We start from the raw sequence: 72,089 nt of genomic DNA, 5'->3' as shown, positions 1-72,089 counted from the left end.
CATGCATATATGCATCTCTGTAATTTCAAAGAATAAACACACTAGACAATACTTTGGCGTCGTCGAGCTGTCGCCGCATATATTACGAGAAAATCAGATCAGATAACTTTTCCAAAGTGAATGAATGTGGATGGTTTGATTGAAAATGATTAATTGGTGCGTGGTAGAGGGTATTTTCTGTGGGGACATTACAATGCCCCTCGCAGCGAGCGAAGTTTGTGAGCCTAATTTTGATTTACCGAACACACTTCGCGAGCTATCTATTAGTGTGGGTAACCCGGAAGTGATGAGTGTCAGTCCTCCGACTGAAAAAAAAAATTATGTTCAAGACAGACGAAGAAAAGAAACATTGAAAACAGATGAAATGAAGAGACAGGTACCGCGGCTGTGTTGCTTTTACGTGCATCAAGGTGTTATGTCGGCTGTGCACAACCAAGGAAGATGATCTTACATGAAACTGTTATCAGGGTCTACTCATTCGGGAACTTTCTTAAGCAGGGAAACCTTGGAAAACCTCTTAAGCCTAGACCCCCAGCCTACGGTACATAGAAGATAGGAAAGCCTACAGAACAGAAAAAATAATTTTGAAATTGATCTCTAAAGGAAAGATAGGGATCGATTTATATAACGATTTGGAGAAGAGTGATTTGTGCCTTTAGCTAAAAAACAATTTACAATCAACAACTACATTTTTTTTTTTTTTACAATCTTGTTCCCAGGACAACATCTTGCGGTGCTGAAACTCCCCCGGATCATGCATGTCCCCGACGTCCACATTTGTAGTCGGTCTTCTATGCGGCCCACAATGGGAAGAGTAGAAGGGACAGGGATACCAGATTTCACATGCAACATTCATTCCAAAAGAATTAGCAATGACCGAAAGGGAAATTCTTCCTGTAAAAGAACTGGTTAGGTTGCACCGTCCAAGATTCTCCTTTTTGAAAGCAAAATCCCTATGGCTTCATGCATCCTTTTTCTTACGATGTACTGCAAGGAATTTAGCCATTGACTTAAGGTTCCCATTTATCCATTGACTAATGCTGTTGCCGAAAACATCATAATATTTACTCTAGTTTGAATTTCCTTTTGGACTTCGCATATCACTTAATCACCACTTGTGCTTATAAGTCCAAAAATTCTGACACATTTTTGGCAATGATTTACTCTTCGTAATTTAAAGGATTCATGCAACTTGCAGTAGATTTTGGATTCAAATCATCGAATAATGGAAAGTGTGGTTCATTTTATACAAAGACATAATCCATCATTTCCTTCAAAAGTCATATCATTTATCTATACTCATAAAAATTTTATCCTAAATACATATATTTCTCCGCATGATTGCTGTAATGTAAAAGTTATTAGTAGAGAGGAATGTGGATTCACTTCTTTCACTTATTCTCCGATTCATCAGGCATTCAAACATGCACATATATGGAAATGGAATTTCAAACAAAATTCCAAAGTGAACAAGATCCATTAAATGACTACTAATTCTATGAATATTACTTTCTTTTGACATTCAACAATAAATCAAGAACTCTTAACGTCTAATTATGATACTTTTTTTGAAGTTGAAGATCAATCGGTTTCCCCTCGCGTTTGATGCTAGTCTCTTACAAAGCATATCTGTGTCGTCTATATCGATTCTAACTTTCGCGCCGACGTCAATTGTTTTGCACGGAAAATTATCTTTGCGGCGTTATCCGTCACTCATGATTCACTACTTAACCACAAAACTTCACTTCACACGTTTACACATCTAAGCGTGCACTTGAAATTATATATGAACATTCACTGGGAACCTGTTTTGATTATGCAGCGTCATTTTAGGGAAATATTTCTTTCTTCTTGAAGGTCATTCAGATCCTTTATAATTCTTGATGACATTAGCAATGCTAAAGTTCTATGTTTACCCAAACACAGGTGAAGCGTATCTCCACTATCTTCTTTGCAGCACTCCATAGTAATAGTTAGTCACTATTTCTACAATCTGTGACACTGATTAATTATTTCAGTTTAACGTTCTCTAACACTAAACCCACACAGTTTATTGTTATGTTTTTACGAGCGTTCATCTCTGTCACTCGCAACACCATTCCTCTCTATCTTCTAATCTTCATTAAATTTTTTCAAGTCGTTATGGCAAAACAACCCTTTAATTTTGTTAGATCCCGGGTATGCTAACAGACAAGCCCCAGGATTCCGAATTTGTAGAATGATGTATGGGTCAGTATATAACTCCCATTTCTTTATACTCTTCTTTATTAAGGATGATTTGGTATGTCTTTTGACTAGTACCTTCTCTCCGATGTGGTACGCCTGTACCCTCTTGATTAATTTGTCATATTGTTGTTTTCTCTGATCAGCCTTTTGCGTCATATTTATGATGGCTTGTCTTATTTTTTCTTCCCAAGGCATCTCCGTTTCCTGAGTTTTGGGCATATGTTCAGTCCAGAAGTTTTCATCTTTGGCTCGAACATCAATTCATGAGTTGTACATCCAGTGGAGGATTGGGGCATGTTGTTGTATACCTGCTCAAATTCTTCCACGTAATTTGCCCACGCAGTCTGCTTATTATGGCAATAGGTCCTCATAACTCGACTGAACTCTCTAAAAATTCTCTCAACCAAATTGCCTTGTGGGTGGTAAAATGATGTTAGTATGCGTTTCACACCGACTGGGGGCAAATCCTGTTTCCATCGGAGTCCCGTGAATATCTTAGCATTGTCTGTTATTACCGCCTTAGGTATACCAACATGTGGAAGACAATCCCTCGTCAATCTTAATACAATTACTTTGGCTGTAGCCGCCTTTATCGGGTATAGATTTATGTATTTCGTACACACATCGAGAAATGACAAGACATATCTAACACCTCCTCTTGAAGTAGGTAACGGTCCACACAGATCGCACGAAATTAATTCTTTTGGTTCTCGGACTAATATAGTGCATAATGGGTGCTTATTCCCTTTTGAATCCGGCTTTGCTTTTTGACAGATTATGCATTTCTTCAAGACCTCATGCACTCTGCGCTTTATGTTGGGAAAATAACACTACACACTTATCTTGTCTGCACATTTTGTCGCACCGAAATGTCCCCAGGTTAAATGGGTGAACAATACGAGTTTCTCTATTTCCGCCTCAGGTATACAAACATACCAACGGACTTTGTTGGGCCTTCCACAACGGAAAAATAATACGCCATTTACCAACTTGTAATAATTTGCCATCTGATCCGAAGATTGCAGCTTCGAGTCCTATCACGGTCGCCATTTTAACATTTTCAAATGTTCGGATAATAAGTTGCCGTCTCTTTATCTAAGAATAGATGATGAATGCAGCTGGCCGATCTCTGTGTAATGTCTTGTCTGTATAGACGTGTATCTGTTGCCTTTAAGATCCCTTCACCTTCACACATAAGTCTATACAGTAAAGTAAGGCCCTCCCAGTTCTTGGCTGATCCGTGATAAGACAGGCGAAAAATTAGACTAATGGAGGATTATTAGTATTATCTATATTTTCATTCGCTCTCTCTCTTTTATCTATATACAGTTTTAATACAATATTTCATTACGTGAAATCAGGCAAATAGGATCTTTGGTGAAGTCCTTTGTCTTGGTAAGCAGCGGCTGGCTTGCTGAAAGAGATCTTTACATTTATTATTACTGTTAAACACTGCAGTTAGTAGGGAGAATGAATCCTTTGGACAATTTGTTCCTTTTACGAAAGATTGCGAATTCCAGATGTGTACGAAGCCTTTTTGGATGAATTAACACAGACTCAGTGATTGCAGGCTCACTTCGACACAGCTGAAACTTCCCCACTAATTACAGGGCCAACGTGATCATCAAATGATTCAGAAAAAACTCATTCGTTCATTCACTCCAGAACAAAAAAGTCACAAACCTTATTTATGGAGGAAATTGTGTATTAAATCCGTCTCCATTACATGTCCAGATCTCCGGTGATTCCACGCCTTAATTATTTTCCGTTTACAGTCTCTTTCTCTTCAAACAAACCGCTAGCGGCACAAATGCTAATTGGCTCGCTTTAGCGAGAAGAAAAGCAGAATATGTATCTCTCAGAAACACGTGACACAGGTTCAGACAGGATCGTTCTTGTTGATTCGAAGATTCAGGAAGAGATAAAAGTGCTTTTTCAACGCAAGAAAATTCAGGCAGATATTAACCGACGGAATCACGAATCGTTGGTCGAATAATTTAAGCAGAGTCAGCGAAACAATGGTTCTACCAACAGTACGCGAATCTGAGAAATATTAATGAACAAAGGAAACAGGCGCAAAGAAAAATAGGAATTACACGGATTAACTGACAGGCTCTGGCGCATTCGCGGTGATCCGAAACCACCTCCGGTGAACATGGAATCATCGGTAACCATATGCATAGATTATCGGGACGTGGACGAGGATGAAATACGAAAACATTTCCTTTCAGCATATCCTGCTGCACAGGTTACGAGATTAGCTTTGTTTTCGTATACGCGAAGAAGCAGCCTCGACTATGTGCGCGAACGCGCGAAAGTGCAAAGCGTTTGAGGAATTTAAAGACGCATTTCAGTACGAATTTTGGGCGAAGGAGAAGCAGGAACGTACAAAATTAGGCATATTAATAATAGAACCTTTCGTGGACTCACAATTTATAACTTTTCCGCAATACTTAAATGAAATGTTTAAAAGAAATCATTATTTGGACACTCCGTTTGAGACGAAGAAACTCATACGAATCTGCCAACCGAAACTGCTCATGTGAGTCCTTAGGGACATAACATTAGCAGATCGTGGTATGAATGACGCAGTCGCATCCTTGTTTTTGCTTGGTGAACTTGGGTACGACCATGAAAACGAGGTCTGTGAACCATCGCACTTTGTGCAAACGCACTACGATTCACCACAACGTGGTGTACTTAAAGTGAACTGGAGAGAAACGCACCCACCCCGCAGAAACGGCAACAAGTGGAATAGCAATCATCAGCACAATCCTAGGCCACAACCATATCGAACCGGCGATAGAACAGATCACAGCGGAAACAAAAATATAGATGAAAGGTCTCTACAACAATTTATAGGTCTCCAGTTCAACTGCCAACAGAGTTCTAGACCATTTTCTTTTGTGCGTGTGGCATACACTCAGAGGAAAGAATACATTCAGGGGAAAATTAGCACCCTCCACTTAAATTATTGTTAATTAATTTATGACCTCATATGGGTTGCTTTATGACCTCCTGGGGATAATTAGTTTTCCTAAGAAACCTCCAACACATCACAGTCTCCCTCTCATCTTGGAAATCCCCTGAGCCCCCTCAATTCACCAATGTGAACTAACTTTTGATATCAAATTAATTGCCTAATTAATCAAATTGATCAATTAATTACGCCCTCCCTCTCCTGGGAAATCACCCAGCAATCTACCCCCACACTGCACCCTCCCCTCCTAAACTCGTGAAATTGCGAGAAAAAGACTCAGTCTCAGTGGAGGGATCTCACGATATGAAATTCAAACCAATGTCAAACAGTCTGTGGGAGACAGGGCTCCCTCCAGTTGGGTAGAGCTCATGTCTGCAGCCCCCATTCCCAAAAAAAGTTCAGATGTGTGTGAAATCTTATGGGACTTAACTGCTAAGGTCATCAGTCCCTAAGCTTACACACTACTTCACCTAAATTATCCTAAGGACAAACACACACACACACACACACATGCCCGAGGGAGGACTCCAACCTCCGCCGGGACCAGCCGCACAGTCCATGACTGCAGCGCCCTAGACCGCTCGGCTAATCCCGCGCGGCCCCCACTGCCACATCCCATGACATAGTAACTATAAGCAAAGGGGAATGGAATGAAGTGCAGTATATTAGCCGCCCTTTTGGATCGCCCACACAGGTGTCTGTCTTCCAGGCGCCGCCATCAACAAGCACCCAGTGTGCTAATTAGAGATCACAGTACTAAATACCAGTGACCGTGGACCGGACGTCAGCCACCTTTGATTTCACCACCCCAAACAAAGCATCACATGGTGGCATTCGTTTGATTGGGAAATTCCAGACTAGCTTTCTGTCTCTGTCTGTCTCTCGAGTGGTTAATTTCTGTTTGCAGTAATATATGCATCAACCAACATGTCCAAACATGCAGACACAGGTTTTCATTCCTCCTCTGAATGCTATGTTCCTTTTGGCTAGTGTTGGGGACGAAGGGCGGGCTGGCGCAAATGTGATACAAAAATAGCGGTAAACAATCCATCTGCACAACCCTATGAAATTAATTGTTTAAGAATTTACAACAGTCAAATAGATCGCTTAAAATCCTCACCGTCACCTTACGTGACCATTCTTCTCCGTAATAAACCATAGTACCAGCTTTTAAAAACCACCCACAATCATTTCGCAGATCAAGCATTTACATTTTCTTCACAAATAGCTTATATCGCTAAACGTATCGGAGGTCTTGTATGCATCATACATTTGAGAACGCAAGCACCCTCCTCCATCACTACGTTCCACTTTACACAAAACATAGCTGGCGAAAAATGCTTTCCAGTCTCACAACCTTGCTATCATGAAGCATGCACATTCCACAGATAGTTGTGCGGTAAGTACACACCAACCGCGAGAGGACTAGAAACTTGCACCCACAGCGGCCATATTGGCAATTATGCGCACATCTCCATCAGTATCAGACACTCAGAAGTTGCACAAACTGTAACCCTGGCTGCCAAGCAGTCAACCGATCAATTTATACGTCCAACAGATATACTCGCCATATTTAATCTTCACACGCAACACACGCGTCCGCTTCTGTCGCTACTCCACCAGCACATAGGCTAGTTCACTATTCAGCCACGCAGAGAGCTCTGAGAAGGCTGCCTCTGGGACTTCTACATCTACATGAATACTCTGAAAATTACATGTAAGTGCCTGGAAGAGGGTTCATCGAACCACCTTCACAGTTCTCTATTATTCCAATCTCGTATAAAGCGCGGAGAGAATGAACACCTATATCCTTCCGTACGAGCTCTGATTTCCCTTATTTTATCGTGATGATCGTTCCTCCCTATGTAGGTCGGTGTTAACAAAATCTTTTCGCCTTCGGAGGAGAAAGTTGGTGATTGGAATTTCGTCAGTCGCAACGCCCTCCAGGCTGTGAGCGAGAACCGACGGTCGCCCAATTCTAAGCCGCATCTACTGGACAACGAATGACCGTATACAGTGTGATAGAAGCTGGTTGGATTTGGACGTATAGTTCTAACTGCAATTCCGACATAGACTGCACACAGTGCTGTATCTGCTAGTGGAATAGGAAAGGGAATGACTAGTAGTTTTACAGAATACCATCCGCCATACACCATACGATGGTTGCGACGTATGCATGTAGATGTTAATTAGTCTTCCTATTAAGATGTCAGTACGTCCATTTATAGGCACGCAAAACTCACGGAAGAATAATCTCTCTTATTTATCGAGAAAACAAAAGACGAAACTTCTGCTCCTACATCTACATCTACATGGATACTCTGGAAGTCAGGCTGGTGGAAGTCTCACTTAGATATCCAGTATACTCACCACGAAATAACCCTGCTGAGGCCTGTTGTTCTATGAGATCAGTAGGATGCTTCACTCTCTTCTCTACCACCTCGATGCATCAGCCACCGTCCCTGTCATCGCCACAGGCCTGCATGTGAACACCAGCCACCACTACGGTCACTACCTCGAAACGGTTATGAGTCTGCAGATATGTGTTTCCTTCAAAATACAACCGTATAGAAACATTCTTATTGGCTCCCGCCAAATCAGTGGGCAGATGATTCGGGAACTGAAATGGGAATGCCTGGAGGGGGTCCAATGTCCTTTTCGAGGAACACTATTGAGAACCGGTATTTGAAGGTGACTGCAGAAGGGTTCTACTGCCGCCAACATACATCTCGCGTAAGGACCACGAAGATAAGAATTGAGCTCTCATACGGTGGCATACAGACAGTCCTTCTCTCCCTCTCTCTATTTACGAGTGGAGTTGGATAGGAAATGGCTATTAATGGTAAAGCCGCGCGGGATTAGCCGAGCGCTCTCAGGCGCTGCAGTCATGGACTGTGCGGCTGATCCCGGCGGAGGTTCGAGTCCTCCCTCAGGCATGTGAGTGTGTGTGTTTGTCCTTAGGATAATTTAGGTTAAGTAGTGTGTAAGCTTAGGGACCGATGACCTTAGCAGTTAAGTCCTATTAGATTTCACAAATATTTTTTGAATGGTAAGGAGTACCCTCCACACACACCCCCGTACAATGGCTTACGAGGTATACAGATGGATACAGATATAAATTTAGTCTACCTACTAAGATGTCAGTGCAGCCAATTATAGGCATGCAAAACTCAAAGAAGGACGTTGCCTTTCATATCTATCGAGCAAACAAAAGCAGGAACCTTAGCTGCTGACTGTGTCTAGGTAAAAAGCTTGGTGTTGTCCACTAATTTTATGATTACAGTCACTTCGCGAAAGGTACGTGAGAGGCTGTAAGATGTTTCTCCAGAATACTTCGAAGAAACGGTATAGAGCTCACCTCTCCACTGCCCTTTCGTCAGAGTATCGCTTACCTGCTGTATTCTCATTAATCCCCCCAGTTTTCCATATATAGCATTTGAATCAATGTAATATTAACAAGTAAGAGATGTATCCTCAAAACCATAGTCTTCCGCTAATTCTTTCGAAATCACACCACGATTAGACAGCAATGTTCCCTTAGTTAAGACACTGTCTAGTTTTCCAGCCGTCAATAGCTAGGTAAAGAGCTATCACAACGAGAAAAATAGCACTCTAACTTACAGGAGGAAATTCAAAGCCATGAGAGTGTACGTGGGCTGCACAAAGAATTTCAGAAGTATAGCACCTACAGTTCATTGATATCGAATGACTGTACGTAAATATCACCTTTACATATCCTTATCTCCTTTATCGTACTTCCATGATTTCAACGCTAGAAATACGCCACTGAAATGGTGCCAGAGCCTTTGTTGACAGCACTATGTATCTCTTTCCCCTCTCGTTGTTTTATAACATCGAACGGAGTAAAACTACGAACTATGAAAACTTCGCTAACGTAATCTGGTAGAAAACTCCCGGAGATTTTACCGCGTCGCTTTCTTCCGATAAATCGAAAACAAATGCCGTCTGTGTACTGACATTGACCACTTGTGGTATGTATTGGTCCACCGCAGCAGGCGGCCAATGATTGAAGTCTCTTCCACGGACCTGTGTAGTGTTTAGTCGCCTACACTGGAGGAAGACCATGCTCCACAGACTATTAGCACAATAGATGGTTCTTATGTTGCTGTATCGTCAGGAGTTTGATACATTGTTTTTTGCTGTAACACAATGAAGCACTATGACTACAGCTTTGTAAACCGCCATAATTTTGTTTTTCTTCCATGACTTTAAGGTCTATGTCAGGTGCTAAACCGACACTCTCGCATTTCGATCCACTGGCTCTCACAGAAAGCTGGACCTTGTAATGAAAGCTGTTCCCACAACACACACGATGGTTGAAATAAAAGACAGAAGCAGCCTTTCTTACTAAAAAAGATCTTGGAAGACATCGCAACATATGGAAACTGGAAGAGTTTGAAGCATTGTAGATCGTTCCCTAACAGCTACCCAAAGGTGATATCCTCTACATTTAATCTCATCTTCGACAATGAGGGGGACAGATGTCTTGGTGTTTCGAAGTGCCCAATTCCTCATATTTGGGGTACATATTGCACTCAGGTATATGATAACTTTATCGCTGACCTAGATGGTGGCTGTAGTGACCTCCAAATCTTTGGACGCTGCGTCCTTCATTTTTAAAGCTTACAGTGCATAATCGCTAGTGGAAAAGGGATATTCTGCAGGACTTAAACTCGTGGCACACGAATAGTATGCATGAGCAGTTGTCAATACCACCGGTGGACGAATGAAATGATTTTCACACACGTAGGCGAGTATATACATAAGTACACTCATTCCTCGGCAGTTTTGTTGTATTTTAATCAATTTTATGTATTCTCCAACTATTTCGTTATTTTGTCAGGTTGTCTGTAATTTTGTGGTATAATGTCTGCTATTGAAAGATCTCACCAACAGCTTTGATGATAACCACCCCAACAAGCGAATCATATCCATAGCAGTACTCTGCCTTCTGTTTCGAAACGAGCTGCACTTTCGTGTACCTAACGACTAAGTATCCTGAGGAGGACTCTAGATGATCTCTCTACGCATCTTGTAACGGTTCCTCTGTCTTCAACCAGCCGTCCCAGCAACATTGAGTCCGATTTAATTTGGAACTGATCAGAACTGGGACGGCCTAGTCCTACTACACTCCTGGAAATGGAAAAAAGAACACATTGACACCGGTGTGTCAGACCCACCATACTTGCTCCGGACACTGCGAGAGGGCTGTACAAGCAATGATCACACGCACGGCACAGCGGACACACCAGGAACCGCGGTGTTGGCCGTCGAATGGCGCTAGCTGCGCAGCATTTGTGCACCGCCGCCGTCAGTGTCAGCCAGTTTGCCGTGGCATACGGAGCTCCATTGCAGTCTTTAACACTGGTAGCATGCCGCGACAGCGTGGACGTGAACCGTATGTGCAGTTGACGGACTTTGAGCGAGGGCGTATAGTGGGCATGCGGGAGGCCGGGTGGACGTACCGCCGAATTGCTCAACACGTGAGGCGTGAGGTCTCCACAGTACATCGATGTTGTCGCCAGTGGTCGGCGGAAGGTGCACGTGCCCGTCGACCTGGGACCGGACCGCAGCGACGCACGGATGCACGCCAAGACCGTAGGATCCTACGCAGTGCCGTAGGGGACCGCACCGCCACTTCCCAGCAAATTAGGGACACTGTTGCTCTTGGGGTATCGGCGAGGACCATTCGCAACCGTCTCCATGAAGCTGGGCTACGGTCCCGCACACCGTTAGGCCGTCTTCCGCTCACGCCCCAACATCGTGCAGCCCGCCTCCAGTGGTGTCGCGACAGGCGTGAATGGAGGGACGAATGGAGACGTGTCGTCTTCAGCGATGAGAGTCGCTTCTGCCTTGGTGCCAATGATGGTCGTATGCGTGTTTGGCGCCGTGCAGGTGAGCGCCACAATCAGGACTGCATACGACCGAGGCACACAGGGCCGTCACCCGGCATCATGGTGTGGGGAGCGATCTCCTACACTGGCCGTACACCACTGGTGATCGTCGAGGGGACACTGAATAGTGCACGGTACATCCAAACCGTCATCGAACCCATCGTTCTACCATTACTAGACCGGCAAGGGAACTTGCTGTTCCAACAGGACAATGCACGTCCGCATGTATCCCGTGCCACCCAACGTGCTCTAGAAGGTGTAAGTCAACTACCCTGGCCAGCAAGATCTCCGGATCTGTCCCCCATTGAGCATGTTTGGGACTGGATGAAGCGTCGTCTCACGCGGTCTGCACGTCCAGCACGAACGCTGGTCCAACTGAGGCGCCAGGTGGAAATGGCATGGCAAGCCGTTCCACAGGACTACATCCAGCATCTCTACGATCGTCTCCAAGGGAGAATAGCAGCCTGCATTGCTGCGAAAGGTGGATATACACTGTACTTGTCCCGACATTGTGCATGTGTCTATGTGCCTGTGGTTCTGTCAGTGTGATCATGTGATGTATCTGACCCCAGGAATGTGTAAATAAAGTTTCCCCTTCCTGGGACAATGAATTCACGGTGTTCTTATTTCAATTTCCAGGAGTGTACATTACACGTCTCGTGAAGGAACACAATGAGCTGAGTTCCACGTAATCAACACATCGATACATTGTTTACAGAAAAAACATAACACGCGTTCCAAACTTACACAACCGACAATCGCTGGTGATGTAGACCTGCATTCTCATTCCAATACTCGAACTTCTGTTCGGCAAAAATTGTTCCGTACCAACATTATTCACGTCTCCCATCCACTTACACATGATTTCTCTAGATGCACTCATAATTTCTGTCTGGTACATATGTGCCTGATAAATTTTAGAGTGTTATTATAAAAGATGGTTACGAAGAAGAAGAAGAGGAAGAAGAAACGTATGGTTTATGCATCATGGTGCTCCAGACGGAAGGATTTTGAGTCATTTTACGTAAATCACTTGTGGTGTCAATTCTGTAGTATTCTAGTAGTGTTTGGATTCCATAGCAAGAAGGTACTGGGCAGGGAGAAATTATCGTAGAACATAAACGCGCACTTCTAAAGCTACACAGATATGCACTTAAACATGCTATAATGTTAAAGCGCTGTGGTTTCCGATATATGAGCCGCGTGGAATGCAATACTTTTAATACTCCAATGCAGGAAATATATTTCTAACATCTGATATACATTCACTCTGGACGTTTTCTATCCCATTTACTATGGTGAGAATCTTTAAGATGATAAAACAAGCAACTTCTACACCAAAGGAAAAACGATAGATTATTTGTCATAAATGCACTGTATAGCTTTCTGGATGTGCATATCGCCCACCGTCCACGTCTGATTACGGTTCGGAAAAGATGCTACGCTCGCATCAGTCCTATAAAATGACCATCAGCAACGGAAAATGCATGAAACAACGCCATCTTATGAGGAAATAGACAGATGTATAGCAGCGGTGTTTGACATGTGAAATTACATGCCATGCAGCACTAACTCTGTGAACGAACATAGTCCCTTCCATACACAATTGTCAAGTGAATGTGGACACAGGGATTGCGGTACCTCACAAACCCGTGCCACTGACTTATAATCACTGTCGTTATGAAACTGAAATCTCGATTTATGTCCAGCGAAACCAAAATTATAATATGTTGCTAGAAGTGACGTGATGATCAAGTGAGAAGAAGTGACATAAAATCGGTAAAATTACAACAAAATTGTGGAAAACGCATACAAATTGAGAGAAAATACACCAAAATACGGGAAAATTGAGGGAGGATGAGAGAGTACTTACATGTCTGCTTGGTGCAAGAAAATTCTTGTACGCTGGAACGAGTGTATGACGACAAGAGAAATACGAGAAAAAGTCGACATCAAAGCACTGGAAACCAGGGAATAAGTAACTGATCGTTAACAGCGGTAGTAAATTGCTTAACATGAGTGACCAACAAACGTAGAGTAATAAATGTATGTATCCCTGTTCACGAGCCCTGTTATGATTCCAAAGTTATCGGCAACCGCCTTATGGATAAGCTTTATGTCCTCATTAGCTTAGGAGCATTGTACTACTAGCTTGGTGACTGCAATATAGAACTACCGAACGGATCGTGTGTTTGACCCTGTGCAAGACTGTTGAATTGTTTTAAACTCTACTAAACAGTATTTACACGGCTTCTCTGCACTGTCTACTAGTCACAACCATGTGGTGTGAGCTAACAAATACCTTACAGAACAGTTTCTGCCTGGTTTTTAACAATATTCTGCAGTATGTCTGCCGAGGTAATAACAGGAAGAAATTCATGTTCACGGACTAATCAGTTGAGAGGGTTCGTGTAGAGGCGGAAGTTAACGGTATACGGAAGGTGCGATCTAGAGAGAGGGAGATGTTTTGGCATGTCATATATCGCAAATTTAACCATTTGTCCTTTGTTCTCTCAGGTTGCATCACTCGTGTGGTATAACATGCGTTAGACTCGTACACAGTTCGTATTCTGCGTGTGACTTAGAGCGCTATCTGACGGAGGTATATGTGAAGAACTCCAGTTCCATGCCACATCTTGGACATTAATCGAATCTTCAGATTCATAACCACAGTGATTCTAAGTTAGTGACAGGGGTTTTTGAGTTACAGCAATTCCTATGTGCACATTTGCTTGACACTGTGTGTGGAAGAGACTGTGTTCTGTTCACAGAGTTAGTGCTGCATGGCATATTATTTCACATGTCAAACACCGCTGCTGGCAGTTGTCTACTTCCTCATAAGATATCGTTGTTTCATGTATTTTCCGTTGCTGGTGATCATTTTATTGGCCTGATGCTAGCGTAGTGTACACCCTGAACCGTGACCACACGTGAACGGTGGGCCATATACACCCCCCATAAAGCTACATATTTCATGTATCACAAATAATCTATATTTTTCCTTTGGATCAGAAGGTAGTAGTTTTTATCATCATAAAGTTTCCCACCGTAGTGAGAGGGATAGAAAACTTGCTGGGTGAATGTATATCAGGTGTTTGAAATATATTTCCTGCATTTGGGAATTAACACTATTGCATTCCACGCGACAAATATATCAGAAACGACGATGCTTTAACCCTTTGTTTCCTGACATGAGAAAAAATTCACTTTTTAACATTTTCTTTGCAGAATTTATGCTACTGTGGTCTCAAATGACGGTAGGATTTTTTGTAAAATTTTATTTTATTTTTCACAACTTTTTTCTCTTCTGGTACTCAGGAGTACCGTCAGACTCCATGGACAGAATCACAACATGAACTGAAAGATGCTCCAACTTTTATAACTTGTACTTTATTCCACATAAATATTAAATATTTTTACATTAGAAAATCAATTAACAGAAATATGACCTTTCTGATTTTTTTTAAATTTCGGATGAATTTATTCTAGAGCAACTTCACAATACATAGTAACTTAGCTATACATTTTTTACAGTATATACATATCACATATATAGTGATACCTCATGATATTCTCATTGCAGCACGAATACACTTTACATGTACTACATTGTGAATGTGGTCTCGACTGAATTTTACTTTCCGCACACATTTCGCATCGTCCTCTTTTACAACTGAACACTACAAAATGATTTCCTCGGTTGCCAAGACGTACATCCTTCGGAACAGAAGAGTTTTCCTTCCTTCTCTTTCAGGGAGTTATTTCATCTTTACCAGAGTTTCTCTTTTTGAGATTTGGCACTTGCTGTTCATTCATTAGCCCTAGTGCCACAGCATGCCTGAATTCCAGTAGTGGCAGTGCCCCATGTAGATAACTGAAAATGACGTAGGCATTGACAAAAGCAATTTCTATTGCTCCCCAGAAGAGACGGTGCCACCATTTCTTTGATCGCTTGTCAAGACCATAAGTTGAACGTAATGTGTCTGCATGATCCACACCACCCATGTTTTTATTGTAATCACATACAGTAACAGGACATGGTATAGTCATAATAGTTCCATCTTTCTGTTTTCTTGTCACTACGCTCTGTTCAGTGCCATGGAAGTTTGACACAATATACACTACTTTATTTTCCCTCCAGTGAAATACTGTTAGGTCTAAAGATGACTCTGTGATTTTATTCCCCACGCTTTAGACATTTTTCTTTAGGTAAATACCCTGACAAACCTTTCCTGTTTGTTCTAATAGTTCCACAGGCAAATGTATTTACGGATTTCTGTGTGAGAAAAAGTGGACAGAACAACTAGTGAGAGGTAACACATTGTTGCTACAATAAAGTGTTCGTACAACCTGACGGTACTAATAAGTCCGCCTTATATTTTTAACTTTATCTCATTCACTTGTAACGTAATGCTTCAAACTATTATAAAAAAACAAAGGAGGTAAGTATGTACAATGGAAAACTCAACGGAAGTTTCAATAAATTGCGCACAAATTCAGGCAACACCATGGAAACAAGCACATACAATCTTCTGTTTTCACAGCAGCGGGCGGAAAACAATTTCAATCTCTGACCGCCAGAGAGGTCTATGTATTGCACAATAACATCTATGAAACAGTAGAGCAGAGTTACTGTTACGTACCGACAGACTCTCAGATCACGAAACTGCACCACGAGAAAATAATGAGAGTCAAAACTTACTGGTACTTTTAAGTACCGTCAGGCAACAAAGGGTTAAGATTATAGCATGTATAAGTGCAGATCCGTGTAGCCTTAGGTGAGTGTGTTAAGGTTCAAAGATCATTTCTCTCTTCCCAGTACCTTCTTGCTATGGAATCCAAACACTACTAGAATACTACAGAATTGATACCACAAGTGATTTACGTAAAATGTCTGAACTTCCTTCCGTCTGGAGCTCCGTCATTCATAAGGCATACGCTTCTTCTTCTTCTTCTTTTTCTCCTTCTTCTCCTTCTTCTTAACTGTCTATTACACCACCACAACATTCTAAAATGTATCAGGCTCGTACCTACTATACACCAATGAGGAGTGATAATCTCTTCCCCCTGCGCTAGGTCTTGGGGTCGGGAAACTTGTGAATGGATTCTAACTTCTCCTCTCTAGCACGTGTATCCTCACTGCTGCTGATATGAACAAGAATTCTACTCCCTGGTATGCAAATCTACATTTTCCTAACCTCAGGGTCATAACAGCAGGAGCCGCATGTAGTATGACTTGCCTCGAAGGGTCCGAATTCAAGGCTGTATCCAGAGCACGGATAAAGGTTGCGAAACTCAGATTTAAGCCAAAGGGTAGGACTGTATACTCGTAGCTCCTCCATTTTATTAGGAACGCCGAGTACTGCATTGATTGTTCCAGAGGCAGTATTCGCCAGTATGACGTGCTGAAAAATTTAGCACTCTCAAACCTCGGTAAGAGATCCTCTATAGCTTCATGCTGGTCTCGTTCTGTAATTAGGCTCTTGTTGTGATTCCTGGCGTCTAGCACAAAGTGAATACCACTTCCCACTTCGTCCAATGCTAACACAGCACTGTTATAAGAAATGTTGGGGTGCCTAGTCCTTTCCCATCTGAACGTTTGCTTTATCTCCCTTTCCTCAGATTTCCGTTACGACAGGGGTCGGGGAGGGACGTGAATAAAATTGTTTTCCTTCCTTTACCCTCAGATGACAGATGTAGCTGGTTAATCTTCCGGGTCGGTCTTGAAACGCACAAGCTTACTCTTTCAACTACGCAAACAAGGTGGACTGCTGCTCCACGTTGAGAGGGTTCCATTCTCTAATCCTTTTCTGCAGGTCGTCCTAGGGCACAAAAGGGTGGGCGGGGCGGGGGGAGGGGGCAGTCTCGCTAGTGGTTCACAAAATGGCAGGGTATGTTTGCTCCCGTTTACTGAGATGACGACTTTTTGTGCTCACAATCAGTTATGGCACTGGTGCGACTCAACCAAGCCTCACCCAAGATTATAAATACTGACAGTTGCCCGACAACTGAAGCCGGCTGAAAGCACGGAAATCCTTAAAGTGACAATTCTTATGACACCTGCTTGCTTGCCGTCTTGGAATGCGTATCAGTGGCGTCCCGTATCATTACTACTGTCAATGGGGAAGTTTACAGTCTAGTACTCTCCTTGAGGAAGTCCAAATACACCTACGAAATTGTAGAGATAGTGGCACCTGTGTCAACGAGTATCTTCTGTGTGGAACCAAAACGGTATAAAGTTATGTGTGGACTCTGATACGCCTATTCTGACATGAGAAATTCTTCCGCCAACAGATCTTCCAAGGGATTCTGCGGGCAGTTCACCTCCCTTTCCAAGTCACACACAGCCAGCGGGAGTAACTTGATTGTGCTCTTTATAGTTTTCCGATGCAACTTCCAAAACTTAAATGGCCACAGTTGTTATTATTCTGAAACGGCACGTGGAGCCTGCTGTTCTTGCATTTCCTTTCTTCCGAATTAAAACACTGTACTGACATTCCTGTCGTACTGATTATTCGGGTGGGAGTTGCTGCGTTGTCCTCGACTGTCTGACCATTGGCTTCTCCAGATCTCTTAATACTAGACTTTTGATTCTCTTTCGTACTGTAGATATAGAGTGACAGTTTCTCTCCTCTTGGAAGACGTCGAGCGCCGACAGTATTTCCAAAGAGTGTCTTATACTGACGATCGGGACAGTTAATAATTGTAGCCTCACCCATTGCTTGTATGGTACCGATGCAGGATACGAAACCACTAATATAACCTTACCTTGCACGATCTTTCGCAGATAGAAAGAAACCGCTACTGCCCTTGCTACCCAACCTGACACTGTCGCAGAATTAACTCTTTGTTGAGATGCGCGGTAACAGTAATGAGCCAAGAACGCACATCTCAGATGCACAGGGTACGCACAGTATAATCCGGCTATTTTCTACAACAGACTCGCTTCGGATACGTAGTAGTGTCCAAAGGAGTTTAGTAATTGCCCTTGTCTGTTTTACCAGATTCGTACCAATCTCCGAAAGTCTGTAGGAAGTCCACGGGGTGGATTTTTGAATTCATTCCACTAAAATGCTCCTAGTTAGGGGGAGTGTAAAGAATGGTCTAATGAACAAACGGATGGCTGTAGCTACCAAGGGACTGGGGTAATTCTTCTCCGTGTGCGCCTGTTCTTCTCTAAGTTCGCCCGCCCGCACGGCAGTCGCCAAAGGTGCGATAACAGATCAAATCCTTCGGAGAGGCCGCCATTCTCTGTGACATGTTTCCTCGGAGCGACCGCTTGCAACATTCCCCAGCGCTTCCTAGGGCAACAGCTGTTCCGTTCCAGACTCAGAAATTCTCTGGACAAGCACTGCACTGGCAAACTTATCAGCAATTTTATATACCAAGTTTAACTCAAATTCTGGGTACTGCGAGGCAGTCGGCAGGAGTGGCCGAGCGGTTCTAGGCGCTTCAGTCTGGAACCGCGCGACTCCTACGGTCGCAGGTTCGAATCCTGCCTCGGGCATGGATGTGTGTGATGTCCTTAGGTTAGTTAGGTTTAAGTAATGCTAAGTTCTAGGGGACCGATGGTTCAAATGGTTCTGAGCACTATGGAACTTAACTTCTAAGGTCATCAGTCCCCTAGAACTTAGAACTACTTAAACCTAACTAACCTAGGGACATCACACACATCCATGCCCGAGGCAGGATTCGAACCTGCGACCGTAGCGGTCGTGCGGTTCCAGACTGTAGCGCCTAGAACCGCTCGGCCACCCCGGGGGACTGATGACCTCAGATGTTGACTCCCATAGTGGTCAGAGCCATTTGAACCATACTGCGCGGCAGCGTTATGTACAGTTCTCCCAATTTTTCCTCTGATGACTCAAACCAAGATTTCAGAATCCTGAACATTTCGGTATGACCAGAAATGACCGTACGCTACTCTCCCACCCTTTCACGCAGTGCTTCAAGCTTATTTTTTTGCTCTTCAATTTTACAAGCGACATTTACTTCTTGCTCGTTAGCCCGTTCGAACTTAACATCTGTCTAATAGAGTTTTACCTCTATGTTATCCCACACTACCTTATTCTCGACCAAGACCTAGTCTAGCACTCGCCCTGCTTCTGCAACTCAAAAGCCTGCACATTACGTTGGCTCGGAAATTCCACCATTACGAGTGATTGCAGCTCAGACGTATCGTTCATCTCCGATCTTAGTTTCTCGTGTTGTGCGCACAGTTGTGCACTCGAGGAGGGGCGCAGTTCAGCGTTTTGAGAGTCTAGCTTTGTACTGAACAAAATGCGTAGTTCTGTACTAACTTACTTAATTGCGCCCGCATTTCCTTTCTTTAAGCTGAAATCACTGCCAGTAAATGGCTCGACATTCCTTGCGTCGAATCTGCAGCAACAACTGTTCGCAACGGTCACTTACCTGGTTGTGTTTTGCATCTGCAACTTACGGTACGGCGCGGCTGTCTCCTCGACTTCAGTGTGCTGAAGGGCGGCGGTGCCGGCGTCGACGTCGTCAGTGGCACTGTGTGCCGCGTTGGCGTCGGTCAGCGCTGCGGTGGCGGCGGTGGTGGCGACGTCGTCGTTGGTGGCGTCGGAGGTGGCAGCGTTGGTCGTAGCTGCGGCCGGAGATTCTCGTTCGAGGGACAGCGCCCCTCGGTGATCGGTCATCCCACCCGCCTGGGTCTCAAATGTTCAAATATGTGTGAAATCTTATGGGACTTAATTGCTAAGGTCATCAGTCCCTGAGCCTACACATTACTTAACCTAAATTATCCTAAGGACAAACACACACAGCCATGTCCGACGCAGGAATCGAACCTCCGCCGGGACCAGCCACACAGTCCATGACTGTAGCGCCTCAGACCGCTCGGCTAATCCCGCACGACGCCTGGGTCTCAGGCTGTCGTCTGTTAGTAGGGCCAGAGCCCATACAAAGGCCGGGTTCCACTATTTCTGGGGGAAGGGGCTGTGCACGGAGGGAGGTGCTTCCAAAGCACCTATTCTGTTCTGAAAGCGTTCACTGAGCTTAAATTACTTAATAAAGGCAAGGCTACCGGTCCAGATTATGTGCTAGTCAGGTTCCTCAGCTTCATATTTAGCAATTATCTACAACCGCTCGCTCACAGAAAGATCCGTAACTAAAGACTGGAAAATTGCTCAAGTCACACCAATACCCAAAAAAGGAAGTAGGAGTAATCCGTTGAATTACAGGCCCATATCACTAACGTCAATTTGCAGTAACACACTGTATTCGAACATTATGAAGTATCTCGAAGAAAACGATACATTGACACACAGTCAGCAGGGATCCAGAAAATACTGTTCTTGCGAAACACAACTAAATCTTTATACTCATAAAGTAATGAGTGCTATCGACAGGGAATGTCAAATTGATTCCATATTTTTGGATTTCCAGAAGGCTTTCGACACCGTTCCTCAGAAGCGACTTCTAACCAAAGTGCGTGCCTATGGAATATCGCCTCAGTTGTGCGACTGGATTCGTGATTTCCTATCAGTAATGTCACAGTTCGTAGTAATAGACGGAAAGTCATCGAGTAAAACAGAAGTAAAATCCGGCGTTCCTCAGGGGAGTGCTAAAGGCCCCCTGTTGTTCCTGATCTATATTAACGACATAGGAGAAAATCTCAGTAGTGGTCTTAGATTTTTTTGTAGTTAATGCTGTCATTTGCCGTCTTGTGAAGCCATCAGATGACCAAAACGAATTGCAAAATGATTTAGACAAGATACCGGTATTTTGCGAAAAGTGGCAATTGACCATAAGTAAAGAAAAGTGTGAAGTTATTCACATGAGTACTAAAGGAAATCCACTAAATTTCGATTACACGATAAGTCACACAAATATGAAGGCTGTAAATTAACGTAAATACTTAGGGATTACAATTACAATTACCCTAAATTGGAACGATCACATAGATAATGTTATGGGTAGAGCCAACCGAAGACTGCGATTCATTGGCAGAACACTTAGAAGGTGCAATAGGTCTGCTAATGAGACTACTTACATCACGCTTGTCCGGCCTATTCTGGAGTATTGCTGTGCGGTGTGGGATCCGCATCAGGTGGGACTGAGGAATGACATAGAAAAAGTACAAAGAAGGGCATCTCGTTTTGTATTATTGCGATATAGGGGAGATTGTGCCAAAGATATGATACACGAATGGGAGTGGCAATCATTAAAACACAGGCGTTTTTCGTTGCAACGGGATCTTCTCACGAAATTTCAATCACCGGTTTTCTCCACCCGATTGCGGAAACATTCTGTTGGCACCCAACTACATATGGAGAAAAGATCATCACGATAAAATAAGAGAAATCAGGGCTCGCACAGAGAAATTTAAGTGCTCTTTTTTCTAGCGCCCCGTTTGAGAGTGGAACGGTAGAGAGACAGCTTGAAGACGGTTCATTGAACTCTCTGGCAGGCATTTTGTTGTGAATAGCAGAGTAGTCTCGTAGATGTAGATGTAGATGTAGATGGTACAAGTGCTGCTGCTTGCAACGAGGGAAGATTAATGAAACTCGCACTCCCTGTGAATTTAAAAATGAATGTCAGTCGCCATCTACAGAGTAAGGGGTAGCTGGAAACAAGTCGTATTCCTGTCACCGTTATGACTCAGCCAAAAGTGGCTAACAGTAGCTGGGGTGAGCGCCTGAAACTCAGTACCACAGCAGACAAAAAATTGTAGTGGCTGTGAAACTGCTATGTAGCAGGCCGTCTGGCCTCTTCATACACTTATTCAGGGCCATCAAACCAGCTTATGTTGTCTTTCTAAAATCTGAATTTGAATACTCGCAAAATAATGTTATTTCGCAACTGTAGTGCACAGTCATGTAAAACAAGTAATCGGATGCTATGTACAGGCATGTACATGATTAAGAATAGGATACAAGCCTTCTGCTCATTACACAGGAGACTAGCGGGAATTTTTGGGCTGTGAATAGGCTAGACACTCATGAGAGCAGGAGGTGGGGAACATTTGCTCATTGGGAGTTGTGAGCAGAGTCCCGACTCCTGGCTGGCGGCTTCCTCTTTTGAAGTCGGATTTCAGTGACCAGTGCGACGGACGCTCGCTGTTTTTACAGTAGTTGGGGACAGTTCTCTCACAAAAGCCTCATGTTTTGCGGAAGAATGGGCCTACTCTGAGCTAGAGCTGTGCTATTGTCTGGAACTTTTCGGAGAAATGGTCGCTGAACTCAACGGGATAGCTGAGAGAACGGCACCACCCGAAGCACCCCAATTATCGTATTCCATTTGCGCCTGCAGCCAAAAAGCTTCCCACGCAAAGTCCTGGTTGAGGATATGATGGGTTTCTCAACTGTTACGTCAGCACACGGGAACTGGTGAGAAGAAATAGTGTTGGCACCTTGGTTGACGAAGTACGGTAGTAGCGGTCTAGACGAATCTGCTGTAGGGGCGTAATTGGCGAAACCTCTGTTTATCGGCGATGACTAACCGCGTTCTTAGACAGTGGAACGACCGCTTCCTGGGGCGGAAGAGAATTGGGAGAGTTGGTTCCTGGCCGCCACATGAATCGGTCGCGTACTTTTCCGCCCTTGCGGCAGAGTAATTTTATTTGCAGTTTCACTTGTCCGACTACCCAGACAAACACTTAGCTTTTTTCGCTCTCGCACTTCGATCGGTCTCCAAGCCCCACCTGCATGGAGCACAGACGACCACAAGTCGCAGCCGTCATCAGCGGTCCACTGTCGGTAATATACGCATCTCCAGCCTGTTGGCTTTCAGCTGATTTTTCAGCCACCCAAAATTCAAATTCAGCTATCTCAACAATGGCGTCCACAGAACCACTTTGCCTCCTTATCGTGGTACTGCATTCGATTACCCTCTTGGTTATCGATATAATACATTTCATGTGTTCACTTTGCTGCCCCTTCTCGTAGTAGAGAAGCACACTAGACTCTATGCAGTTTCGTTTGTACTAGGTTCTCACCAAACCCTTTATGAAGCGAGGACTATTTGCACGTTCACTTTAAGTTGATACACGCATCTCGATCTCACTTCGAAGTCGACAGATTACAGAACCTGAGCTACCCTCAGGGTGCAATCTACAGTTTCGAAGCGCCTCTTGCTGTTACTGTCTGTCCGCCTGTCCGTCTGCGTGCCTGCCTGCATGCCGGCTGGCTATTGTCGTCCGTCCACCGTTGCCGCCTTCCGGTGTTCGCCGCCGTCCAGTTGCCACCCGTCGCCCGTTGCTCGCTGCCGCACGTTGCTCGCCTCCACCGCCCAGTGCTCGCCGCCGCCGCCCGATACTCGCTGCCAGCCCACGTTTCAATTCCTTTCTCACAACCACCCTCCTGTCGCCAGTGGACGCCCCACTACCACCATCTTGTACACCTCTCCTTCCTCTGCCCCACTGTAACCTCGTGGAGTGCTTCCTCTGGATTTAACCCGTCTCATCCACCTCCCCGACTCACAGTCACCTTCCCTTCTATCTCCTCCTCATTCCTGTATCTCCACCTCTATGTTGCTCCTTCCCCTACTCCTTCCCCTGCTCCTTCCCCTGCTCGTACCCCTGCTCCTGCACCCTCTCCCGCTCCTGTCGCCCGCCGCGACGAGTTTCCCCCCTCCCAACCTGCCCCACTACAACAACTACTCCAACTTCCATCCCCCACGCCCGAGTAATTTCCCTCCGCACCACAGTCGCCACCACAGAGTGCCCCACCCCCTTACCCAGTGCTGCCTTCTCACAAGAGGGGCCTGCCTCTCACCATCTCCCTGTCCATCCAGTCCCTCCTCCTTTCTCCCAGGCCACATCCGCCAAAAAAATCTCAAGCGCCCAAGTGGCTACCTCACCTCCACCCCCTCCTCCAAAAACTCACCACCTGCTCTACTTCCCTCTGATCCCGCCATGGATACCACCTCTAGTCCTGCCTCCCCAGCCCCCACCCTATATACCATTATGCTTCCCAACCCTGATCCAAAATTCCTAGATGCCCTTACCCTCACCCTTGAAATATGGAAATACATCCCCAGTGCACCCATTATCCAACTTATCCCTCCCAGAGACGCTGTTCTCATCAAGTACTCCCCTCCCTCTCTCTATATTGATCTCCTCCAGCACCTTTCCTGCGTCCCCATGTGTCCCTCACCCCTTTCCTTCCTTCCTGGAATCCATTCCCTCACAGGTCGACAGCCACCCCATCACCATTCATCATCCTGCTGACATCACCCATGCCACATCCTTCCTTCAGAAGACCATCACTGACGCTGTGGAGGCCCATGTCCCTACCAAACTCATCCACCCTCACCGCCCTATGCTTCCATTGCAGGCTGTCATTCCTCTTCGTGAATCCCCTAGGCTCTACCACTCCTTCTTCCGCACCTGTGACCAGGACGCATTCATACATCAATGGCAATTACAGTCTTACATCCGGAACCTGCTTACAGCAAAGAAACGCTGGGACTAGCACAAAAGATGGACATGCCTCAACTCCACAATCCCTGCCAACTCCTCCAAGTACTGGTCAGCCTTCCACCGCCTTACTGGTAGCCATCCCACAACGCATTATCCTGTCCTCCAGGACGAATGCCCCTTCCCTTACAACCTCAGTAAGGCTAACCATTTTACTTCCCACCTCTCCAAGGTCTTCTCCATTCCTAATCCACATTTTGATTCCTCCCACTTCCCCACCATCCTTGACTGCACTGATACCGCTGCCCCACTGCTCACCCATAGCTTCCAGTGGGATCAGTTACCATCTCAGACATCAACACTCCCATCACTGGACATGACATCACACTTGTCCTCCAATCCAAATGCAACACCCCCCTGGTCATGATGGCGTCACATACTGCCACCTAAAAGAATATTCTATGTCATTCTGGCTGTCCTTGCTACCCTGTACAATGTCCTCCTCTCCACTGGCTTTTACCCCAACCTGTGGAAGACATCCCATGTTCTGCTGTTCCCTAAGCTCAACAAACCCAATCTGATACCTCTTCCTATCAACCCATCTGCCTCACCTCTGCGTTCACTAAGTTCTTCAAGACTATCCTCTCCCACCATATTCACAGCCACCTTAACCAGCACCACCTCCTTCCCCTTACCCAGTGTGGCCTCCAGCCTTCCTTCTCAGCTGACAATGAGTTCCTTAACCTTACCAGTCTTCTTTCCCTTCAACTTGACTCCTTTGTTTCCCTTGACCTCCTGAACGCCTATGGACATGTCTGGCATCCAGGGCTCCTCTTAAAACTCCAGAACTATGATTTCCCTATCAATTTCGTACATCTCTTTGCTTCCTTCCTCTCCCATCGTCCCTCCTATGTCACTATCCACAATTTCAATTCTTGTAGCTTCTATCCCTCACTACTGTGCCCCAATGCTCCACCCTTTCCCCTCTCCTCTTTCTCGTGTACACTGCTGATATGCCCAAACCTCCAACACCTGTTCATCTCCTCCAATTTGCTGATGACACCGCCTTCCTAACCCTTTATCCTACAAATCAGTGGTCCCAACATACCCTCCAAACCCACCTTGACCAGTCTACCACTTGGTGTAACCAGTGGTTCCTTCATATCAACCCCTCCAAGACCCAAGCAATCATCATAGGCCACACTAACTGCTCCTTCCATCTCCATGATTTCCACTTAACCATTTATGGATATCTTATACACCTCACTCCTACCCTCAGATACCTTGGCCTCACCCACAACCACCACCTCACCTGAACTCCTCTCCTTACAATCCAACACAAAGCCCACAACAGACTCCACCTCCTGAAACTCCTGTCCAGCCAGATATGGGGACAGCATCTTTCCACCATCCTTCACACCCATAAATCCTTGATCTGCTCCATCCTTTGTTATGCTAGTGTTGCTTGGATTTCCCACATCCCAGGTTCTATAATCCCTCCAAATTCTCAAGTCCCATGCACACCGCCACACCTTCCGTGTCCACCTTCTGTCCCCCATGTGCATCCTATACGACCTCATTCCCTTCCCGTGAGGGGAAGAAGAAGGTGGCTTCTTCTTTTCCTTGAACACATCCGCACCCTGTATATTGCACACCGACCCGATCTCCCTCATCCCTGGTGTCCCCTTTCCACTCCACCCTCAGCCCATTGCCGCGTCTTTACCGTTCTGTCCTGACCTCTCTCCATCTCCACACCCTCTACCTCCTTTCCCAATGCAACTTCCAGCACCTACCCCTCCTGGACTTCTCACTGATGTCTACCCCCCCTACTAACTCTAACCCCAACTTCCTCCTGCCTTCTCCTCAGGGCTCCCTCTCCTTCCCCACCCTTCTCCTTAGCGGCTTTCCCCCTCCTACGCCCCCTCCCTCTCCTGTGCTCCCCTTCAGTGTCTCTGCATTCCCTACAGCCTTGTGTTCATTCTTCATCTCCCGCCCTGCCCATCTCCTGCCCCTTGGTGTGCCTCCTGCCCCCTTTCTTCCTGTTCCTCCCACCCTCCCCTCCCAGGCTCCCCACTGCATCTTTGTTCCCTCTTTTCCCCTCCTCTCCAGCCTCCAGTCCCTTGGAAGGTCCCTACCACCGGTTTTTTTTTATTTTCATGAGTGCTCTGATCGTTTCCAGTGGTTTTTTAAGTGTCGTGATCTGTGTGATTTTTATCTTGTAGCCGACTTTTAACTTGTGTGTGCCTCCAGTGTTTCTTTAAGTGCACTTTGATTTGCCAGCTGTATTCTTTTAACGTTATGTCTACTTTTTATCTGTCCCCCAGTGCATGTCCCCATCTTAGTGCGTACTTTAACTCTCATCATCTCCGTTTACTGTGTTTTTTATGTCCCCCTTTTTATCCCCCCATTTATGTAATCACCCTTCTGTATTTTTGTAAAGCCAATTGGCTGAAGAGAAGTGGCCTATGCTGCTGCCAGCCCTCCCCTGCCAATATGGGGCAGGGGAATGAAATTACAATAAAGAAAAATTTTTTTTATATACATGATCGTTCCTTGTACAAATTCATGATCAGTTTTGTGTTCCATTTAAAGAAAAGGAGTGTGACAGTAATTTTTTTGGATGGCATTTATCTGTATCTTGTACAAATTCATGATCAGTTCTGTATTCGATTTGAAGAAAAGAAGTGTGACAGTAAATTTTTAGGATGGCATTTATATGTTAAACAGTCATCATTACCAGAATCCTTTTCCATTACCATTTTTGAAGCGGAACTTTGATTACTAGCTTAACGAATAAATTATATGAGAGGCTAGTAACCCCACATAGGATTTATATCAGGACCATTATAAGCTCACATTACACTTGCTGTACAGATTCAATATAAATCCCCTTCGGTGTGATTTGAATAACATCGTGACTCTGCCTCCTAACTTCCTTATCTGTTAAGGGTTCCATGACAGCAAACACAAGGCTAGTTTTCAAAACCTAGGCGATCCTGTCACAATCACCACGTCTATATCGTTTGTCTGTTGGTGGGTGTAACCGTAGCAGATTAGCAAAGAAGCATCGACTAACACTGCTCCATTGCAGTGCACTCAACAGCAGATACTCCGTCCCAGGCATCGAAATTCAAATGGCTCTAAGCACTATGGGACTTAACATCTGAGGTCATCAGTCCCCTAGACTTAGAACTACTTAAACCTAACTAACCTAAGGACATCATACACATCCGTGCCCGAGGCAGGATTCGAACCTGCGACCGTAGCAGGCATGTGGTTCCGGAATGAAGCACCTAGAGCCGCTCGGTCACAGCGGCGAGCCAGGCATCGGACTTTATTCCTTACAGCAGATGTTTCATCGCCTAGTAAGGAATTGATTAACAAAAGGCGCAGTAGGAAAGCTGTAACCAGTGAAAGTCGGGATAATCTGGAGAAACATATACTCAAACAAGAACACATACATGAGAGGAAGCCCTGTCACATGTTCCCATAAATTGTCACTCACGGAATGTAGGCGCTGCTGAACAACAGACTTGCTGTAGGACAAGATGAAAGTACTAAGTTCACACGATGGTCAGTCGGGCCCGTTTAGCTCGTCTGTGGCCAGAACGGCTGTTTTTTCTTTTCTTTCCACTATTAGCGTCGGTCAACCGACCATCATCAGCTATCATTAAATTATTTACTTGAATATCTACGGTGCTGTTCTTACTGTGGCGTCAAAAAGTAACTCATGGTGGTTTTAACTAGTTTTTTCTTGCCACAATAAGAACGATACGGTACAGGCTGAAGTAAATACACTCCTGGAAATTGAAATAAGAACACCGTGAATTCATTGTCCCAGGAAGGGGAAACTTTATTGACACATTCCTGGGGTCAGATACATCACATGATCACACTGACAGAACCACAGGCACATAGACACAGGCAACAGAGCATGCACAATGTCGGCACTAGTACAGTGTATATCCACCTTTCGCAGCAATGCAGGCTGCTATTCTCCCATGGAGACGATCGTAGAGATGCTGGATGTAGTCCTGTGGAACGGCTTGCCATGCCATTTCCACCTGGCGCCTCAGTTGGACCAGCGTTCGTGCTGGACGTGCAGACGCTTCATCCAGTCCCAAACATGCTCAATGGGGGACAGATCCGGAGATCTTGCTGGCCAGGGTAGTTGACTTACACCTTCTAGAGCACGTTGGGTGGCACGGGATACATGCGGACGTGCATTGTCCTGTTGGAACAGCAAGTTCCCTTGCCGGTCTAGGAATGGTAGAACGATGGGTTCGATGACGGTTTGGATGTACCGTGCACTATTCAGTGTCCCCTCGACGATCACCAGTGGTGTACGGCCAGTGTAGGAGATCGCTCCCCACACCATGATGCCGGGTGTTGGCCCTGTGTGCCTCGTTCGTATGCAGTCCTGATTGTGGCGCTCACCTGCACGGCGCCAAACACGCATACGACCATCATTGGCACCAAGGCAGAAGCGACTCTCATCGCTGAAGACGACACGTCTCCATTCGTCCCTCCATTCACGCCTGTCGCGACACCACTGGAGGCGGGCTGCACGATGTTGGGGCGTGAGCGGAAGACGGCCTAACGGTGTGCGGGACCGTAGCCCAGCTTCATGGAGACGGTTGCGAATGGTCCTCGCCGATACCCCAGGAGCAACAGTGTCCCTAATTTGCTGGGAAGTGGCGGTGCGGTCCCCTACGGCACTGCGTAGGATCCTACGATCTTGGCGTGCATCCGTGCGTCGCTGCGGTCCGGTCCCAGGTCGACGGGCACGTGCACCTTCCGCCGACCACTGGCGACAACATCGATGTACTGTGGAGACCTCACGCCCCACGTGTTGAGCAATTCGGCGGTACGTCCACCCGGCCTCCCGCATGCCCACTATACGCCCTCGCTCAAAGTCCGTCAACTGCACATACGGTTCACGTCCACGCTGTCGCGGCATGGTACCAGTGTTAAAGACTGCGATGGAGCTCCGTATGCCACGGCAAACTGGCTGATACTGACGGCGGCGGTGCACAAATGCTGCGCAGCTAGCGCCATTCGACGGCCAACACCGCGGTTCCTGGTGTGTCCGCTGTGCCGTGCGTGTGAGCATTGCTTGTACAGCCCCCTCGCAGTGTCCGGAGCAAGTATGGTGGGTCTGACACACCGGTGTCAATGTGTTCTTTTTTCCATTTCCAGGAGTGTAATTTTACGATAGCTGATGATGACTGATTGATCGAAAACGGCTACAGGTAAAAGATTATTTCATCAACAGCTGTTAGTGCTTTTTAAATATGAGTTTTTCGGAAATTTTTAATAATATTATTTATGTACACAACTTTTAATAAGTAACACAGTGGCAACCGAAGTCACATCTTCCACTTTCGACTCGGACATTACAGCGGTGCACAAGCTGTTATTCAATACCTGCACAGAAAATGCCTACTTGGATTTTTTTCATCGTTTGCAGATTAATTTTAATTCTCACTTTTGTTTATAACTTTTGTTCAAAAAAATGGCTCAAATGGCTCTGAGCACTATGGGACTCAACTGCTGAGGTCATTAGTCCCCTAGAACTTAGAACTAGTTACACCTAACTAATCTAAGGACATCACAAACATTCATGCCCGAGGCAGGATTCTAACCTGCGACCGTAGCGGTCTCGCGGTTCCAGACTGAAGCGCCAGAACCGCGCGGCCACTTCGGCCGGCAATATAACTTTTGTCTCACTCCGTTTGTCTGCAAGGATTACTTCTCCTCAAAGTATTAATTAACACGGGCTCTTCTTCTTCATTTGCTCGTAATAATTATAACTATAGGAGATTAGCAAAGAAGCATTGACTGACGTTAGTCCCTAGCAGATCACTTAATAGCAGATGTTCTGCCCCAGGCATCGGAATTCATTCCTTACAGCAGGTGTTTCATCGCCTAGTAAGGAATTAATTTACAAAAGCGGCAGTAGGAAAGCTGTAGACAATGAAAGTCGAGATAATCTGGAGAAACATATTCTCGAAGGAGAACAAATAAATGAGAGGAAGCCCTCTCACAAGTTCCCATAAATTATCATTTATGGAATGTAGCCGCTGCTGAGCAACAGACTTGCTGTAGGACAAGTTGAAAGAACACAAGTTTACACAATCCAACTCACACAATACAACCGCCTTCAGAACAAATGCCAGTCCTCACAGAACGAACAGGAGTGAAATAACAGAAGAAACTGACATTGGATCACGCTTACGATAACAGAAACAGAGGTCGTCCAAAACAGCTTTCCACACTACATAACTATCTGCAGCGCTAGTATCTTGCGGCGCAGCTGTAGCGGTAGTGCAGTCGCAACACTGTAATTGCGGGTGCTTAGTAACTCCAACATGAGTGGTTTGCGGATGACTGACCAAGGCTGTTCCAAGAGAATGGGAGGCACCAGCTACCAAATAGCAGTAACTGTCGTTCACTGAACCGCGCGATGTTGACATCCTTAGAGACTGCAACGGAAAGGGCTGGAGAGCTGCTCCCAGGTTTATTTAAGGACTCGGTCGATGAGCTACGGTGCACCTTCGGGGTACACGAAAAGACCCTTGTAGCCACTCTAACAGGGATGAGAGGTGGATCCGTTCCCGCTCTCCTGGCCGCCTGGAGTGGCCGAGTTCCGGCTCTCAAGTTGGGTGACGTCAACTGCCTCTAATTCTCAGAAAGCGAGAAAAATGTGTATGCTTCCGCAACCATGAGGTTTCAACGACGATTCACAATAACGGCCATAAATCAAGCTAGATTTCGCCAACTTGGGAGTATCCTATAATAATTTAACGGGGAATGTTTAAGTTTGCTTGCCCCCTGAGACGGATGTTCCTATATACAGAGTGTTACAGAAAGGTACGGCCAAACTTTCAGGAAACATTCCTCACACACAAATAAAGAAAAGATGTTATGTGGACATGTGTCCGGAAACGCTTAATTTCCATGTTAGGGCTCATTTTAGTTTCGTCATTATGTACTGTACTTCCTCGATTCACCGCCATGATTTCATACCGGATACTCTACCTGTGCTGCTAGGACATGTGCCTTTACAAATACGACACAACATGTGGTTCATGCACGATGGAGCTCCTGCACATATCAGTCGAAGTGATCGTACGCTTCTCAACAACAGATTCCGTGACCGATGGATTGGTAGAGGCGGACCAATTCCATGGCCTCCACGCTCTCCTGACCTCAACCCTCTTGACTTTCATTTATGGGGGCATTTGAAAGCTCTTGTCTACGCAACCCCGGTACCAAATGTAGAGACTCTTCGTGCTCGTATTGTGGACAGCTGTGATACAATACGCCATTCTCCAGGGCTGCATCTGCGCAACAGGGATTCCATGCGACGGAGGGTTGATGCATGTATCCTCGCTAACGGAGGACATTTTGAACATTTCCTGTAACAAAGTGTTTGAAGTCACGCTGGTACGTTCTGTTGCTGTGTGTTTCCATTCCATGACTAATGTGATTTGAAGAGAAGTAATAAAATGAGCTGTAACATGGAAAGTAAGCACACATGTCCACATAACATATTTTCTTTCCTTGTGTGTGAGGAATGTTTCCTGAAAGTTTGGCCGTACCTTTTTGTAACACCCTGTATAGACAACACCTCGGTAGCGCCTGTGAACTTGGGAAAATTAATTTAGTAGTATCAGCTAAGTAATTAAATTTGATGAATTGTTAATTAATCAATCGACAGGCATGAGTTAGATATCAGTTTACTCGGAATTTCATTTTGAGTTCGAATCTGTGATCAGAATTAAAGGATTAACTTTATTATTCATTCTTCATTTCTGTCGAGGACTGGTCTGCCACGTGACACGTACGTTTGGTATGTACGCATTGATCACACAGCTGGCCTACTATAAGACGATGCGGTTATCTTAGTCAATGATCACGGACTGGGTTGAGTGGTACTAAGTTCGGCCCCAAGAAGAGCAGTTGTGACCGTGTAGCTAAATTTTTGTGGGCGATGCTACGCCTATGTCACTCATTCGTCGATGCGTCTTGCAGCGACTATATTCAATTGTGGTGACATTGCGAGGCACCCTTGCATTGCCACCTTCCTCTTTGGACGACACCACAATACGCGTGACTTCCAAATGCCGGCATTACATCCTTCGAAAGAAGTAATCTATGTCTTGTTAACATGAACTGATGAGGTACTCACACTCAGATGTAGCAACCAAAATGTTGCATATCTGAAAATATAAAAAGCTGCAGAGGAACGTTTCATAAGTGATTTAGCTTATATGCATATGAAATAGATACCATATAATTAATAATACTTATTATTGACCAACTACTGCCCTCTATAACAGACATTTTCAACGATTCATTAATCACAAGTGTTTTCCCTGAGGCCTGGAAACTGGGACAAATTAAGCCACTGCCTAATAAGGACATCGCCAAAGCTCCCTCTGACTACCGCCCCATCTGCCTTCTTCCTGCACTATCAAAGGCCCTAGAATATATAATTCATGACCAGCTCACCAACTACCTAACTACTAACAACCTACTAGACGAATACCAATCAGGTTTCCGTAAACATCGAAGCACAACATCCGCTCTGATAAAGGTGACAGATGACCTGAAACTTGCCATGGACAGACAAGAAGCGACTATCAGTTGCTTCTTAGATTTCAGCAAAGCATTTGATACTGTCGACTTCGACATCTTACTAGCCAAACTTAGCGGTCTAAATTTCTCACCAAACACAGTGCAATGGTTTCGCTGATACATGACGTCTCGTCAGCAACGCGTCCTGTCTGGGAATATAAAATCACAATGGCGGCAGGTAGTGTCAGGCGTTCCCCAAGGCTCAGTATTAGGTCCTATACTCTTCTCTCTTTATGTCAATGATGTGTCATCGGTCCTGACCTATTGCAAATACCATATGTATGCTGATGACCTTCAGTTGTATCTAAGTGCGAAACCAAGCAATCTCAAGAAAGCTATTGAAAATTTCAATACTGACCTCGATGCACTGTCAAAATGGGCACAGGACATAGGTCTAAAACTAAACCCATCTAAAACCCAAGCGGTACTTGTTGGTCACTCTAAGCTCATTAGCCCAAAACATCGGGAATCCGTACCACCTCTTATCCTAAATGGAACAAATATTAACTTCTCTCCCTCAGCAAAGAGTTTGGGAGTAATAATAGATGAAAATCTAAATTGGCCAGAGCACTTAACTGCAGTGTGCAAAAAAGCATTAGCATCTCTTCATGTCCTACAAAAATATAAAAAAAATCTTCCCTTTCGATCTGAAAAAGAAATTAGTACAAACGCTTATACTCCCAATCATTGACTACAGCGATATTATCCTACAAGGCCTCTCTCAGGAAAATTCCCGACGTCTAGAACTGGTCACGAATGCCTGCGTCCGATATATCTGTGACGTTCGACTTTTTGATCACATTTCACCAGCATATGCAAAATTGTCCTGGCTGCGTGCAGACAAACGCAGAGATTTCCATACACTCTGTCTCATCTACTGCCTTATAAATGTACACTGTCCCTCATATCTCTCCTCGTTCCTAACGCTCATGTCGGAACAACATGACAGAAACACACGTTCCCATTATAATAAAATCCTCTCCGTTCCACTCCATCGCTCAGTCACCTTCTCCAAGTCCTTTACAGTAGCGGAAATCCGACTCTGGAATAACCTCCCTCGTTATGTTAGAGAACTTGAAAACATGACCGGCTTCAAAAAACAGTTAATGATGTATATACTTAAGCAACAGTAATGCCTTCCTCTGTACATGAGTGCACTTCACCTAATTACTTCCCTCTTTCCCCCTCCTTAAATCTCCCTTACTCAAAACTCAGTATACTAGAAAAACATCTACTTTACACACCAAGATATTAATGTACATCTGCACAAACCTTCGTTACTATTGCCAATCTTTCTCATGTTTGTCATTATTATTTGATTTTTTTACTGTTATTATTGCTTTCACCATAATCTGTATGTATAGCACCTGACGTAAAAATACTGCCAGCATTTACTTTATTAGGTCTTAGTCATGTTTGTCATTATTATTTGATTACTTGTTTTACTGTTATTATTATTGCTTTTATCATAAACTGTATGTATAGCACCTGTTGTAAAAATACTTCCGCATTTCCTTTATTAGGTCTTAGTCACTACTCTTTATTCATATTGTCACTAGAGTAAGCTAATTTTCTCATTTAAACTATGTTCATGATGTAACTATGATGTGTGAAATGCTGCATGTGTGGGACACTGGTCCGATGTAAGAGAGGGCCTGATGGCCCTAATCTGATCAGGTTAAATAAATAAATAAATAAATATAAGAAACGCTGCATTTTTTATGGAATTATATTGGGTGGTGCATCAGTCTGAAGCGTTTTCCGGTGGTTTAATAAACACAACAGAGACAGATACACATAACAGAGGCTTTAGTCATCATTAATATACACTCCTGGAAATTCAAATAAGAACACCGTGAATTCATTGTCCCAGGAAGGGGAAACTTTATTGACACATTCCTGGGGTCAGATACATCACATGATCACACTGACAGAACCACAGGCACATAGACACAGGCAACAGAGCATGCACAATGTCGGCACTAGTACAGTGTATATCCACCTTTCGCAGCAATGCAGGCTGCTATTCTCCCATGGAGACGATCGTAGAGATGCTGGATGTAGTCCTGTGGAACGGCTTGCCATGCCATTTCCACCTGGCGCCTCAGTTGGACCAGCGTTCGTGCTGGACGTGCAGACCGCGTGAGACGACGCTTCATCCAGTCCCAAACATGCTCAATGGGGGACAGATCCGGAGATCTTGCTGGCCAGGGTAGTTGACTTACACCTTCTAGAGCACGTTGGGTGGCACGGGATACATGCGGACGTGCATTGTCCTGTTGGAACAGCAAGTTCCCTTGCCGGTCTAGGAATGGTAGAACGATGGATTCGATGACGGTTTGGATGTACCGTGCACTATTCAGTGTCCCCTCGACGATCACCAGTGGTGTACGGCCAGTGTAGGAGATCGCTCCCCACACCATGATGCCGGGTGTTGGCCCTGTGTGCCTCGGTCGTATGCAGCCCTGATTGTGGCGCTCACCTGCACGGCGCCAAACACGCATACGACCATCATTGGCACCAAGGCAGAAGCGACTCTCATCGCTGAAGACGACACGTCTCCATTCGTCCCTCCATTCACGCCTGTCGCGACACAACTGGAGGCGAGCTGCACGATGTTGGGGCGTGAGCGGAAGACGGCCTAACGGTGTGCGGGACCGTAGCCCAGCATCATGGAGACGGTTGCGAATGGTCCTCGCCGATACCCCAGGAGCAACAGTGTCCCTAATTTGCTGGGAAGTGGCGGTGCGGTCCCCTACAGCACTGCGTAGGATCCTACGGTCTTGGCGTGCATCCGTGCGTCGCTGCGGTCCGGTCCCAGGTCGACGGGCACGTGCACCTTCCGCCGACCACTGGCGACAACATCGATATACTGTGGAGACCACACGCCCCACGTGTTGAGCAATTCGGCGGTACGTCCAACCGGCCTCCCGCATGCCCACTATACGCCCTCGCTCAAAGTCCGTCAACTGCACATACGGTTCACGTCCACGCTGTCGCGGCATGGTACCAGTGTTAAAGACTGCGATGGAGCTCCGTATGCCACGGCAAACTGGCTGACACTGACGGCGGCGGTGCACAAATGCTGCGCAGCTAGCGCCATTCGACGGCCAACACCGCGGTTCCTGGTGTGTCCGCTGTGCCGTGCATGTGATCATTGCTTGTACAGCCCTCTCGCAGTGTCCGGAGCAAGTATGGTGGGTCTGACACACCGGTGTCAATGTGTTCTTTTTTCCATTTCCAGGAGTGTATTATCCTTCGCTATTCTGTATTCGCGAAGATGCAAAGCTGCTACTTTTTGCCTATGATACAGGTATAGCTATCACACCCAACAAACAAGAATTAACCGATGAAATTGTAACAGATGGTTTTCAGAAAATCATTAAGTGGTTTTCTGCAAATGGGCTCCCATTATACTTTGACAAAACACAGTATATACAGTTCCACACAGTAAATGAAATGACACCATGAATAAATATAGACTTTCACCAGAAATCGGTAGCTAGGGAGAATATTCAAAATTTCTAGGTGTGTGCATTCATGAGGGGTTGAACTGGAAAAAACACACTGAAGATCTGCTGAATCGTTTGAGTTCAGCTACTTATGCTATTAGGGTCATTGCAAATTTTGGTGATATACATCTCAGTAAATTAGCCTACCACGCCTATTTACATTCTCTGTTTTCGTATGGCATCATATTCTGAGGTAACTCATCATTGAGTAAACGAGTGTTCGTTGCAAAAAAGCGTGTAATCAGAATAATTGCTGGAGCTCATCCAAGATCAGCCTGCAGCACTTATTTAAAGAGCTAGGAATCTTCACTGTAGCCTCCACATATATATATTCACTTATGAAATTTGTTATTGACAATCCGAACGAATTCAAAAGTAATAGCAGTGTATATGGCTACAACACTAGGAGAAAGGATGATCTTCGCTACTCAATGTTAAATCTAATTCTGGCTCAGAAGGGGGTAAATTATGCTGCCACAAAAGTCTTTGGTCACTTACCTAATAGCATCAAATGTCTGACAGATAGTCATATAGCATTTAAAATGAAATTAAAAGAATTTCTGAACGGCAATTCCTTCTACTCATTAGATGAATTTTTGGATGTAGTAAGTGGGTAATTTCTCCACCCCCCACAAAAAAATATTAAGTGTCATGTAAAATTTTGTCTAATGTAATATCTTGTATATACAACTTTTATTAACCTGACACGTTCCACATCATTACGAAGTGTCGTATTCATGATCTATGGAACAAGTACTAATCTAATCTAATTTGCAACAGTCTGCCAATGCTGGGGTAAATTTTCGATACCGCGACTGTACAAATCACGTGGTTTTGAGGCGAAAAACGCATAGAGCCACGTTCGGAGCGCATTTTCATTTCGGAAGAAAGTTCCTTGAAGATTGTTCTATAGACAGCGGAAAAGGTGAAAAGCTGAGGGTGCGAGGTTAGGTCAATAAGATGGGTGCGGGGTGATTGTGCAACTCAATTCTTGTATAGTGTTTTCTGTCAGTCTAGCAGAATGCGGGACGGTGTTCTCGTGGAGCAGCATCACTTCACACAGTCCTCTTGGTCATTGTTCTTAAACTGCGTCTGCAAGACGTCTCAGTTGTTGACAACAAATGTCAGTAGTGATGGTTACATCTCAGGGCAGAAATTCGTAGTACACCAGACGGTCGCTGTTCCACCAGATGCATCACACTGTCTTTTGTGTATGAGAACAGGTCTTTGAACGCGGAGTTGTTGCCTTGTTTGGATTCAATCTTTTCCACATGTTAGTATAAAGACACTATTTCTCATCACCAGTAATGACACAGGATAGAAATGGTCAGTGTTGTTCAAGAGCCAAATCATGACGAGCATGCAGAACTGCACATATGGCCACCCGCAGATTTTTTATGATTTTGGCTTAAAGCATGCGGTACCCATACACTCGAATTTTGTACTTCCTCAGTGCATGAAAATGTCACACGATGGTGGAAAGATCACAGTTCATCACATATTACAGTGTCTAGTAAACTAACGTGGGTCATTGTGGATTCATACGTTTAAACTATCTTCATCAGACCCCCAAAGTCTTCCTGAACGTAGAGAGTCACTAATATCAAAACGATCCTCCTTAAAACGAGAAAACCATTTTCTTGCCTTGCTCTGTCCAGCGACATTATCCTCGTACACGGCGCAAGTGTTTATGGCTGCCTTCGGTGCTGTCACTTTTTCTGTCAAACTGAAACACGAGAATACGTTCCGATTTCTCCACTTGGCACTCCATTTTAAAGCGTCTTCAGCTCTACTCTATCTCCAAATGACAAAATATAAACTCAGACAGCAATGGTGAACTACAAAAAAATTAACAATTCGTAAATAACCCATAACAAAAACGTTGCGAACTTATTTACCAGCCTTAGAATCTGACCCATCTCAGAATACGTAACAATTTATTCCTGTTTACACCAATGGCTGAAGGCCAAGTGAGAATTGGTTGGGATTACAAGCTGAATTAAAGTAAGAATATAGAATGAGACTATGAAATAAGCTAGAGTCGTTTCAGTGTTAGATGGACAAAGAAATGATGGATAAAGAAATGACAAGATTTACTAAATATCAAAAGAAACGGCAATTAGTTCGATTTAATTTAAAGAAAACAGTAGCTGCCATCACGGAGTAGATGTAACAGATGAAATTTCACGATGTTTCTTGTTCACTGTTGGCAAGTGGAAAGGCATAAAACGGAGATATAAAGTTGCTACAGAGGTTGCGGCTAAAAACACTACTGGTAGTGAGTTTCAGCTAAACATTCCTGTGTTGGTTTATTCAGGGGAAAAGTGATGTAAACTCTAGAGCACTTAACGTAAGTGCTTTTAGACAAGAATGTAATGTTTGGTAAGGAAATCTAGTTTTTCACTGACATAAGAAATCTACAATTAATATCAAAAACTTATTCTTATGGTGTGGCGGTGTATATAACCTGCGCACTACTTCCTCTAAAAAGTGGAAGCTACAAAAAATTCCATTACATGTAGCTTTGGAAATATCGTATTAAATCTTAACTGAATGTGTACATCTACTAGCGAACTGATACACTGATTAATAATTTATACGGACGTAAACTGTTACCACAATCGTAACACAGGGGTGAGACTAATTTTGATTTCAATTACTATTCGTTTTTCCATATTAAGCTTATGCAGTTAATGGAAGAGTACCTTACAATAGACGAATTTCGCTTTTATTTACAAAGTATCTTCTCCTGTTATTCTGGAAATATCGATACGTAGTATGTTTGTAAATTTTGTTTTTATAGATCAAAACCATTTTTCATTATAACGTTCGCATGCAACTGACTATGGTATTCCTGCCTTTTTGTTTACATATGCTACATACTACTTCTTTTTCTTTCGTTGTTAATGGAAACTGAGATCGAAAGCAACTTGGTTGTTGTTGACTCTTGGCAATTACTCGTCTTTTTTGAACCACTTTTTCTTACTCTGCATCACTAATTTTCCTTTGTATCCAGCTATCTGTACTATGGTGTTAATTTCATTTTGTTAGTTGTCTGTGTCTAATTATAATGTGTTTAGTCTGTGGAGCATGGATGTAAGAGTTGCTTTGTTGTGAGAGTTTGGGCGGCTTGATGTCGGGTGTATTACTGTATTTGTCGTTGTCTGTTTCTGGCATATGCTAAACGTGTGCTGGTACTTATGAATTTTTCTAGTAATGTCCAAGAAAATTAACTGTATGTCTGCCTGTTTCTGAATTGTAAAATTTATCTATAATGAAAATAATTTGACTTTATCACGCACAAGATGTTACCCACATATCTAATCCAGAACAATGTTCTATATGGCAATATTTTAATAAATAAGACATGTTCCACGCGATTCATAAGTATGTTTGACATTGTTGCTGCCACTTGGGTTTCATTTGGTAATCATTCACTATGTAAACAGAACTGGTTATTGAACTGCAAATAGTTTCGTTCTGTTATCCGCTCTAGCAGTTTGACCGTTCCTTTGATGTATTAACATGGAAATTTACAATGTATCTTGAAATTTTTTGGGTGATAGTACTGTTTAGATCACGGGTCTGCTACAATACATGTTACATCAGCTGCAAGTAGGTAGCCTGTGTCTGGAACCTGTATGTCATTTATGTAATGAATTACTTGTATATTATTCGTTCTATCTCTGTGCTCATGTAATTTTTAGTTTTGTGATATGGTTTTCAACATGTATTGAAAGGTGGCAGCCCATTATCCCCATCCATATCTCATTCTGCCTATGACGGGAAGGGTTACAGAAGCACAAGTAGTAGGAAAGCAAGTGGTGTTCAGTTTCGGACAATAAGAGTCACATGGAACTACCTCGAAGACGTTGGGTTATTAACCTGATGAGTGATGGTAGAGACAAGCAAACTGAATGGAATGTTTTGTTTATGATTAGATATAGTACTTAAGATCTAGGAATAATGTTTAATTATGAATAATAGCCAGCTACGCTGATATGTATGTTGTTTATGTTTTATCTCATTCATAATCAGCCCATTCCTGCAAATTGTCGTCGCCAGGTGCTCTGTAAATACACAGGTAAGCGATGGTCTTAATATAATGGTTTTGTTACTATGATATGAAAATTTATATCATTAGGTGTTTCACCTTACACGTAACATCGTTGCTGCCACGTCCTACTTGTTTTGGAATTATTACTTTCTCCCTGGTGTACAGTGGAGCTGTATATCGGATGTTACTTCTTTTGTGTATATGCTACGTTTCTGGCAGCGTCGATGACAGTGGGTCATCGATGTTACATCTACATCTACATCTACATCCATACTCTGCAAGCCACCTGACGGTGTGTGGTGGAAGGTAATCTGACTACCTCTATCGGTTCTCCCTTCTATTCCAGTCTCGTATTGTTCGTGGAAAGAAAGATTGTCGGTATGCCTCTGTGTGGGCTCTAATCTCTCTGATTCTATCCTCATGGTCTCTTCGCGAGATATACGTAGGAGGGAGCAATATACTGCTTAACTCCTCGGAGAAGGTATGTTCTCGAAACTTCAACAAAAGCCCGTACCGAGCTACTGAGCGTCTCTCCCGCAGAGTCTTCCACTGGAGTTTATCTATGATCTCCGTAACGCTTTCGCGATTATTAAATGATCCTGTAACGAAGCGCGCTGTTCTCCGTTGGATCTTCTCTATCGCTTCTATCAACCCTATCTGGTACGGATCCCACACTGGTGAGCAATACTCAAGCAGTGGGCGAACACGTGCACTGTAACCCACTTCGTTTGTTTTCGGATTGCATTTCCTTAGGATTCTTCCAATGAATCTCAGTCTGGCATCTGCTTTACCGACAAGCAACTTTATATGATCATATCATTTTAAATCGCTCCTAATGCCTATTCACAGATAATTTATGGAATTAACTGCTTCCAGTTGATGACCTGCTATTTTGTAGCTAAACGATAAGGGATCTATCTTTCTATGTATTCGCAGCACATTACACTTGTCTACATTGAGATTCAATTGCCATTCCCTGCACCATGCGTCAATTCGTTGCAGATCCTCCTGCATTTGAATACAATTTTCCATTGTTACTACCTCTCGATATATTACAGCATCATCAGCAAAAAGCCTCAGTGAACTTCCGATCTTATCCACAAGGTCATTTATGTATATCGTGAATATCAACGGTCCTACGACACTCTCCTGCGGCACACCTGAATGACATGCTGCGTACTGTTATCTAGGAACTCTTTTATCCAGTCACACAATTGATATGATAGTCCTTATGCTCTTACTTTGTTCATTAAACAACTGTGTGGAACTGTATCGAACGCCTTGCGGAAGTCAAGAAACACAGCATCTACCTGGGAACCCGTGTCTATGGCCCTCTGAGTCTCGTGGACGAATAGCGCGATCTGGGTTTCACACGATCGTCTTTTTCGAAACCCATGCTGATTCCTACAGAGTAGATTTCTTGTCGTCAGAAAAGTCATTATACCCGAACATAACACGTGTTCTAAAATTCTACAACTGATCGACGTTAGAGATATAGGTCTATAGTTCTGCACATCTGTTAGACGTCCCTTCTTGAAAACGGGACGACCTGTGCCCTTTTCCAATCCTTTGGAACGCTACGCTCATCTAGAGACATACGGTACACCGCTGCAAGAAAGGGCACAAGTTCCTTCACGTATTGTGTGGAAAATCGAACTAGTATCTCATCAGGTCCAGCGGCCTTTCCTTTTTTGAGCGATTTTAATTGTTTTTCTATCTCTCTGTATTCTCTTTCGGTATCTACCATTTTGTTATCTGTGCGACCATCTAGAGAAGGAACTACAGTGCAATCTTCCCCTGTGAAACAGCTTTGGAAAAAGACATTTAGTATTTCGGCCTTTAGTCTGTCATCCTCTGTTTCAGTATCATTTTGGTCGCAGAGTGTCTGGACATTTTGTTTTGATCCACCTACCGCTTTGACATATGACGAAAATTTCTTAGGATTTTCTGCCAAGTCAGTACATAGAACTTTACTTTCGAATTCATTGAACGCCTTTCGCATAGCCCTCCTCACACTACATTTCGCTTCGCGTAATTTTTGTTTGTCTCCAATGCTTGGGCTATGTTTATGTTTGCTGTGAAGTTTCCTTTGCTTCCGCAGCAGTTTTCTAACTCGGTTGTTGTACCACGGTGGCTCTTTTCCATCTCTTACGATCTTGCTTGACACATACTCATCTTTGTGTTGAGCCGTGAAGTACTCTGAAATCTGCTTTGTCACTTTTGCTAAACTGAAAAATCTTCCTACCTTTTTTAATATTTCTATTTACGGCTGAAATCATCGATACAGTAATCGATTTATGATCGCTGATTTCCTGTTCTGCGTTAACTGTATCAAATAGTTCGGGTCTGTTTGTCACCAGAAGGTCTAATATGTTATCGCCACGAGTCGGTTCTCTGTTTAACTGCTCAAGGTAGTTTTCAGATAATACACTTAAAAAAATTTCACTGGATCTTTTGTCCCTGCCACCCGTTATAAACGTTTGAGTCTCCCAGTCTATATCCGGCAAATTAAAATCTCCACCCAGAACAATTACATGACCGGGAAATCTACTCTAAATATTTTCCAAATTTTCCTTAAGGTGTTCTGCCACAACAGCTGCTGAGCCAGAGGGCCTATAGAGACATCCAATTACCATGTTTGAGCCTGCTTTAACAGTGACCTTCACCCAAATTATTTCACATTTCGGATCTCCGTTAGTTTCCTTCGATACTATTGCACTTTGTATCGCTATAAACACGCCTCCCCCTTCACTGTCCAGCCAGTCTCTGCGGTATACATTCCAATCTGAGTTTAGAATTTCATTACTGTTTACATCTGTCCCTAGTACTACGTGGGCACTGTGACCGTTTATTAATGAGAGCACTTCTGGGACCTTTCTATAGACGCTCCTGCAGTTTACTATTACCACATTAATATTGTTATTCCGTTTTGCGTTTTGCCTACTACCACCTTGTCGCGTCTCAGGAGGCATCTTGTCGGGCGTAGGGAGGGAATTCTCTAACCTAAAAAACCACACATGCGCACTCCACAAGTACTCCACTACCGTTGTAGCCGCTTCCTGCGTGTAGAGCACGCCTGACCTATTCAGTGAAACCCTACATTTCTTCACCCGATAGCGGAGGTCGAGAAATTTGCACCCCAGATCTTCGCGGAATCGTCTGAGCCTCTGGTTTAAGCCTTCTACTCGGCTCCAAACCAGAGGACCGCGATCGGTTCTGGGAACGATACTACAAATAGTTAGCTCAGATTCCACTCCGTGAGCGAGGCTTTCCGCCTTCACCAACTCCACCAACCGCCTGTATGAACTGACGATGACCTCTGAACCCAGACGGCAGGAGTCATTGGTGCCGACATGAACAACAATTTGCAGTCGGGTGCACCAAGTGCTCTCTATCGCCGCCGGCAGGGGCTTCTCCACATCTCGGATGAGACCCCCCGGCAGAGTTAACAGTGGCCTTCGTCCCCGACCTTTCCGCTATTTCCCTAAGGGGCTCCATCAACCGCCTAACGTTGGAGCTCCCAGTCACTAATAAACCCCTTCCTCCGTGTGCCTGTTCGGACCTTGCTGAAGGAGCGGCCACATGTCCACTCACAGGCAGAGCGTGCGATGTCACACGGCCAGCTTCCACATTGACCCTCCCCCTCGTGCGCCGCGAACGCCGCTGAACCCGCCACTCCCCTTGAAGAGAGGGTGGCCCAACCGCGCCCGGTACCCGCGAAGATGTCTCGACAGCAGGGACCGTGGGTGAATCATGTAACAACTGGGGTATACCATGCGACGCACCAGACTCCCCACTGCCGCTACACTCCGAGGCAGCAGCCTGAACACGGCTGACCGCGGCCATCAACACGTTCAGCTGTTCGCGAACAGTGGCCAGCTCCTCCTGCATCCGTACACAGCAGTCACACATCCTATCCATCCTAAGAAATCAACAATTTACTGTAGAGAGTTAATCAATTTTTAACTAGACTGCTAATTCACTAAAGGCGACTGATAGCTGACTAAACTGTGGTTACTAGGCACTTCTTGTTGAAAAGAATGAAAATAAGCACTACCTGTCTCTGGACTGTATTCAAAACAAACACTAGCACTATTGGCACTACAGCTGACTAAAGGGACTCTCTCTGACTGTATTCAAAATAAACACGAAATCTATGGAACACTATTACGAGTACTCGAAAATTAAAGCTTCCTAAAAGCAAAAACACACGGAAGAAGAAGTGACAAGTAAGAAAAATACAGTTAATACTTAAATTATCGTAGCTCTCTGCGCAGCAGATGTGAAGCATGTTTACACTATTACCATTATAAATAAGTGATGTGTGAAATTCAGTTGTTTATTATTATTTTTTCATATACGTTTATTCCTATATGTGTTTTTGCCTAAAGTTAGTTTCAGTTTTATTTGACATCTTCATTTTACGTTTGTAAGTTTTTTCATAATAATTGTTGTTGTCTAAGATTTATAGTGGTTTTCTGTCTCTGCATTATACTACTCATGTTGTTATCGCTGTTAATATGGGTATGTGTATTTTTAAGTCACTGATATTATCATTTTACCCGTTTTCCCAATTTCAAATGTGAATAAAGTTTTCTATATACTTTTTTTGCTTTAGGTCGGTTTGTTCGTTCAGTAAATTTCTTGGGTTGCTGTATGCATGTTAATATATTTCTTCAAGGATGTTCATCAATATTCTCTTTAATGTAATATGGAGGATTTCTAGTGCTTCGTTTATGCGTTTTACATAGTGTTTTTCTGTTTGTAAATGTTGAAGAAATGTGGATGCGTTGTTTTCACTTTCTCAGGTGTGCTCTTTGTATCTAATTTTGAAGTTTCTACCAGTTTGCCCTATGCTGGATGCAGGCAAGGCACCCCTGCTGATACTTTCAGCCACAGTATGTGGAATTCGTTTCACTCTCCTGTGGCACAAATGAAAGGGACGAGCAGTACTACGTGCCCCCCTCTGTTGTCCTTGTGCTGCCCCCACTGCCATCACGTCAGCTGGCTGTTTGCCCTGTCACATCGAAGGGGAGGGAGGGATGTCGCCTGTAGCTGACAGCAGCCGATGTGGCCATGCAGTGACGTCACATCAGCTGGTTGCTCGCCCAGGTTGGTCATCCTGCCGGCAGCCACGTATGATGTCCCTCTACGTTACGCCAGCCCTGCCAGCTGCGGTGTGTTATGTAGCACGCAGCCATGTCCCAACGGTCAGCTTCTCGCTCTCCGTTTGGAATGCCACGGTCCTCTGCACAATCCTTAGCCCATATTTTAGTGCTGTGTTTTTAGAATGAATGTTCATAAAACCACATACACAGAAAATAATAATAAAGATATAAACTATTGTAGTTGAAACTTAACAATATGATTAATGCAAATAAGTTCCTTACTGCTTTCTTTCATTTAAACAACGTTACTACTAAGGTTCTTTTGAAAAAAAATCACGATCATCGATAATTACTAACTTAGCTAGACGACATAAACTAACCCTTTTCTAGTTTTGCTGTAATGTACATTTCAGTGTTTTGTTAGTTTCCCAAGACCACTCAGGCACCCCACTGGGCTAAGCTGGCATGGCCTGCACATTCATACTTCAAGCACTCTCACATCATCCAACACTTATTTCCAATTATTCTACCAATTATCAAGTCTAGCTACCTCTAACCCTTTCTACTGTAGGCTAATGTGGACTTTGATACTTCTCCTGATGCCAAATTATTGGATGGTGGCGCTGACGCTGAGATCTGGCAAAGACTCTAGATTGAATACCGTTCACTGCCATCTGTGCATCCCATATTGTGGTGTCAGGACGGATCTGACATCGGCAGGAATTCACCTTTCAATCTGACGCTGACCAATAACTATCAAAAATCCGTTCAGATATCATCAAATAACCGCTGCAAAGACAAAAAATTCCAATTTTTTTAAATAATTGGTAGTGCATAAGGATAATTTTCTGTTTTTATCTGGTCGCCTTCGCCAAATCTTTCCTATTCATCTAAAAACGTACTACCGTGACTCGCCCTCCATGTCCTCACACCACGTACAGCAAAACTTCGTCGACGACACGGCTCTGGCGCTGGCGATCCACAATCGAAATACCACTAGGGAAACATTATCGCACAATTGACGATAATCCATAAGCGATAACCACAGACGAAAAAGTACCACTAGTGAAAAATATCACACCAAAGGTGATTATCCAGAAGAGTAACCACATTCGGAAACCACCAACGAGAACACCTCGTTCCATTGGCGATAACTCTAATCGAACCACAGCGAGAGAAAACCGTACTCTAACGTCAACACGCCTCTGGCGTGGACGACCCATGTCCATCTCGCGAGGTACCCCTATCGGTACCTGTGTCATCATGAAAATCCCACCAATATTCACTACCGGATCGCAAATCAACTTCCAAGGCCTCCTCACCCTAACGGTGAAACAGACTGCACATAAGCACCTCTGGCAGTGAACACAATACCAACGGAAGAAACCAAAACATTCCTACACTCCAAGATGAATTCTGCGAAAAATTGTGTGTACAAGACTTGTGCAATTATTTCTGAGCCAAAAATGCAATTTTCACGTTGTTCACAACATACCTTTGTTGTGGCGTGACAAACTACTAATACAGCAATATTCAAGTGTTAAACTAACCAGTTTTGTCATAAGCTCAAGAGGTTTCCATCGAGAAATCGGCACATTCCTATTCATGAAAGAACTTCCTATCTGTGAAACATGTGAGGACAGCGGTACGTCTCAAAATTGTGGTAAATTATCCAAATGCAAATGCTGTACAGAAAACTACAAACGCAAAACTCATTGATCAGATGCCACAGGAGAAGATCTTATCCTATAATTATATAATAAATCATCCAAAAAGTGTAAGTGCAAACAAACAAAAAAACAGGGCACGAAATGGCTACATAAATGAATCGAAAACAAATGATTCATAACAGTAACTTATGAATTAACGAGGCCACAACGACCGACTGTCAGGTCCCACGCAGACTTCTGCAGCAGTTTCTCTTTGAGGGGTTAAGTGGTCTGATTTCCTCTACGTCAGTCTGGTGATCATGTTGCGGACTTCGCCTACCAATCCCTCCATTATTCCTTGTTTGCCCTGCGTTCCAGACCGGCTGCATGAAGTGGTTAGAATTTTACAATTTAATCATGTTGTTATTTCCGTTTTCTTGAAAATTACCACCATACGACCCCCGACTGCTTCTGTCATTCCACTGAGGCTCATTTCTATATCCTTGGCCTTCATATCGGTTTCTTGTCACCCTGTTTCTATTTGTGTTTTGCCCGTCATTATTTCCACCTGATGCACCTTGCGAATTCAGTTCATAATGTCTCAATCCATCCCTCGCGTTTTGTGCTTCCTTGACAAAGTCTGCCTCTCGTAGAGCGCTTATGAATGACTCTATTGTATCATTACATTTGTCAGTGAGCAGTTCCTGGTACCTCAATGGCAGTTTCATGTAGCACAGTCGCATTATCTCCTTATCACTATACGGTTGGTCCTGATAACAGTTCTTGTTGACAACCGTCTCGAAAAACTTTACCGGAATGCGCCATCCCGTTACTTCCTAAGCCTTCCCTAACTCAGTCTCCTGTTTAATTTTTCTTGGAATTCCTGTGACCAATAGATCTTTAGAAAAGCCTGTCTGAACTGGCAGCAACGGCGGCAGTTTGCTGCAATGTTACGTGGTCTGTTATTGAACCTTCTAACTATCCACAGACAGATTCCAATTTGTATATTAATGGCCATGACTCGGGAACTACGCTATCATACTGGAAAAATCCTTGACTTTGGATGTAGTGAGTTGTGGTTCTCTTTGCAAACTTGAAAATTTTGAGCTGAGAAAAATGTTTTAAGACGAAATATTCATAATTTTGTGCCCCTGCACTTTATGTAAATTCTGGCGCTCGTTCTCCCAAGATTTAATGGCCGACCGATCCCTGAATGCTGTTGTACCCTCGTCTCGTGTCATCAAAGTCATGTAGTAATGTTTCCGTACGCCTGAGTCCCGCGCAATTGTGGTCCGGCTCGGTACTTTGTGCACTCCGCGCCCCTGACTGTGCGGTCTCGGCCGAGCACCGTAACCCGTTAAACGAGCGCTCCTGCCGTTTATCGACCTGTGCCAGAGATGTGACTCCAGGTTGTGTAGCAAAATTCTGTCTTTGACATTCCTTGTGACCAACGAACTCACGACGACGTGCTACTGCTTCTGGCTTAATGTCTACACGAGCAACCGGCTCGCACACTTGTCTCATCTCATCCGCCAGCTCATTCTCCTCGGTATTGGGACGCGTTTCGTCGGCTTTGATTTTTATCATTTCACCCTGTGTCTTTTCAGCTACACTCTGTCCCTGTTTTTGAGAGCGGAAATAGCCTTCTTGGTTGCGCTCACTTCGACCTTTGCCAAAGCTGCCTGATCTCGCAAAATTGGGGCATTTTTTCGCGCATCTCGTGCTACGAATCTGACTGGACTCTACCACTACTTCTCGAGTCTTATCTGATGTTTCCCTAATGTCTTCAATCTCTGTTTTTACTCCCTTAACTTCATTCCTGACCTGATGAACATTTTCGTCGAACACTTCAACCATCATTTGAATTTCCTTAATTTCTTTCACTACTTCGTCCTGTCACCTTTCCTCCTTGTAATGTCGCTTCTGACTTTCCCTAGTTGCATTAATGAGGATCTCTTGTCTTTGGTCTTCTTCCTGCTGTCGTCTCTTCTCTGTCTCTTACATTAACTGAATGATCGATTGTAAAAGCGTACCTCCAGTGAAATTTCCTGGACTAGACGCACCTGACTCAGGTGCTCTATGCCGCCTTGTCAGCGAAATCGGACATTTACTTTTCCTGACTGTATCACACCTCTTTCATATTTACAGAATCTACATGACCTGCCGCCTCTGCATGTTTTCATTATTTCTTGCATGAACTAAACCCACATCATCGCAGTATTCTGCGTGTGATATTTGCGCCCTGTTTGTAGACTGATTTAAATGAATTTCTTCCGTCATTCAATCTTGTTCAGCATCAGAGCTTGGCTCGTGTTACGTGTTGAACGACATTAGCGTGCAGCCTCTCTCACTATATAAACCTGCTTTTCTTCTCGCAGGCATCGAAATCGGTTGCTACTTCCGCAAGATTCCGATTATAAAGCAACACATGCCACAACTCTACCATAATCTTCTTTTAAATAATGTACGCATTTATGCCAAATTCCATGAAACAAAGCCTAATCTAAAATGTCGTACATATACCCATAGTCAAATTTGTTCTACAAAAGCTGCACAACGCTGTTAACAACGACACAACGTCAGAAATGAAGTGACGCAGAAGTCACTGACAAGACACAATTAGAACAAACAAAAAAATAAATGATACAAAAAAACATACAGTGAAATAAAAAGACAACAACGCATAGAGCAAAACACAAATGTAAATGTTGTCTTCACACCGTAGTCACAGATTGAAAAAAAGAAAAAATACGCTCCTGGTCCGCAAGAAAACACGCTTACTACCTCACAAAAGTGCCATGAATCGAGATTCTGGCCATGGGACGCCAATTGCGAGCCACTGCTTGCTTTAATCTAAACATATGTCTGAGTGATGCTAAATATTATTATTTTTACACTTCGAATCAAGAGCAGCTGCCAACATGAATACCGTAGAAGTAAATATTCTCGGAGTAGTGAAGCAACCTAAATCACTTAATAAAAGCTAGTCTTCTGGTCCAGACTGTATACCAATTAGGTTACTTTCAGAGTATGATGATGCAATAGGCCCATACTCAACAATGATGTACAATCGTTCACTCGACGAAAGATCAGTACCCAAAGACTGGAAAGTTGCACAGGTCGCACCAATATTCAAGAAAGGTAGTAGAAGTAATCCACAAAATTACAGACCCATATCTTTAACGTTGATACGCAGCAGGATTTTCGAATATATATTGTGTCCGAGCATTATGAATTACCTGGAAGAAAAAGGTCTATTAACACACAGTCAACATGGATTTAGAAAACATCGTTCTTAAGCAACACAACTAGCTCTTTACTCACATGAAGTTATGAGTGCTATTAGCAAGGCATTTGAGATTGATTAGGTATTTCTGGATTTCTGGAAGGCTTTTGACACTGTACCACACAAGCGGCTTGTAGTGAAATAGCGTGCTTACGGAATATCGTCTCAGTTATGTGGATGTATTCGTGATTTCCTGGCAGAGAGGTCAAAGTTGGTAGTAATTGACGGAAAGTCATCGAGTTAAACAGAAGTGATTTCAGGCATTCCCCAAGGTGGTGTTATAGACCCGTTTCTGTTCCTTATCTATACAAACGGCTTGGGAGACAAACTGAGCAGCTGTCTTCGGTTATTTGTAGATTACACTGCCGTTTATCGACTAATAAAGTCACCAGAAGACCAAAACAAATTGCAAAACGATTTAGAAAAGATATCGGTATGGTGCGAAAGTTGGCATTTGAGCCTAAATAACAAAAAGTGTGAGATCATTCGCATAAACGCTGAAAGAAATCCGTTAACTTGGGTTACACGATAAATCAGTCAAATCTAAAGGCCGTAAATTCAACTAAATACCTAGGAATTACAAATACGAACAACTTAAATTGAAAGGAACTCGTAGAAAATGTTGTGGGGAGGGCTAACCAAAGACTGCGTTTTATTGGCAGGACAATTAGAAGATGTAACAGATCTACTAAGGAGACTGCCTACACTACGCTTGACCGTACTCTTTTAGAATACTGCTGCTTGGTGTGGCATCCTTACCAACTAGGACTGACGGAGTACATCGAAAAAGTACAAAGAAGGGCAGCACGTTTTGTATTATTGTGAAATAGGAGAGAGAGTGTGACTGATATGATACAGGATTTTCGGTGGACATCATTAAATCAAAGGCGTTTTTCTTTGCGGTGGAATCTTGTCACGAAATTCTAATCACCAATTTTCTCCTCCGAATGCGAAAATATTTACCTACAGAGGGAGAAACGATCACCATGACCAAATAAGGGAAATATGAGCTCGTACAGAAAGATATAGGTGTTCGTTCTTTCTGCGTGCTATACAAGATTGCAACAACAGAGAATTGTGAAGGTGGTGTGATGAACTATCTGGCAGGCACTTAAATGTGATTTGCAGAGTATCCATGTAGATGTAGATGTAGATGTAGACACAAAGAGAAATATTCTCTTCTCAGTAACGTTCAAACTGAGGAACATCCTTAATTTTTATTTATGAATTGGTGAACTTAGTCATGGCACTTTTATTACCTATAGCCAGTGGTCACGTCCAGAACTGAAATTAGTAATCAAATTCATTCAGTTAATAAGATTCAACCTGAAATTGCAAGTGTATTCATGTACCACCACAATAAAATAAAAAATGTCTATAGCTGAGGAAGTAAGAGTGAGAACGGTAGTTGTAGAGCAAAGTGGGCTCCACCCCACCTTGCATTGTTAACAGATTTATTCACGATAGCCGATCCACGATGGCGGCCATGTATGTGGCAACATCGCATTGACACAGGGGTGGGGAGTTCACATTTTGGCAGGAAAATATGTCAAATGAGCTACCTCCAGTAGCCTAACACCTCTCCTCGCCCCTCACCTCACCACTTCCTACCCCTACCCTACCTCAAAAATAGCAGGAAAAGGACTCAGTCTGTGCTGAACTGCTGGATAGGATGGAAATAGGTCTTATCAATTTGATTGATTAATAATTAAAGCAATCAATCAATTACACTACTGGCCATTAAAATTGCTACACCACGAAGATGAAGTGATACAGACGCGAAATTTAACCGACAGGAAGAAGATGCTGTGATATGAAAATGATTAGCTTCTCGGAGCATTCACACAAGATTGGCACCGGTGGCGGCACCTACAACGTGCTGACATGAGGAAAGTTTCCAACCGATTTCTCACACACAAACAGCAGTTGAGAGGCGTTGCCTGGTGAAACGTTGTTGTGATGCCTCGTGTAAGGAGGAGAAATGCGTACCATCACGTTTCCCACTTTGGTAAAGGTCGGATTGTAGCCTGTCCCGATTGCGGTTTATTGTATCGCGACACTGTTGCTCGCATTGGTCGAGATCCAATGACTGTTTGGAGAATATGGAATCGGTGTGTTCAGGAGGGTAATACGTAACCCCATGCTGGATCCCAACGGCCTCGTATTACTAGCAGTCGAGATGACAGGCATCTTAACCTCATGGCTGTAACGGATCGTGTAGCCACGTCTCGATCCCTGAGGCAACAGATGGGGACGTTTGCAAGACAACAACCATCTGCACGAACAGTTCGACGACGTTTGCAGCTGCATGGTCTATCAGCTCGGAGGCCATGGCTGCAGTTACCCTTGACGCTGCATCAGAGACAGGAGCGCTTGCGATGGTGTACTCAACGACGAACCTAGGTGCACGAATGGCCAAACGTCATTGTTTCAGATGAATCCATGTTCTGTTTACAGCATCATGATGGTCTCATCCATGTTTGGCGACATCGCGGTGAACGCACATTGAAAGCATGTATTCGTCATCGCAATACTGGCGTATCACCTGGCGTGATGGTATGGGCTGCAATTGGTTACACATCTCGGTCATCTCTTGTTCGCATTGACGGCACTTTGAACAGTGGACGTTACATTTCAGATGTGTTACGACCTGTTGCTCTACCCTTCATTCGATCCGTGCGAAACCCTATATTTCATCAGGATAATGCACGACCACATGTTGTAGGTCCTGTACGGGCCTTTCTGGATACAGAAAATGTTCGACTGCTTGCCCTGGCCAGCACATTCGCCAGATCTCTCACCAAATGAAAACGTCTGGTCAATGGTGGCCGAGCAATCGGCTCGTCACAATACACCAGTCACTACTCTTGATGAACTGTGGTATCCTATTGAAGCTGCATGGACAGCTGTACCTGTACACGCCATCCAAGCTCTGTTTGACTGAATGCCCAGGTGTATCAAGGCCGTTATTACGGCCAGAGGTGGTTGATCTGGGTACTGATTTCTTAGGATCTATGCACCCAAATTGCCTGAAAATGTAATCACATGTCAGTTGTAGTATAATATACTTGTCCAATGAATACCCGTTTATCATCTGCATTTCTTCTTGGTGTAGCAATTTTAATGGCCAGTAGTGTATATCCACCCTCTGGGAAACCCTCCTCCCAACCATTCCCCTCCCTCCTCCAACGGGAAATTGGCGAGAAAAAGACTTAGTTGATCGGTCATTTGCAGGAAAATCGGTTGCAGTGTGTGGAATATTGCTTATTTAAACAGTTTATAAGAAAGGAGGCCATGTATGGAATACAGCACATATATTTATGTAAAAAGCTTGGCTGTTGCCGAGAAATCGACTACAGTGTATTGGAATATTGTTAAACAATTTAGACATAGTGTGGAATATTCTTTATTTACTTATGGCAATGTATGGAATATAGTTTATTTACTTATTTATTAAAACAATTGGTGGGAAATCGGTTGCAGTGTATAGAATATTGTTTAAATAATTTAGACAATAGAAGGAATGTTGTATATTTAAACAATTTATGGAATACAAGGAAGTGTTTTGAATTTAGTTTATTTATTTTGTTAAACAATTTGTCAGGAAATTGAATGTGGTGTATGGAATACAGTTTATTTAAACAATTTACAGAATACAAGATTATGTGAATCAAGTAATGAAATTTCCACCACAAATGGATAGTAACGCTAAATATGTCATAGGTCTTGCACGCACAAACGTTTGAGAGCACAACTTTTCCACTAAAGGTATTGATGATTAAAAGAGTCCTACCGATCACACAAAATAGCGATCGCTAGTCGCGCGCCGTTCACCGTCTATAGTGTAGTCCTCGTCCGTATGCATGAGTGCATGCAATACGGTACGATTATCGGAAACAATAAATTGAGCAGTAGGGAATAAAGTTATGGAATAAAGTTATGCATCAGCCAAGTATTTGTTTCCATCAGTAGATAAAAATTTCTTGGCTGGTGCATTACCTTATTTTTCGGTTTGTTTAGTCTTGTTAGCGTAAGTGCTGAATGGTGTAATTCCATATATAATTTGTCGAAAATGGTCATTGAACTAATTTTACATTAAGGCAAGGTTCTATATATTAAGAAGTTGAGACGACTATCTTTGTCTATCACCATCATTGGATTATCAACTTCAGAATCAGTAATGTACTTGAAAATGGGCTTATAACCCGAAACCTAGTTTATGCAGCTACAATAACAAAATTTGTGAAACAAGGCAAAAACAATGTTTTTTAAGTTAACTTAGTATTGATGTTTAGCCATATCAGAGACAGATCAAAACTTTCCTTCTTCTACTTGTTCGACCTATCCTTTAATTTTGGAATTGCATTGGAAAAGGTCGTGCTATGTATCTTAGCGCATCCTCTTCTGCCATCAGATTCGTTTTTGAGTGGGATGTGATGAGAGGTGAGAGGCCAGTTTCGCCAAATATCTCTCGTTTTACTTTTTACTCACGAGGTTGTCGGACAGGTCTACTTTCGTTTAATTTTGTGTTTCAGTGGATACATCAACTTGAATGACTCCAGGATGAACGAACTGGGAATTTAGGTTAACAACTCCTTACTTTTCTTTCTCATTAGACGATCAAACTTACTGCAGTCATTGCTTTCATATTATTTACAATTTAGCTCTGCTTTGGGAATACGCAATGGTGTTCTGCTTGAAAGCGACTGGGGATGTCCTTCAGTGCCCACTGCTATGCTGACGACGGAAGCTCTCTTTATGGTGGTCAACACTAATCTTCTTACAACGGTCAGCTCGGAGGCCACCAGAGAGCAGTACAGCCCGTGAGTAACACAGCTCTATGGCTAGACGTTCCGTTGGGCAAGAATTGTTTGTGTTCGCTTGGAAAAGGGGTTTCTGGAAAATGAGATAAAATCTTTCAAAACATTCTTGGAAACTACAGCCAAGACTTACTTGTTCTTCTAACTCACTTGTTTCGCCGCGTTCGGGATATTCAGTAGCAGATGAGAATGAAGTTTCAGGGCTCTATCCACTTGCACTAGCCTGCGGATTTGCCGGCCCAAATTTTGCAAGCGCAGAAGTTACTATCATAATTCTGTCATTCGAAGAGCGTTAGCGCCATGCCCTGTGATTGGCCGTAGCGGCGGGGATAGAGCACCTCAACAAAGTTTATGAGAAAGTTAAGGTAAATTGGAGAGGATAACTTGGTTCAGAAATCGTTCAGTTAATACATTGTTATTCTGCGCTTGGTCTGGACCAGGCACCGCACTTGCGCTGGATTCGTAATTTTGCGACTTGGCCAAATTTCGCTGATGAGTCGGGAAGGCATGCTGTACATCAGCCCTGGTGCCATGAATATGACGCGAGTGTTTCGTAAGACTGCACAGTGATGGTGCAATACCGAGGAACGTTCTGATAATTTGTTTAGGACAAATACAGAGATTTCACGTTTTCGGATAATCTGAGATATGCTGGAGACAGGGGGATCACTCACACAACCTCTCACACTCTCCTTTCACTGTGTAGTCATTCAACTGTTCGTTCACATTGTCTAGTAAACTAAATGCAACTCATAACCTTTTAATCACGTTTCTTAACAATCTTCCGCTATGTTGGTTCTGATTTATTTCGGTTTTGTCTCTCATTTTTCCCCTGTTCCATTTTAGTTTTTGCTCTGTTTTTCATTTTGTTTTTATGCAATTCTCACTGACTACTTTTTGTAAGTTAATGTGGAGGTCTATGATACGTCCATCACCGTCATTCAAATGACGGAATTTTCCAACGATATTTCGATGGTGAAGACCCAAATGCTATTTTTATCCCTTTTATTCTTTATGCTTTTGTTATTCAGTTTTAAAAACAATCCTATATCAATACAGCTTTCGACGATAATTTCTCGTAGATTCGCATTAATAAACTATATTTTACCAGATCAACCTATTTCATTTATCAGCTAGGAGTTTCACCTTCAGGAACGAGTTATCTCAGCTACCAGCTGAAGTGTTATGACTAATTTAAATGTAGTAGGGCTGTTATACAAGGCACAGTGCACAGTCGTAAAGTAATCATCAGCTCTGTGGGAGCACCCTGGTTCAGTAGATGTGGGGTGGCAGGCATCAGCACAAGTTACCATGTCCATCCCGGAGGTGCCTCGTAGGAAAGCGGACATCTGATAGATAGATCTCAGACATTGGGCGCAGTTCACAGACACTTGTCACGGCGTTTCACAGTTTCTTGATGGAGGATACTGTGTTGCATAGGCACGACATGGTATAAGGATCGTATTAGTAGTACCACAAGTAATTCCAATGGTTATTATACGTTGCGTGTTTAAAGATGAGCCTTGTATACATTTGAAAAAGGAATTTGCAGGTGTGAAGTTTTTGGCTGTGTTTACTGCAACAATTATTTTAAGAACATGACACCGACATCATGTCTGCCTGTAACATATACACTCGACAGCAAAAAAAGTGGGTCATGCCTGAATTCCAACGTGTACGCTGCACCTGAATGCATGCAACCAACGTTGCAAATCTGTGTTGCACATCGTCGCAACCCTCCACAATACAGTCGTTGTAAGATACACAATGGGTACCGCTAGAGACTCCTAGAGAACACCGGTCTTTATGACAGTCCTTCCAGATGTAAATTAACACCACTATAGTACTGAAGGGATCAGACAGTCCTTAACGTTTGTTAACTAAACTTAATTACAATAAGTGAGATTTCAAACTTTATGGGACAACTAATTTTGTCACATAAACCGTTCAGTAATCCTTAGGCACAATTAAATATTTGAGACAGTATATGGATTTATAAAGTTGGATGGGAATTGGAGACAAGTTCTTTGCTGTCTAAAAGGTTTACCCAACTCATGGTGAACGTCGTTCAACGTTCAACGGGGAGTGGCTTCGCATCAACTTTATGTAATACTAAGCAGAAAACGTGATTAACGGCGGCAAGCAGACTATGAAAATCCCAACATTAACAGCGAATCACAAGTAATATCATTGTTTACATTACTCATCAACAGTTACTTGTACACAAAGTTGTACTTTAAACAACATGACTAACGTCTTCGTTCTGGTTCCGGATGCAAACTCAGAACGTAAAGCCATGGTTAACCAAGCAAAGCTTTGTGCCTTATCGAGACTCGATCACTAGCCAGAAAGAGACGTCAAATATTGACGTTTGCACCAGTATCAGTTATCAATTCTCAACTTGAACGTAAATGACGATAAAGTTTGTACGTAACCAGGAATTCTAACATGACTATTACCAGCTTGGTAATTAACCTAGAAAGAAGTTGTATATTGTTGCATTGTGAAGGAACAAAGGATGCACATGTTTAAAATTAAAATGCCATCATGTAATGCTGGTGACAAGGGTGCGAACCCAGCATCTAATCAGACTGTTGAATAAGTACGTAAAATCGGAATGTAGATATCACAGTTTGTCACCAGTAGCGAGGTTGGAACCTTAAATGATGACTGAAGTTGCATTGCCTGACTGGAATTCGAACCCGCCGCCTACCTCCGTCGTTGTCTAACCAGGAACATACGAGAAATGTCCAATGTTAGTCCACCATTAGCGAGATGTGAGCACGTTTAACTAGAAATAAGGCGACGAAAACGTCTATGCTGACTGAGAGTCGAACGCCGCGTACATGGTTATGAAGACACGTTATTAATCAAATTCTTATTCAGTAGAAGCTAGGAGTAGCATGTTTAGTTGTAAACCTTAAAGCCTTTCTCACCCCTAGTAACGTGTTGCCTAAAAATAGATCAAATAGCTCTGAGCACTATGCGAATTAACTTCTGAGGTCATCAGTCGCCTAGAACTTAGAACTAATTACACTTAACTAACCTAAGGACAGCACACACATCCATGCCCGAGGCAGGATTCGAACCTGCGACCATAGCAGCAGCGCGGTTCCAGACTGTAGCGCCTATAAGCGCACTACCACTCCGGCCGACTAATGCTTAATATCTGCGATATCATTGTGTTAATTTACAAGTGGACTGACTGCCGTAAAGAGCAATGTTCTCTAGTAGTCGTGTATCACTGATATGTAAATGAAGTGCCTCAGCAGAAAGTAATTTCCGTCATGCAGCACGTATTGTTTCAGAGACACTGAGTACATGTTATAAATGCACAAAACGTGTATTATATACTACGTATATGCTATTATTTGGAGAAGCTGCCGCCAGATCTGTTTACTTTTACATTCTGCTTGGTTGTCGTGGTAGAATACACGTTTTCTTAAGGCTACATCTAATGCAGAGCGCATACAAGAAAGCATAGTTTACTGCGTCATGTTATTGCTAGCTACGTAAAATATTTTGTGGTAGCTGTGTTTAAAATGAATGTGTTTTTGAACGCATTGTTCGGCAAATGTTTGAATGAATCGTCAATTGTAAGTGTGCCTACACCTGTTATAGCATAATAGCTGTAGCTGCGTTATTTTATACTACAGACTTGGGTAAGTTAGGTGTAACTTTTGATCCTTCAAGGGGTGATCGTGGCCTTGCGGCCCGGGTCTGTACTAGCCGCGGCCCGCCAGCCAGCCAGGCTGGCCGAGGCGAGACGGGAGTGAGGGAGCTGGCGGTGGCGTTGGTGGGCCAACAGCCCGGCACAAGTCAGCACGGCTGCGCCGCATGCCTCTGCCGCTCCGTTTGACGTAAATATGATTACCTCCTCTCCTGGCATCAGTATAAGAGCGGCAAGCAGAAATACACATCAGGCTGTTGACCGTAATGGCTCACTGGGAGAGGTCTATTCGTGATAGAGACGTCGCTCTCATTGAAGAAGTAGGATGTTCCATCAGAGAAGCTGGCAGACGGTATATCGCACCACATACCACTGCAACGAGGTAGTGGAGGATCTACCTTGAAAGAGGCACCACCAACAGGGCTCCTGGCTCAGGCAGGAAGAGAGTGAGCTCAGAGCAGGAAGACAGGGACCTAGTGTCTAGGAACAGAGAAAATCCCTTTCTGAACGTGAAGCAGTTGCGGCGGGAGACCAACTTCCCTGGCTCCAGTGACACGATTCGCCGAAGGCTGAGGGAGGCTAGACTGCATGCACGACGATCCGCCGTGATACAAGAGCTCAGCGAAGACAAAGTTTTATGCCGGCTAGCATTTACGGAGCTCCATCTGAAGGCGTCGTGGGACAACGTCATTTTCACCTATGAGATGGTGTTTTCCACCAGCAACGACGGTCCACGAATCGTTTTCAGGTCTCAAGGGACTCGCCATCGACACGAATATGTAACCACGACGAGAAGAAGTGGCCGGCTATCTGTTCCCGGCTGGGGTTCGATTTCTGCGAGAGAGGCGGGAATTCTTCACAGGATACAAGGAACTCTGGACAGCGTGCAGTATGCCCCCATATTGGAAAATGTGATGCTTCTGTCAGTGCGAATGCTGTACGCAGAAGGGGACGTCACATTGCAGAAGGACCATTCTCCCATTCACAAGTCTGCATTTGTTCAACAGCGGCTCTCCATGATTCGCGTCAAAGTCATGGACTGGCCGCCACGGGTGGCTGACATGAACTCCATGTAAAACATGTGGGCTGAGGTCGCCAGAACATTAACAGAGATCTGGCCACGAAACCAACCAACTACTGCGGAAGCTCTTTGGGACTGCGTCCTGGAAGCCTGGGAGGAAGTTGCTTCTTCAGGCTGTTACGTCCTACGGCTAATACATTCTATGCCAAGACACATGATAGAAGTACAAAATTATGAAGGGTTCTGGATAAAATATTAGAGTCCTTAAAATGTTTTTTTTATGTCTTATTTTTCGTCATTTTTCCTCATTGGGAGCTAGTGGAAGATCGAGTGGCAACAGGAAAGATACAATATTGGTTAGTTTTCCTTTGAGTTGCCTTTTTAAATCAAGTGGGTTTCTTTGGATCATACAGTTTGTTAAATAATCTATTTCGATTTCATTTATACCCTGTCTAGATACTTACAAAGTAATCGGCATAGATGGACTCTGTCACTGTAGTTTTTTATTTCAAATACATCTCTGTCTTTCCCTCCATCCATGAATACACCCTCCGTCCTCCACACAATACGCAAACGATTTCATATTATGTTTACTCGTTGTTAATATCTCCTCTATTCTCTCTCACACTGTCTCTCTCTGAAACTATCGCCACAAGTGCCCTTCTATTATCCCCCAAAACTTTATAAACAAATCTATCGGTTTCCATTGACGCTACAGTATCTCTTTTAATTGCTGCTGTCTTTAATCTCTATCATTCCTCTCAACACCTATTAAACCGTATTCTTTGATCTCCCCTTCCCTATAACCCACTCTTCGTTCTGAAAACAGTCCTTCCTTATCTCTCGGTCCTAAGATAAAACGAACAGTGGCACACATCTAAGTAAGCAATACTTTGCAAGCATTTCACCCTAATATTTTGCACTTCTGCACTTCTATCCATTTCCAGATCCCGCCCTCCTTCCTGTTACCCCTCCCTTGACATCTGCATCTACATCTAAATGAATACTCTGCAATTAATAATTATGTGCTTGGCAGGGGGTTCTGCGGTGTGGTGGATTAAAGACTGCCGCCAACTTACATTCCGCGGAAAACCCACAAAGATAATATAAGAGAGATTAGGGCTCGTACAGAGGCATATAGGCAGTCATTTTTCCCTCGTTCTGTTTGGGAGTGGAACAGGGAGAGAAGATGCTAGTTGTGGTACGAGGTATCCTCCGCCACGCACCGTATGGTGGATTGCGGAGTACGTATGTAGATGTATATGTGTAAAACGTGTAGGTTCACATCTCACGTCAGGCGTAGATTTGTAATACTTACAAGTAACTCTCCTGCAAACCTAGTAACGCCAAGTTCAGAACGCCAGTAAGCTCGGTGGTTCAATATCCGCAGTAAAGATGACATCCCTTCGCTGCCGACTGGGGCAGAGCGGCATTCGTTTGAGCTGTGACAGATGTAGAAACCCCGGAAGGCAGAGATTCTGTCACCAGCAAGCCGTTGTAGACTAGAAAACGTATTTCATTTAATGAATCAATGGCCATGTAAGTTCACAAAGCTCTTGAAACTGAGACGTTGAAAATTGTGGTGCCTGAGTGGGATTCGAATTCGATTTCACTGTGTTCCCCAAGATTGCAAACCCTTCTAGGCCTCCTCGAAAAGCACCTATCTGCTTTGAAATACTGATCTGCACAAAATATTCATTATTTCATTTCAAACCCCAGCACGTGCACTCCGAACTACTAGTGAAAAATAGTTGCATATTCAACGTCTCTTCGTGCGTTGTCAGCTGTAACGTGTTCGTTTCAACTCAGAGCCACCTGATGAGCTTATCATCACAACAATACAACATCAAACGTTTCCTTACATCTTTTCAAGTTCAAACATTGCAGCTCTATCCTACTGGCGAAAACGGATTTGGGTTTGACGTTGTGTTCGTTGTGATCACCAACGACGATATGTTGTGGATTCAACTTCCAGCCAGCAGAGTATTTTCCATCACATCATTGAAAGTACAAACATGCCACTCCTAGCTATTATTGGAAAAGAATTTGATAATTAAAGTGTCTTCATGACTACGTGTGCGGGGTTTGAATTCCATTCAGCACAGAACTTTTCGTCGCCTGATATCTAGCTAAACAAGCGCACATCTCGCTACTGGTGAACCAACGATAGCTATTTATCGTCTGTTCCTGGCTAGAAAACGACGGCGCTATGTGCTGGGTTCGAATCCCAGTCAGAAAAAAACAATTCTATCGTCATTTAAGGTTCCAAAGTCTCGCTACTGGTGAAAACATTTGGTATTTAACTTCTGGTTTTACATACATCGTTAACAATCCGATTAGGTGCTGGATTTGCATCCCTGTCACAAGCTTTACATGATGGCATTTTAATTTTAAACTTGAGCATACCTTGTTCCTTGTGAATGACACCATATTAAACGTCGTTGGTTGCAGTTCCCCGGAAGGTAACTGTTATGACAGGATTCCCAGTTCAGTACAAACATTTTCGTTATTTATTTTCAGGATCTGAACTGATAACTGATACTGGTGCAAACGTCTATACTTCACGTCTCTTTATGCCTAGTGATCGGGTCTCAATAAGGCACAAAAAAGCTTAGCTTATTTGGCAATGGCTGTAGGTGCTGGGTCTGAATCCAGGTCCAGAACGACGACGTTGGTCATGTCATTTAAAGCTCAAATTTGTGTGCACATAGCTGTTGATGTGTTACGAGAACAATGATATTACTGGTGATTCACTGTTGAGATTTCCGTAGAGTGCTTGTTGCTGTTAATTGCGTATTTTAGTGGTTCGTCCTATATCCAGTTTCAGAGCCACTCGCCGTTGAGCGACGTTCAGTACGTGGATGGGAAACCTTTTCGAGAGCGAAAAACTTTTTTCCAATTGTCGTACAGCTTTGTAACTCCATATGTTGTCCCAAGTATTTAATTTTGAATAAGGATTACTGTACGATATATGTAAAATAATTCGTTTTCTCAGAACTTTTGGAATGTCACTTGTTGTAATTAAGGTAAGTTTATGAGCGTTACGGGGTGTCCCATCGCTAAGAACGTGTTTTCTAATATGTTTCGTATGACGATATTAGTTGACGCTTAGACTGACTGCCATAAAGTCCTTTGGTCTCTAGTAGTCTCTTGCGGTACCCATTGTGTGTGCTCAAACGACTGTACCGCACGGGGTTTTGGTGTTTAGAGGACATGCAACACAGCTACGTTATGTTGGTTGTATTCGGCAGTCACCCACTTTTTTTGCTATCAAGTGTACATGTGTTTACAATTGAATAAATCACAAGTTCGAGCAACCGGTGCTTAATCATCTCCGCAGTGACATCCTGATAGAATTATACTATGGCCTCATAACAGATAAAGAGTTGAAAGGCCAAACAGTTTTACCATCCGTCTCGGTAGTTTAATTGTAAATGAAAATGGTAGACAATAAATATACATTCGACAAGTTCTCCTGATCTTGTCACATATATTCTTGACGTAAACTTGCTTAGCATGCTCATGTTCAGGTGTTGGAAACGTGGCAATTTTTTTCAAATATGAATGGGGAATCTTTCATTTTTTTATTTGTGCCATTTGTTTCAGCTGTATTTAAGGTGGCAAATTAAGAAGAAAATTTTCCTAGTCCCTTTTCGGGAATTAGGCTGCGTCATTATAAAACAATATATCAAAACAAGACATGATTTTCTTATTGGGATAGCCGCGATCGTTCTTTGAATAAAAATATGGCATTTCAGTCTTTGATCGCTATTTTTTATTTTTTATTTTTATCTTTGCTTTTTTATTTATTTCTATTTTTTATTTATTTTTTAAAATAGCTATCAAAGACTTAAATGCCACATTTTTACAAAACACTATAGCAACTAAAATGCCGATGTTTCAACCGGTTTTGCTGCAGTTCTCTTCACGGCGACTAGATGCCTGATTCAGGCACTGGTCTTCACCTATTAATTCTCATATTTCGATTGTCAGGAGGCTACAGAGTCGCTGAACAATTCAAAGCAAAGATTTCTGTGGACGGATGGCTGCACAACAGGCTACTGCGTGTGCTATTTTGGCAGGTGGTTGGGAGGCCATAGCGAATCGGCAGCTTGTATCTAGGGGTAGGGTTTTCCTACAGCTAGACGTCGATACCGCACGATAGTTCTCTTATGGTGGTTTGTTTATGCTGAACGCCTGTCATGTTGAGCTGTTAGCTGGCGAACACACGATGCCCTATGGACTGGGATCACAAGCAGCCAGGCTGTCGGCAACGTGTAACCGTTCTCCCTGCTCATGCTCTTAGGACGTTTAGTTTCGATAACCTGTCGTACTTGTCGCTGCTGCGTCCAAGGCTGCACAGGATGTTCTTGAGAATTAGTAGATTGCCCAAAGTCCTGGTAATGTTCAGCTATATTTGATTTGCTGTATTGTCCCAGTCGTATGTTGCGTTTATGCTACGGTATGTGAGAGCTAATCAATGTCTCCTTTTCGCCGACGTAGACTTCACCACAGCCAGATCAGATTCGTAGACGCCTGCAGTGTGGACAGCATCTACGGGATTTCCTGTGGGCCTCAACGGATCACGGATCTTTCAGTCACTCTGGATTATTGTTTTCACTCCATCGAGACGCTACACCTTGCGTACACGTCCGACGACGCCTCTCGCGTAATGTAAGTCAGCCACAGGAAGAAGTTCCTCTGTTCTGTTGTCTGTAGTATCTTCCCTGTACATCATAGCTCGTTTTAAGCTTTTGATGCTTCATCCATTCGCACGGATTATTGTCCGAAGCTCATTTCATTTCATATTGGAAGATGTCACTGTCGCCATGCATATATGTGTTGGTGTCTGTTTCCTGTTCACCATATATCCTACCTTCCCCCTAGACGTTCTGTGCACTTCCACGTCCACAAAAGTAGTCGCACTGGTATTTTCTACTCGTATTTCGAGGTGAACTGTATATTTCGACATAACCTATTGAGGTGCTGATAAGTTCTTCGTAATTATGATTTCCCATTTGGCCATCTGATGAATGCGTCGGCAACGCACGTCAATCGACAACGTGGGCTCAGTGGAGTGGAACTTTACAGTGTTGTGATCTGTTCATGATTACGTTAGTTGTTGCAGGTGAAAGGGGAGAGCCTATTACCACTCCATCTGTCTGCAGATAACATTCGCTCTGCTAACTAAGACACGTTCATGAAAAGCACATACGCAACAAGTCGTTGAAATCTGGTGGCATTTTCTCCTGTAGGATGTTCGTGGTTTCAGCCACCAGCACGTTGATAAACAAAGACTTTGTCAAAGCTGACCTGTAGATCGATAGCTACTATTTGCTTTTCTCGTATGAACTGAGTGAAATGTGTTGAATCCTTAAAATAAGACTCAGCACAATCAACCAGTTGGCGTAGCTTGTGGTTCAGATGTTTCGCCAGATAATAAGTGGTCGAGGTGACGATCGGTCTTATAGGACAGCCTTTCTTATACACCGTTGGTGCCCCATATGTTCTTGATGGCGTTTCAAATTTCGATGAGAGCCCCTCACATGTGTCAGCATCGACTCTAGAACACTTAATTAATGCTTGCATTGGTATATCTTCTCCGTAGGGTCGCGTTCCTCTTCTTTGTACATGCTGTCATCCAGCAAATCGCTCACTTTGGCTTCACGCGATGTGGTGGCGTTTCTTTTGTCTGCTCGTAAAAATGCAATATCTATGTTGTTCCTTTGCCCACGTAGGGCGACTCTTTCTACAAGTGATATATTCTGCTCCAGAGGCTTTGCATGCTGCAAGATTCTGACTATTCCCTGTCAGATGTTTTCTGCTTCCACTGGCGGCAGTTTTAAAAGCAACGCTTTTATCCTCGTATGGACATGTTTCTTCTATTTAATGTTTATCGTGGGGATAAGAAAAAATCTGTCTTTTACGACCGAATGATAATTTTGTTTCTGTCCGAACATGTTTGAACTACTGTATTTGTAGCAGGAGTAATCAGTTGTTTATAAGGTAGAGAAAATTATTTAATTATACAAGTTTTTTTTTACCTCTGTAATGGTTCCTGGCACCATACTTATATGACCTAAGTATCTGCAATAACAGTGTTGTGATTTATCATTTATTTCCATTTGTGTGTTCTTTTAATGTTTTGCTGCTAGTACTGGACGCACAAAATATAGGTTTTCAAATGATAATATGTTACACTTATACATTTCAATACACATAAACACTACTGCTGCACATGGCACACGTCCTTGTTTACTTGCTGGCAGCTATAGAGGGTGCGAGTGAAGTGGGGTGTACAGATGGGGATGGAACTTTTGGTAAGTTTCCAAAAGTTTTTTTTATGACAATATATGAATTAGTGAGAATATTGTCCTTGTGTCTTTGCTTTTGTGTCAATGAACACATTTCCATTTTCTTTTATGACCTGTGGGAAATTCTCTACCTGAAGACTGAACAATCCCCTTCCTCTGTTATTATGGCATAACATTCTCATAGCTCCTATTTCCTCAAAGTGATAGCGATTTTCCTTTATTACATGAACTGCGGATGTGGAATGTTTATATTCACACTTCAGTAGACATAAATGCTCTTTGCATTCGATGTTAAAATTTTATGTAGTAATCCCAATACATTTAGACATGCAACTATTACATTTTAATTCATTTATTCCTGAACTATTGTATTTACCTTTCTCTTCTCTTACAGTATTTAATTGTCTTGTATTGGGGTATTTGTGTTGAAGGATGTATTAATTCTTTCTTTTTTTGTAAGACATCCATAATAGATGTAACTGACATTTGATTATGTGGGATGAACTTTAATTTAATCAATTAATACTGGTATGCGACTTTGTCATCGGACTAGAGAACTCTGCTGCACGCAAAAGAGATTGGCTGCCGCTTGTTGTCAAATTTGACGACCTGTGGAGGTAAAATCCTACGTGAAGACCCTTTTCAGTTCCATATTACGATTTAAATAAAGTCATTTAGGTGTTTCTGGAGCCTAGTAAACCATATTTAATACGTTATAACACTGAACAGGATTCGCTGATCTCTGAGAAAAGAAGCTTTCACTTAAAACTTTGAAATACCTAAACAAAACATTTCGTCTTGGAGGCGCTTACGGGATAAAACATTTCATTTATATATACGCCAGTCAAATTCCATCAGTATTTTATTTATTTATTTTTATTTTACACGTCTAGCTCCGCAGGACCAAATTGAGGAGCAAATCTCCGTGCTCATGGAACGTGTCAGTATATGAAATTACAACACAAAAGTAATAACAGATAAAACAAAAAGTTCATGAATCCTAAAAAGACGTCAAGGTATAAGTTTATGTAAACGCAATCAATTTCGCAAGGAACCCCAGAGGAAACTCTTGAGTTCAGATTTGAACGGGCGTGGATTTCTAGTAAGATTTTTCAACAGAGTAGAAGGATCTACCCATGAGGAAACTCTTCAGTTCAGATTTGAAAGGGCGCGGATTACTAGTAAGATTTTTGAATTCTTGTGGTAACCTATTGAAAATGGATGCAGCAAATACTACACGCCTTCTGCACAAGAGTCAAGGAACTGCGATATAAATGCAGATTGGATTTCTGCCTATATTAACTGAGTGAAAGCTGCTAATTCTCTACATCTACATCTACATACATACTCCGCAGTCCACCATACGGTGCGTGGCGGAGGGTACCTCGTACCACAACTAGCATCTTCTCTCCCTGTTCAACTCCCAAACAGAACGAGGGAAAAATGACTGCCTATATGCCCGTGTTCGAGCCCTAATCTCTCTTATCTTATCTTTGCGGTCTTTCCGCGAAATGTAAGTTGGCGGCAGTAAAATTGTACTGCACTCAGCCTCAAATGATGGTTCTCTAAATTTCCTCTGTAGTGATTCACGAAAAGAACTCCTCCTTTCCTCTAGAGACTCCCACCCGAGTTCCTGAAGCATTTCCGTAACACTCGCGTGATGATCGAACCTACCAGTAACAAATATAGCAGCCCGCCTCTGAATTGCTTCTATGTCCTCCCTCAATCCGACCTGATAGGGGTCGCAAACGCTCGAGCAGTACTCAAGAATAGATCGTATTAGTGTTTTATAAGCGGTCGCCTTTACAGATGAACCACATCTTCCCAAAATTCTACCAATGAACCGAAGACGACTATCCGCCTGCCCCACAACTGCCATTACATGCTTGTCCCACTTCATATCGCTCTGCAATGTTACGCCCAAATATTTAATCGACGTGACTGTGTCAAGCGCTACACTACTAATGGAGTATTCAAACATTACGGGATTCTTTTTCCTATTCATCTACATTAATTTACATTTATCTATATTTAGAGTTAGGTGCCATTCTTTACACCAATCACAAATCCTGTCCAACTCATCTTGTATCCTCCTACAGTCAATCAACGACGACACCTTTCCGTACACCACAGCATCATCAGCAAACAGCCGCACATTACTATCCACCGTAACCAAAAGAACATTTATGTAGATAGAAAACAACAGTGGACCTACCACACTACCCTGGGGCACTCCAGATGATACCCTCACCTCCGATGAACACTCACGTTTGAGGACAACGTACTGGGTTCTATTACTTAAGAAGTCTTCGAGCCACTCACATACTTGGGAACCAATCCCATATGCTCGTACCTTAGTTAGGAGTCTGCAGTGTGGCACCGAGTCAAACGCTTTCCGGAAGTCAAGGAATATGGCATCTGTCCGATACCCCTCATCCATGGTTCGCAAGTTATCATGTGAGAAAATGGCGAGTTGCGTTTCGCAGGAGCGATGCTTTCTAAAGCCGTGCTAATGCATGGACAGCAACTTCTCTGTCTCAAGGAAATTCATTATATTCGAACAGAGAATATATTCGAGGATCCTGCAACAAACCGATGTTAAGGATATTAGTCTGTAATTTTGAGGATCCGTCCTTCTACCCTTCTTATATACAGGCGTCACCTGCGCTTTTTTCCAGTCGCTCGGGACTTTACGTTGGGCAAGAGATTCGCGATAAATGCAAGCTAAGTAAGGAGCCAATGCAGTAGAGTACTCTCTGTAAAACCGAATTGGAATCCCATCAGGACCTGGAGATTTATTTATTTTCAACCCATTCAGTTGCTTCACAACCCAAGGGATGTCTGTCACTATGTCCTCCATACCGGAATCTGTACGAGACTCAAACGGCGGTATGTTTGTACGATCCTCCTGCGTGAAAGATTTCTCAAATGCTAAATTTAAAATTTCAGCTTTCGTTTTGCTGTCTTCCGTTACCAGGTCAGACTGATCAGTGAGTGACTGGATGGAAGCCTTCGACCCGCTTACGGATTTTACGTAAGACCAGAATTTCCTTGGGTTTTCAGCAAGATCTTTTGCTAAGGTATGACGGTGGTAGTGGTTGAATGCTTCGCGCATCGCTCTTTTTACAGCAGCGCAAATCTCTACTAACTTTTGCCTGTCCTCATTTTCCCGATCTTCCTTGTACCGCGAGTGCAACTGCCTTTGCTTCCTGAGCATTCTCCGAATTGCGCTGTTAAACCACGGTGGGTCTTTTCCGTCTGTCCGTGATTTACAATGTGCTTAAAATTTGCCCATAATTCTTCCACGTTCATCGTACCGGAAGTAAATGAAGTCGATTCATTTACTATGTGGGATGCTAACAACTGCTTATCTGTTCTTTCTAGTAAGAATACTCTCCTAGCCTTCTTGACTGACTTTTTAACTTTCGTAACCATAGTCGTAATGACAACATCATGATCACTAATCCCTGTCTCAACACTGACACCGTCGATGAGGTCTGGTCTGTTCGTGGCTACCAGATCTAAAATATTTCAATTACGCGTTGGCAGTCGATTTAGCCGCTCAAGAGTTTTCGGATAATGTGTTCAAAAGTAATTCACACGACGGCTTGTCTGTACCACCTGTAATGAATCCATAGACATCCCAGTCTATACTAGGTATGTTGAAGTCGCCTCCGACTAATATAGCATGATCCGGGTACTTCTGCAATACAGAATGTAGACTCCCTTTGAATGATTCTAGAACTGTCACGGTGGAACCTGGTGGCTGGTAATAACACCCCACAATTAGTTTTATTTCCCGTAGCCCTGTTAAACGTGTCCATATAACTTCACAATCACACTTTACTTCGACCTCAGTAGACAGAATATTTTTGTCAACTGCAATGATGACACCACCTCTTACGGTGTCTAATCTGTCTTTCCGATATACGTTCCAACCCTCACTAAATATTTCAGAACGTCCTATCTCAGGGTTCAGCGAGGTCTCAGTCCAGAGAATAATTTGCGCGCCACACACTTCCTGGAGGGCAGTAAATTCAGGAATTTTATTCCGAACACTCTGAAAATTTACTGCTAATATCTTGATAGCTGAAAGGTCTTTACACTGAGCGCGTCTTGGTTTCCCTGCCTGCACGTCGACTGGTGAGTGTTCATCAGGACACCTCGCACTACTGCCTAGCCTAAAAAACCCCATGTGCACGCCACAATTACTGTACTACCCGAGTAGCCGTTTCCTTTGTGTAGCGCACCCCTGAACTATGTAGGGGCGTCCTACAATTCTCCACCCAATAGCGCACGTCTAGGAATCTGCAGTCAAGACCGTCACAGAGTCGAGGAAGCCTCTGGTTGAGACGCTCCACTCGGTTCCAAACCGAAGGACCCCGATCCACTCTGGGAACGATGCTGCAAATAGAGCGTGCGAGGCCAGCGGTCTTCACCAAATCCGCCAGCCGCCTGTACGAACTGAGGATCGCCTCAGAACCCAAGCGACAGGCATCATTGGTGCCGACGTGAGCAACTACTTGCAGACGACTGCACCCCGTACGCTCGATAGCTGCAGGCAAAGCCGCCTCCACATCTTGGATGAGGCCCCCCTGCAGACAAACCGAGTGCACGCTGAATTTCTTCCCAGCCCTGTACGCTATTTCCCTAAGGGGCTCCATCACCCGCCTAACGTTGGAGCTCCCAATAACCAGCAAGCCTTTGCCCCCGTGTGCCTGCTCGGGCCCTGCTGAAGGAGCGGCCACCTGCCCACTGACGGGATGAAAGGGTGAGGCCAGCCGGCCAGCCTCCACATTGGCCCTCCGCCTCGAGCGACGCGAACGCGTTGCAGTCCGCCACTCACCCTGAGGCGAGGGCGGCCCCAACACGCCGTGTACACTAGAAGGTGCCTCGGCGGCTGAGTCAGCGGACGCAGCAAGCGTCACCTGGGGTGTCTCAAACGACGCGCCAGACCCTCCGCCGTCGCTGCACCTCGAGGCAGCAGGCTGAAGGCGGCTGACCGTGGCCAACAGCACGCTTAGCTGCTCGCGAACCGCGACCAATTCCTCCTGCGCCCGCACACAGCACGCACACACCCTATCCATCCTACTGCTACTATCTAACGACTCCGCGAATTTTATTCTACGGCTGTCAATAAGCAATATTATTCCTCTCAAATACTAGAACACGCAAGGATTTTATGTAATTAAATATGCAAGCGCACAAACACTCGGAAAGAAATGAAGAATCAAATTACAAAACAAATATGAAACCTAAATATCACTTGCTTCAGATACCGTTGTAATAGTGAAAATGGCAGCATTAAGTCTTTCAAAAGAATTATAAACATAGGCGTCCCTCGACAGTTTACTATATATATATATATATATATATATATATATATATATATATATATATATATATGGTGTTACAAAAATGTACGGCCAAAAATTTCAGGAAACATTCCTCACACACAAAGAGATAAAATATGTTATGTGGACATGTGTCCGGAAACGCTTACTTTC

Source organism: Schistocerca cancellata, chromosome 4 (assembly GCF_023864275.1).
Source record: "Schistocerca cancellata isolate TAMUIC-IGC-003103 chromosome 4, iqSchCanc2.1, whole genome shotgun sequence".
Lineage (NCBI taxonomy): Eukaryota > Metazoa > Arthropoda > Insecta > Orthoptera > Acrididae > Schistocerca > Schistocerca cancellata.
The sequence above is the reverse complement of the archived record's forward strand: the minus strand, read 5'-3'. Positions refer to the sequence as shown.